The sequence below is a fragment of the Eptesicus fuscus genome, chromosome 9, assembly GCF_027574615.1.
Source record: "Eptesicus fuscus isolate TK198812 chromosome 9, DD_ASM_mEF_20220401, whole genome shotgun sequence".
NCBI classification, from domain to species: domain Eukaryota; kingdom Metazoa; phylum Chordata; class Mammalia; order Chiroptera; family Vespertilionidae; genus Eptesicus; species Eptesicus fuscus.
Genome location: NC_072481.1, coordinates 53,754,743 through 53,826,831, shown reverse-complemented (window position 1 = coordinate 53,826,831; position 72,089 = coordinate 53,754,743). Strand labels below are relative to the sequence as shown.

Below are 72,089 nucleotides of genomic sequence, written 5' to 3'. Positions count from 1 at the left end.
TCATCTATCTATGAAAGGAGTGTGTCTGTCAAAAGCCGAAATAAAAAACATCCGTCATTTTGAAGTGATTAACATTCTCCAGATGTTTAAATCATCAGATTTCAGGAGTTTCTCTTTGTTGTGATAATGATATAGTATCCAGAACAAGAATGTTTACTTTTTTGTATGGGTCAAACGCAGATTTTTCACAATCCTATTAAGGCATGCAGTTCATTGTAATTGTATGTGCAGATGAAAGCATATTCAGTTATTATTATTCCCCTTAATTGTAAACTGCTGCTGGTAATTTTACTGTAAAGCTCAAACAAAAGGAGTGTACTTGAAAGGACCACCACTGCCCACTTATGTAATCAATTTATATATGTCAAGTTTGTACTGGGATGCTTATCCCTTCTGTTACCAGCCATGTGACATGCTACCACCCTGCAGCTCGGGGCCAGCACGCCTGCCGAGGGCTCCCTTTGCAGGCTGCTTGGAAATACAGTACATGTCGGTGATAATGTTAAATGACAGTTCCCTGCTATTTCCCCGAGGCCTGTTTGACCCTTGGATTCAGGGTAAAACAGGAATGGTTCCGCTTACCTTCAAGGCCTGAGCATCCTCGCCACCGGGCAGATTTCACTTGGAGGCTTGGGGAAGCTCCCTGGAGGCCCAATTACCCTTGTTAGGGGACCTATTGAAACATTAATGACATGTAGGCGCTTCATTCATAAAGTCAGGGCTCGGCTCATATCTAGCATTACCCCCCACACACCCTTGCCGGCTTCAGATCTGAAATGCTTGTAGGGGTTTATTAAAACCGCTTGACTAGGGCACAAACCGACTACACGCTTATTATGTGTGCTACCTACATGCAGACAAAGCTGAGAGGGGGGTCTCAAATCCCCACATGCCCAGCTCTGTCCCGTGGAACTGCGTTAATTAAGAAACAAGAGATGCGGAATAATTTCTTAAGAATGGTGCATTAGTGGTTATATCGCTGGCCTTTTTGTTTCTCTGTCTTTATGGAGCCTTTAATACATGTGCTCAGGAATTTAATGCAATATTATCCCATCAGTGGCCACACAATTCTTCTCTCTTGAACATCAGAGAGATCTCTTGGCATCAACAGAGGGAGGAAATGTCTTCCTTTACTGGTCTTACAAGAAATCAAAGCATTACAAGGGTTACATGATAATGAGTCAGACATAGAATACCTTCTTCCTTACTGCACTGAAGCTTTGGTAATAGGCTAATAATTAATAGTTACCATCTGCTATCCCTTGTGCCCAACCTTCAAATCATTCTTCATTTGTATTTGAACACACACATTCCTTTTCATCATCCCATGACCATTTAAGTACTTTGATAAGCCTTGGGTCCCTAAAATGTTTCCAAATCATCCCCATCTGACATAGACCCTTAAATTAAAGAGGAAGTATGTATAATAAGTGAGAAAGGGCTGGAGCATTGGGCTGGGAATCCGGTAATTTCTGATGTCTTCCTCGCTATGTTCAAGCTTCAAAGCAAGCGCCAAGCCAGTCCATTAGCATTCTTGTCCTTGCCCTTTTTTTGAAGAATTTTAATGGCCTCTCTGTCACCTCCAGATGAATGTTTTAACCCTTCTCCCAGTGGACCCCTCATCTTCACTCCATCTAGAATAATGTTGGGTCTGGGATTATCATGGGACCTCCGTATCATTCTTGCTCTGACTTAGAGAAAAATATGTACTTCCAGGTTTTTACACAATGTCTCAATTCTGTTTCCTTTGGGTAGTCAAAGGGTCCAGATTTTCCTGGGCAAAAGAAAAAGTGTGCAGAGAAATCTGAGTGCATCACGATACCATTTCCGGTTCATCATCATCATCACATTGAGTCAACATAAGTCTTACTAGTGATAAAGCACATTTTATTTCTTTGTATCAAATCAAAATGGTAATATTATTTAGAAACTTAAAAATGGATCCAGGTAGGGTAAGTGACTTACCCAAGGTCTTATATTTGTTCATTCATTTACTGGGCAGCAATGATCACTAGGCACTGTGCTTGATGCTTGTAATAGAGCAGGAAGAAGGTAAGATCCCCTGTCCTAAAAAAGGGGATCATACCATATTTAATAGAGCCAATACTAGAAATTTAGGAGCAGAAAAAAAATAACTCTTCTGTTTCTACTTCTGACATTCCCCCCACCCCCCACCACACACACACACACACACACACACACACACACACACACACACACACACCTGAACTCATTGTTTTTAAGCATTAAAGGATTTTCTGTCACGTTATGGTTCTATTTTGACAACCCCATGTGTAGAAGGTAGTCATATTTCTGCAGGCAGGAAGGGGGATAATCATAGAGGAGAAGAAAGAACACAAAATTCCTTTTTCCAAAGCATTATCCCACCGCCTCATGATAATCATACTTGCCTGAGATTCACAACTAATATCTTTGCTGGCACTGAAAAACAAATCCTGTTATTGATAGAACAGATTTCTTTTAATAAGCCAGGAATTTCTAACCCAATCTTAGGCCCAGTGGAAATTTTGTGATACTTTTCAGAGTATTGGAACATAGCTGTGACTGCTTGTTTTTCTTATACAGTGGCAGAGTTAGAAGTTAATGGCAAACTTTTCATCTTCAGTAATTTCTCACTAACAAGCTAGTACTAAAGGCCAGTGATGCTAAAGAGCTTCAAAGTTCATAAAAAGTGGTGAAGCTGGACAATCAATAGGGAAATATCAACAAGATGTTCTCAAGACTGGTCCGTCCTCCTGGATCCTTAGGAAGTCATGTGGCAAGAGACGAAGACAAACTATTAAGCATTTCTTACCAAATCCTGTAGGCAGGCGTTCCCTTCCTTGGTTTTTGAGGCTTTTAAATTAATGTCCTTGAAGTCTTAGGCAAATCTTTCCTGTTTCATATGCTTGATCAAAAAGTGTGATGTTCAGTTTAAGCCTAAAATTTCAGTGTGACTAGCTACAGCCTGTTAATAATTTTTTTGGTAAATGAGTCTAAAATCATTTCTCTTTCTAGCTCTCCTTCTCCCTCTCCTTCTTCTCTCTCTCATCCGCAGTCTCACTCTCTTTACTTTCCTCCTCTCCTTCTTTTCTGCTCCACACCATTTGTTTTCCTTGGTATATTGCTCATAAAAACCCACAGCCTCTTCCTCCTTAGTCTGTGCTGGACCTGTTTCTATGATCATACCCAGGCTCTAGCACACTTCTCAGCTCTTAACTTTCAGTTTACTTTTTCATCTCCTGAATCACTGCCAAATTAATCTTCCTCTTATTCCATTTTCATATTCACTACTATAAAACCCAAACGCTTATAAGGTGTTCCATCACCTCACCCTCTTAGAACTAATTTCTAGGTAAGTATCAGGTAACACTTTACTGTTTACAATGTATTTCACATCTGATAGCCCAGGAGAGTCTCATAAAAACCTTAGCTGAAGCTCAGAGAGGTTAAGTAACTTTCCAAGGTCTCACAGATATTGAAGGAGAGTGCTCAGGCTTGAACCTTGGTTTATTGCCTCCAAACCCTACATACATGTGCAAGGGTTGGCACACTATGGCCCGGGGGCCAAATATAGCAGGCTGCTTTTGTAAATGAAGTCATATTGGAACATAGCCATGGCCATTTGTTTTTCCTCTACAGTGGCAGAGTTGAGTAGTTGCAATAGATACTGTATAGCCCACATAGCCGAAAATGTTTAATATCCGGCCCTTTATGGAAAAAGTTTGCTAACCCTTGTTCTAATGTATAAGACTCTGATCTTTCAAATAAAAAAAATACTCCAAATATCACCCTTTACAATTTATAAAAGTAATACTGGTTTATTACCAGAACTTTGCAAAATATTTAAAAAACTTCAATTCTCATCCTATTCCTCTTTCTTTTCTCCTCCCTAACCGATTGGATTGTAGAGCCAGTTAGTGGCACAGAGCTGGCACCTGTGCCTGGGGGTGGGAGGTTGCAATGGCCCAGAGCAGGATGCCTCCTTACACCATCCTCTTGGAGTCTTAGAGGGAATAGGAGGGCATATTCCTAAGAGGGCTGCCCTGCGTGGGGAGTCAGCCCGAGCAAGATGAGGAGGGAGGGCATTGCTGTGGATGGGCAGCCCAGCACATGCTACAAAGCTCCAGTAGGCTGAGAGGGGCTGGGAGTGGGTGGGCCGTAGTGGGGGGGTTGGAGCCCTTGTGGGACAGAAGATTGGTTATATTAGTCATATAAGTAAAATATAAAGAATAGTGGGAATCTTAAGAGGGAAGGCGGGGGTGGGTGGGAAGAGATCAACCAAAGAACTTATATGCATATATGCATAACCCATGGACACAGATATTAGGGTTGTGAAGGCCTGGGGCAGGGGAGCAGGGGCGGGCTGGAAGGGGTCAATGGGGAAAAGAGTGGACATATGTAATACTTTCAACAATAAAGATGAAAAGAAAAAAGATTAGTGGGAGGCGGGATTCTCAATGTCCGGAAGGGATTTGCAAATATGAAAAGGAAGGAAACTAGAAAGAACCCTGTGATGTGTGGAATGGAGGCTTAGATTATAACTGTAGATATACTGGTAAGTATAAATGGAAGCATTTCTGTAAATACCTATGTTCCCCAGCTCTGCACATTGAAAGGGCCTGAGAACAGTGACACAACAATAGCAATGAGTACATTTAGCTCCAAGATCTTGGCTTTTCAATACCATTCTCCACTGAAAGGACCCAGGGTTTCTTGGAGAAAGTACTGATTCTAGGACTGGGGCAAAGAAAGTAAAAGATGAGCCCCGAACATCTTGTGACAGAAAGCAAAGAAGTACTCCGTGAGTGATGGAGGAATGCCAAAAACACACACAGAACCAGCTTGAGTAAGCTCTCACTGCTCAAAAGATGAACTGTGCATCAAAATAAAAATATTAATGAATTATAATAAATAGGAACAATGAGTCCTTAGTGATATAAATTCAAAAATTGTAGTTTGATGAAGAACAGGATATTTACATAGTCCCAAAATATCTCCCTGCAAAAATACTGTTGAATTATCAATGAGAACAGAGTAACTTTACAGTGAAGAAATGAGGAGACACAACCTTCATAAAGTGATCAAAGGGAACTTCATTGTAATGCTGAGAAATGTAAGTCATGAGCTTCCTGATAGTGTGCAAAGAGAAAAACACATCGTCATGCTTCAAAATTGCTTCCGTCGGTGCTTAACCAAAATCTAATCACAAAGGAATATCAGGCAAACACCAGTTGAAAAGTACTCCACAAAAGACATCAGAAGGGTCAATGTCATGAAAGTCAAGGAAAGATGAAGGAATTATTCCAGACCAAAAGAGACTTAAAGGGACATGAGGACTGAAAGCCACATGTGCTTCTGAACTAGATTTATTTTGCTATCGTATGCATTTGGGGGACATTTAGTAGAACATGAGAGTGGTATTGAGGATTAGATGGTAGTAATGTGTCAATGTTATTTTTATGATTTTGATAGCTTTATTGTGGCTATGCATAAGAATGTTCTCATTTGTAGGAAATACACCCTAAAGTATTCAGGGGTGTCAGGGCACATTTTAGCAAGTGATGCTTAAATGGTTCAAGAAATAAAAATTCTCTGTGTACATTTGAGTCTGTCTCAAAATTAATACAATTTTTTAGGTTGGAAAAAAAGAACAAAAAATGTCACCTGTGAATATCTTATCTGGAGATATATAACCATTGATAAGCTTGGTTTATAGCTTTCCAGATTTTGTTTTCTGTATATACATTTTAAAATATTATTTTATTATTTATTATTTTAGTGAATCTAGTCATACCATTCTTAATTTTTTATAGTTTTCTTTCTTCACTCAACAATAGGATGATCATTTTCTCATTTCATTTAATGTTATTATCACTAAATAATGTAAAATGCCTGCTAGTATCTGATCACTTATATTATCAAAATTTATTTATTCAGTCTTTTATTATAGAATGTAAGAGTTGTTTTCAATTCACGTCTCATTATTTCCTTATGGAAGTTTTAGAAATAAAATTGCCAAGTTAAAGAATATGGATAATTTTAGTTTTTTACATACATATTGAAAATTATCTTCCAGAAAAGTTCAACCAAGTTACATTATTAAATAGTAGTGTACATTTTTCACAAGCTCACCAGTGGTGGTTATTATAGATTATTTTATCTATAGCAGAATCAAACAAAATATCATTTTCATTTTAAATACATTATACATCATATCTATATTATTAGCCATTTGTATTTTTTCTTTTGGAAATTTTCCTTTTCTTTGCTTATTTTCTGTGACTGTAACCTTTTCTATTAAATATATTTATAAATTTTCTGTATATAAAATAATGTTCACCTTTTATCTCTCATTTATATTGTAGGAATCTTCCATTTATATTGGCATTATTTCTGTTTTCATTATTCTTAGGGAAAAAACACCTTCTCAGTTGTGATTTGGCTTTTTTCTTATGTCATCAAATGTGTTTATTTCATGTAGAGTCAAGTTTAGAAAAGCATTTATCATTTAAAGCTCATATGAATATATACAATACATATATAAATATACGTAAGGACTATGGGGATCTCTACCTGTACAGCAGGTATCATATTACATTTTTGACAGCTGACCTTTTAAAGGATGGTTTAGACATGTATGCAGTAGGGAGGAATGGCAAAAGCAAAAACTCCTCTTGTTTAGGATCTGAAGAACTAATTTTGAGTCTTGGATATTCTCCAAGACTAGTTTTCTTAAAAGAAAACAATGCTACTTATTTCACAAAGTTGTTGTGAAATTACAAATGATAACACATGCTAAATGTATAGTACAGGTAGATTATTACTTTAAGATGGCAGATAGAAATTGTATTAGATAAATGTGTCCCTTAAGAAAAAAAACAAAACACAAAACACCACCACAACCACCAAATAAGAAAATGGTCAACAAACTTCAAAATCTACAAACCACAAAAAAGAACTGCATAGTCTACTAGTATAAGCCTGGATTCCCAAACAACCACCCTCTACCTCTTACCCTGCTTGAAGACCAGTCTGGTAAGTGAATCGATATGAGCCAAAGCCTGAGTGTGTTTTCCACACAGGATGCCATGATCTCCTCTTCACAAACCAGTTTTATAAACCCCATAGAAGGCACTTCACAAGATTTCAGAAAGGAACTAATGTCCAAATATAACAAGAGAGCGGGAGAGATGATAGAAAGATAGGTAGATAGATGATAGATAGATAGATAGATAGATAGATAGATAGATAGATAGATTAGGACATTATTATAAAAAAATCCATACAAGAAATTATGATGGCTTGGAGCAGGATGGTGGATGGAAGCTTTGGTAGACAGAAAGATTATTAAATTCTGGGTATAATTTGAAGGTGGAGCCTACAAGATTAGATGTGGGTATGAGAAAAACAATGGAGTCAAGTATAATCCCAAATTCTTTTGGTATGAAGAACTAAAAATATGGAATTGTCATTAATTGAGTTAGGGTAAATTGTAGGAGAGTAGGTTTAAGTACGTGGGGAGAGATTAGGAGCCTAGTTTTGGACAAGTTATGTTTAAGATATCTATTAGACATTTAGGTAGAGATGTCAAGTAGCAGTTGGCTATATAAGTGTAGAGTTTGAGAAATCTGGGCTAGAGACATAAATTTGAGAAGTATCAGAATATACATGTGTGTGTATATATACTTGAATATAATTTAATGTGTGTATCATGAGACTGAATTTCTTATGAATTCAAAGAAAATGGGAAAAGAGAGGCACTGAATACTGGAGAAAACAAATTGATAATTAAAACATTATTATAAAACTAGGGGCCTGGTGCATGAAATTTGTGCACTGGGGGGGGCGGTGGGGGGACTCAGCCCAGCCTGCCCCCTCTCACAGTCCAGGACCCCTCAGGGGATGTCCTACTGACAGCTTATGGAGCGGGCCTAAGCCGAAGTCTGGCCTCCCTCTGCAGAAGGCGACTGGGCTGATCAGGGGAAGGCACCAGCCCCATCACCCTGCTGCTGCTGCCACAACCACCAAGGTGTTTTCATCAACACGGACTCTAGTTCCTTCATCACAAAAAAATGACAACTTTCTTTAGGCATTTTCAAGATGTGTCTTTCATAGGCTATGACATTACTTTTTTTTTTTATCCTCACCTGAGGATATATTTCCATTGATTTTTAGAGAGTGTGGGAGAGAGAGGGAAAGACAGAGAGTAACATCAATGTGAGAGGTACACTTCAATTGATTGCCTCCTGCATGAGCCCTGACCTGGGCCCCGGCAAGGGAGGAGCCTGCAACCTAGGTACATGCCCTTTATCAGAATCGAACCCGGACCCTGTGGTCTGCAGGCCAAGGCTCTATCCACTGAGCCAAACTGGCTAGGGCAGGATATGACATTTCTTAGCCCTCCAGCAGCAGACCTTCATTTTTTCCTCCAGGAATGAGGTGGAAAAACCCTAGATCACCTTCTTGGATTCTTATTACCCAAGTTACCAAGAACACTGCCAGTGGTGTACGGGGAGCTTAGCCAATGAGCAGTCAGAAAAGGTGTTTCCTCTGCAGCTCACACACAGAGGTGGGACTGCTGGCAAGCTATGGCTGGCACCCCCCCCCCATCTCCGGGCCTGCTCAAGCCTCTGTTGTGGCTTGAGCAGGGCCCCCCCCCAGCTCTGCTCAAACCTCCACTGTGGCTTGGGCAGGTCCCCCCAGCTCCGCTCAAGCCTCCGCCGTGGCTTGGGCTGGGCCTCCAAGCAAGCATTCCACCTGACCACTCATGCTGCCCACTCTCAGCGGCTGCCCCCAGCCCTCCTCCCGGGACTGGGGGACTCCAGCAGGGCTGAGAGGACTGGGCGCCGCCATCTTGTGGCTATGGGCACCGCCATCTTTGTGACGGAGTGACAGTTAATTTGCATATTACTCTTTTATTAGATAGGATTAGGGGATAAATTATCAACAACAGTGAACAGAATAGTCATTGCTGAAAAATAATTGATAAAGTAATAGAACTGTTTAATATTTTTAAAAAGATTAAAGCAGTTAGCAGGTGCTAGTTAACAGGTACGCAAGACGGAGAAAGATATTCCAATGTATAGCTAATCAATGTCCTTACAGTAGAGAGTCTGATTAGAATGAGTTAGCAATACAGAAAGCATAAAATGTTCGCTGAATAAACTGACATTTGAGTTCCATGAGCCAAGTGTTTATACCTGTTTGTTAGTTTGAGTTGTATACATAATTAGCACTCCTAATGGAGAGTTTTCATTTATTTAAAGTGCTACTTTTATGTCCATGTTATACAGGATCAAATTTGTTACAGGGAACACAGAATATGTTGGGCTTTGTTTTTTGTGTTTTTTTTTCATTGTTTGAGAGGCTCCATAACCCAAAACATATTTACTGGCCCCCATGCCATAAATACTTGGGGTTAATAGTGCCCTGGCATTTCTTTTTCTATCAGTTAAGTACCGTGTTTACCCAAACTCAGCTTTGTTTGTCCCCAGGCTGATCATGACAGCTATACAGTTGAGCAATCACCTAACTTAATGGAATATTATATAAGCCTGTAAAATATGAAAGTGAAAAAAACATCCTTTTAAAATCTGCTAGCCAATTTGGGGAGGTTTCTGGTTGGGATGTAAAAAGTTGTAAGAAACCATTGCTCTCTACCTAATTACCAAAACAAACTGGATGAGTCCTTTGCAGGGCTCTGAGGTCTTACAGAATATGTGTGAGCAGAAAACAATGAAGCCTGGGTGGATACTGTTAACATTCCAGCTATAAAATAGGCTGATGAGGCCTGCTTACCCTCAGGTTTTGATAAATTATAACAAATCTATTTTCATTTCATGATAGGCAAAAGTGGCTTAATTCCTTCCTATGTAAAGTTGCTTCGTTGACATAACACAGTCTCTTAAGAGATCAAAGAATATTCACCTTGTTTTACAATAAATCTTATTGATCTAAACCATAGGTGTGATTCTACTAAGGTTCCATTTGTTTCTAGGAGAAATCAACAGTACTTCTCTCCTTCTATTTGGTATTCTTTTCTCTCCAGAGCACAGCTTATTGTGTGAGGTTATGCCTTTTCTATTTTCATTTTATGAATGCTACTGGAAACTGCTTTAGTGACCTGACATTTATCTAGACAATCTCTTGTTCTCAACTCACCTTTTTCATTCCTGGTGGAACTTGACTATACTTAATAGGCCTTTCTATTTTTTCTAATTAATTAATTATTAGCACTGCATTTCAACTTCACTAGGTTGATTGCAATCAATAGCCTTAATTTCACCATCCTTCAGTTCAGTTTTCAGTGTTAATTTGAACAAATAGGCAACTCTGTCAAAAATAGATTAACTGTTCTTAGGACTCAAGTTATATTCGTAGAGGAGTTTCAACTAAAGTCCCTTTTTAAACGAGAATTCCAGGTGACACATAGTGCTAAATTAAGTGTAAAAATAATCCAGGTAATGACTTCTTACTTATGTGCAAGAGAATTTGATGGAAACGTTTAGGCCGTACAACACTTACCGTTTTTAACACTATATTTGTAACAACATTTGCATCTGTAAGACAAAATGTAACAAGGATTGTTACTGAATTCTTAATTATATCCAGAGTTTTTGTTTAAAAAACAAAAACAAACATCTGAAGTTTAATATAGAGTCAAATGGGAATACGCCTCAATATTTTTGCAATTAGATGTGCTTTTTGGATATTGATGGTTAAGTTCATAGTGGTACAAAGGTGGGAAAGAAGCAAGATGTGACCAAACAGCATTATGGGCATATCTTGTTTATGATGCTCAACAAATGCCAGATGAAAATCTGGACTTGCAGTGTAAACTTAACAGTTAATTATTTAATTTTCTGAAGATTCCATTGCTGGGTGCTTTGAAACTATAGACTCTGAAAAGCATCAAAATGCTTGCCATTTTATTGCTAAAAGCATTACCTCGGCTGCACTAGAGCTGAGCCATGGGCATTTCGAACAAGTTCTAGGTCTGCCTCAAAATAGGTTTCTTTTTTCTTCCTCTTTTCCCCTAGCAGTGGTTCTCAACCTTTCTAATGCCACGACCCTTTAATACAGTTCCTCATGTTGTGGTGACCCCCAACCATAAAATTATTTTCGTTGCTACTTCATAACTGTAATTTTGCTACTGTTAATAAATCGTAATGTAAATATCTGTGTTTTCCGATGGTCTTAGGCTCTACAGCAGTGGTTCTAAACCTGTGGGTCGCGACCCACAGGTTTAGAACCGCTAGCAGGGTCACCTAAGACCATCGGAAAACACAGATATTTACATTATGATTCATAACAGTAGCAAAATTACAGTTATGAAGTAGCAACGAAAATAATTTTATGGTTGGGGGTCACCACAACAAGAGGAACTGTATTAAAGGGTCGCGGCATTAGGAAGGTTGAGAACCACTGCCCTAGAGGAACTTCTAAACAGATGCATTTATTGCTAGTAGTTTATCTACATCTTTACCAAATTTGTCCGGAAAACTTGGCATTCAGCAATGGTTGTAAAGTTGCTGCTGTTACTAATCATTTATGTGGGTGGACCTAAGAAGAAGGCATTTCACAAATAAGGTAAAGCTGTGGTCCTGGGAGGGCAAAGTTCAGGGTCTGCTGTCTGAGAATAAGCCTCTTTGCATCCTGATTTTTTTCTTCAGCCATTTACCGTCACTCAGAGGTGGGTGCACAAGGAGTATTGTTTGTGGCTTTGGGTTCATTTAGATATGTCCAATCTTCAAAACCATTTGTCACCTGGGCAAGGCTGAATTTTTAATTCCTCAATACCTAGTTAGGATAAGATTCAAACAACCCACATAAAGTTAGCAATGAAGAGTTGAAAAACCATACAAAACTTCTCTTGGTGAAAGCTTTCAGATTATTTTAAAGGCAATGGACTAGCAAGACAATTTATTCCTTTTCTCACACTGACCCAAATATAATTATTGATTTTGTTTTTAAGCTTTTATTTCTCTTTTTCTCTGACTCTTTAAGGAATTACACTCAGAATTAATGCAATGTTGTGCTCTATTAGGAGTTCAAAATTGGATTGCTTAAAATTAAAAAATTTTGTGGTTCAAATACATTAGCAAGAAAGTGAAAACTTAACCCACAGACTTGAAGGAAAATATTTGCAAATCATAAATCCAGTAAAGCACTTGTATCCAGAATATACAAAGAGTTTCTTACAGGTCAATAATAAGAAAACAACCTGTTTGAAAATGGACAAAAGATTTGAATAGACATTTCTCAAAAGAAATATATAAATAGCAAATAAGCCCATGAAAAGATTGTCATCATCATTAGTCATTAGGGAAATACAAATCAAAATCACAATGAGGTAAATTTTTCACCCACTAGAATGGTTATAATAAAAACGATGGACAGTAACAAGTGTTGGCAAGAACATCGTGAAATTGGAACTCTCATACCTGGCTGGTAGGAATAGAAAATGATGCAGCCATTTTGCAAAAACAGTTTGGCAGTTCCTAAGCTAAACATAACTTTACCGTATGACTCAGCAATTCTATTCCTAGGTATCTTAAGACTCATTTATATCTTAGTAGAGCCTAGAGACCTTAAATTTTATGTGAAACTTATGGAATGCCCTCCAAAACAGAAGCAAAGAAAAAAGCCCTAGTTTCTGTATCATTTCCCAGAGAACAAAGACTATGCTAGTGTAAAGCTAATGCACTGGTGTCAGCTTTGTCTCCCATACCTGTTTTGTTTGTTTGTTTTTGGTGGGATAAATAAGGAAATGGAAAATAAACTCTAACAAGCTTCAAGTCTCCATCCAAACTTATTTATTGAGTGTAGAAGTCCAAGTTCCAACATGATTGTTCTTGAGTGAAAAAGTTCTCCCTGAAAATATAAAATAGGTACATCAAGAAGCCAAATGTACATTAGTTACCTGCTCCCATCCCCCATCCTTTTTAAAGAATATATTCTGCATGATGGAGGCTAAAAGGTGGCAGCTGTGCCAAAGTAGTGGACCCTAAATCGCTAAGCAAAAAATGAGAGGAGGGAGGCTCTGATTGCTCACAGTACAGGAGTGAATGTTCGCTCTCAACCACAAATCAAGCAAGCTGAAAAAAAAAAAAAAAAAAAGGCCCAATCAAGGCAGTAATGGCCTCCACTTCACAATCAGACAAGTGCTTCTTACTTGAAAAATCCTACCATTTATAGCTGATTGCTAACCCTGGCCTCATTTCTAATCTAAAGGGCGAGTAATAATTTGGAAAAGGAATTATAACAACTTCCCAACAATTTAGCAAATTGTTATTATTTCGGGGGAGGGAGGAGGGTGGAAAGGAGTTGCTCTTGTAATGTGTTTCTCTTGGGGGCTACCATTTTTATGACACCAAATCTTGTTGCTGCCATTCAAGAATAGCAACTAATAGATATTGGAAATATGTTTTTTTTTAATGGTGATATTTTATGCCATGTCACCTGTTCCAATAAGGTCAGAGTTACCAGTCTCCAAAGAAAAAGGGAAAAAGAGGAGTTGTCATTTTTTTAAATACACATTTACAAATAAGTTTGCGTGAATATCCATGAGTATTACTGTTTTGGAAAGGACTTTGACCTTTTAGAGAATTTGACTTCATAAAAAATAATACTGTTAACGGCTCCATTGGGTTTTTCTTGCAGTGTTGCAGTGTTGATGGATTTGGCTCCAGTAAGGCTTCTGTTACTAGAAACGTAGTAATATACAGTTCTCTTTTACACTCTTATTTCAGAACTTCTACATTAGAAGACTATATATGTGCTAATCCCTTCATTAACATGTTATGTCCATAAAAGTGAGGTACCTTTTACATAGGTACTCTTTGGAAGGTTAATGTAATTAAGACACACATCGTGTGTACACAACATTCTCGTTACAAAGCAGCTGAGCATGTTTATCTAATAGTGTACAAAAGAGGGTAGGGCCATGCTGCCTTCTGAGAAAGAAAATTCGTTGTTAAGAGTCTAGGCCAGAAATATATATTGCATCACCAACACAGGAAAGATAGTGGAGGCCACAATTTCAGCCTCCTCATTATTATGTAAGTGAGGGGACAAACGCTGGGAAAGGGTAGTATCTTCCTAAAGGTCATACAGCTGGTAAAAGACAGAGATTGGCTAAGTTAAAACTCCCAGCACCATACCTTTTGCATTACATCCTATTCTTTCAACATCCTTCTTCCAAATGACTTTAAATTATGGACTTTTTAGGAATGTGGCACGTTAGCCTCATTTGGTACAGACATCCGTGATTTTTGCAATAGGATATGCTAACCATCAACAGGCCTCGAGTGTGAGCACTAATATTGTTTCTGCATGTTCTGCCATTTTCCACGAAGCTTGTAATAAAACTTCCCTGCAGTTTAGAACCCTTTAGTCCTTAGGTATGAGAACATTAAAACTTTATCTACTAAAAATATACTTCAGTCTCTTTTATTTTCCCCAGGGAGACCAGTTACTTGAAACAGAATGGACAATTAGGAGCAGAACCAAAACACAGTGTTGTTCTTTCCTTTTCCTTTTCAGGTGGGCAAGTCTGTGAGCAGAACACAGGCCCGTGCAGCCGTAGCTCTGAACAGTATCATTGACATGTCTGGAAATTCAGGCCATAATTCTGAGAAAAAGTGGAACTCCCTACCATATCAATGTAAGCTAATGGACATTTTTATTATATACTCATTTTTAGTAGAAAACACAACTTTGTCTTGGTATATTCCACAGGTCTAAAAACACTAGAAATATAAAATATATCTAGTTTTGAATTAAAGGAAATACTTTGATTTTCAATTGAAAATGTTAAACAGAATACACTAATGCTTTCTGAAGTACAACAGATTTTAAGCAGATTTTTAAAACTGGATTTAGAAAAACAAATACAACTATCTTTATTTATGTGTGTAACTGGAGTAGGAAGGCTAAATTTTTCAGATACCCAGAAATGATTTATAGCTTGCAATTACACACTCCATTCAATATAAACAAAATCATAATTCATATTACATAATCTATAGTGCGTTCTAAAATACATAACGCTACTCTGAAAAAGAACACGGCATTTCCTTATATCATCTTTCATGTCCAGCACCATGGCCTTAAAGTGAATTTTCACACAAAAAAATAAGGAATTGATATATTATTAAGTGCCAAAGAGAGAACACAAAGTACTTTCAGGAAGGAGCTTGAAACTTTAAAAACTTTTCAGAGTAGGGAAATCTGAGATATAGTAATGGGAAGTATTCATTTTGTTATGTGGGAAAAAACCCTCCATTCTAATGGATGCTATTTGCTATCCTTCACAGCATTTTGAAATGATGTGAACAATACGGAAGACTTTCACTGAGGCTCAGGAGGATGGGAACGTGGCCCTGAAAAAAAGGACCAGGCAAACCCAAAAGCTGACAAAATATTAAATAGCAAACAAAACCAGGATCTGAACCTCAAAAGCAGCCTGAACATTTTAGTAGAAGTAACAAAAATGAACTTTAGATTAAAAACTCAAAGCACACTTTGTTTGACATTTTAAAAATTAGACCAAGTAACGGAATCTATTCATAGTCCAACTAGGGGAAAATTTAGGGATCTGAGCCCAGGAAAATGTTTTTCCAGGATAGCACTTTTCTAGGAAATATCATATTCCTGACCTTCTCTTTCATTAAAACTAAATATCTTACAATATTACCACAAGCTAAAATGACCCCTAGTGTTAGGAAATAGATTTCTTAAAGTAAATCATAAGCTCCAAATATTGTTTATAAATATAGTAACATTAGTACACACATTTTGTCACTGCTTGTAATACAATTAACTGCTTTATTCAACACAAAAAGACACAAAGTGAATGATAAAAGCAATCTCTTTTATTTTTCCCATTCAATAAAATATCTAATCCTCACATCCACTCAAGCAATATTAGATTTTTGTCATTCAGAAAGGAATTTTCTCTCATTACAAAATACATATATTTATAGCTATGAGTTACAACAGATATACCTACAAGGGGAAAAAGGCAAGATTTTTTTAATAAAAATTCTGGTAGCATCGTCAAGGGCAATGTGTGTAGAACAATTTCAAGGCAGACTTCTTGAGTAGTAAAGTTATCTGTATATAGGAAATCCTAGCTTTTATGGACTAAATGGAAAAGTACTCAAGTTGTTTTAACTGTGTAATTCATTAGACACGTTATAAGGAGACTTTAAAATTCATAAGTATTCAAAAGCATTTGCATCATTAAATCTGCACAAATGAATTTGGTAGCTATTTAACAGTTACCTTTTGTATCTTAAAGAGCAAATTTTGGGGAGGAATATAATATTAAGGAATACAGTTCCCACAGGTATCAAAGAAGTGCAACATATACTTTGTAAAGGGATTTCTTTATTAAGAAAAAATGCTCCTGAAAGAGGGCTGCATAGAGATTCAAAAGTGAATACCTAAACTCTATTATATCTTTCTTGTGTTTGTGCCAAATAAATGAAACGAGTAAACACCAGTTGGTGTGGTTTATAGAAGCAAGGAGGGATTAGAACAAAAAGCAAGTAAAAAACCGAACTCATTGTAATAAGTGCAAGATCAAACATTAAAATACGAAATCTTGGTATATGTTTAAGCTTTTTAGATTGATTGCAAATGATAGATAATTATATTAAAAATAAGAGATTCAATTTGCACTGCATTATTTATTAGTGAAAATTAGAAAAAAGTGAAAGTAAAAGTTAATAAAATACAGATTTCTGATAGAAGTTAAAAAATAAAAATTACTTATCTAATATCCAATCACAATGTAATTTCAGAAAAAAATTACCACTATGTATTATATATATATATATATATATATATATATATATATATAAATGTGTGTGTGATAAAAATACACAACACCACTTTCAGATATGTATTCTGAATTCTACTCTGTGCTTAATTTGAAAGCTTTCCTGGGAGAAAAAAAACAAAACAGCATGCTTATTCCTATGTGCTTATTGCCACCAGAGTAATTATCTAAGAACATGCCATGATAATAAACTGCACTACTCAATAAAATTAGTAAACATTAAAATAGTTAAAGAATACTGTACTGCATTATGGTTTATTCTATTTAAGTATCACAATTATAACAGCCTTTTCTTCTTGCATTTCTCTAAGGAGGCATTGCTAGGATTTGATAATCTGCTGCTAACGCAAGCTGATATTACAGTCATATGACCTAATTAAACATCAGGATTCATATTTAAAATATATAATTACCAGAGTGTCATTTAAAAAATGTAATTACTAGTTTCTACTTTAATAGGAAAAAATAATGTTCATGTCAACAGATGATGGAAAGTTTTCTGAAAAACGTTTTTCTTCTCTGATTGTAAGAAAACAACGAAAAATCTCTCAAAACCTGCTATTAATATTATTTTCATGGAATAAATTCCCTTGTCTGTCACCATGTGGAAATTTCTCCTTCTAGAGGTATGTTATGTGTCATTTCTTATTGTCACTTGTAATCTATTCATCTTTCTTTACAGGAGCATATTTTCATTTTTGGATTTGAGATATCCATGCACAACACTAGTGTGAAAGGGAAGTAAAGCAACAAACTTCCATTATTTTAAAACAAAATAGACTCAACGAGTTGGGGCTTTGGGGAGGAATTTTTCACTTTTGAATTGCACAAAATCATTCATAATTACCTCTTAGTGATTTCAATATCACAAACCCCTCCTGATTAGCCCTCTTAAAAAAAAAAAGACAAAGACAAACCTGCTTCAGAATTGTTTGGCCCTGTTGGAAGCCCTGTCTAAGAGAACAGCAGATTATGTAATTAAATCAAATCATGCATTTTCCATAGAAACAAGGCATGATACTGGAACTGATGCAAGCTATATGCTCATTTCTGTATTTAGATTGCTCAACATCAACAGGGCAGCAGCCCGCTGACCGACCAGCCAAGGGTTAAGGCATCAGATGGAGCTTTCCAGCTTTAAAAATATGGAAAGAGAGAAAAGAAGGGACTATCAATATGGCTTGTGAAATGCAACCCTTTTAAAGAACCATCCTTCATTCCTTCAGGAGAAGAATGTCCCCACAAATAGTATTTTCTCATTTAGAGGACTGATTTGCTTAGTGTGCATTATAGAGAAGTCTGGGGAAACAGTTAAGTTTAGGATCCAAAAAGGAGATCCAAGCAAGAAAGAAAAATGTAAGTTCACGGAGGAACACATGCCAAGTACCTCCAGAAGTTTGTAAGTGAAAACACAAATGGAATATTTAAGAAAAAAATGCCCCTTTGTTTTTCAAGTGCAAAGTGTAAACTAGAGATTGCAGGGATAAACCGGAAGTTACTGCCACTGCATCTAACACACACTAGCAGTAGCAGGAAAACAAATGGTTAAAATTTCTCAGCATTTGATTATCTTTATCTTTGTATTAAGGGACACTGTTTCCTACCAGCCTTCACTTCCAGATTCTCTTAATTCACCTCTACTTTTTTACCACCAAACCACAATTGCTGTATTAAGTACACAGCTGTGCTGTATTTTGAAATCCTCAGCATGGCCCTTTAAATTGAAAGTGTACTATTTACATTTTACATACATGATCCTAAAGAAAATTCACTGTCATAAAAGTCCCTCAAAATCAAGGGATTCAAAATAATCTGTCAACAGTTGCATAAAATGAAGAATACGTTGTCATCTGAATCAGTGAACATCAATGTTAGAATGATTGTTTTAAAGCAACAGCAGTGAATTATATATTACAGACTTGGTGATTGAATGTAGATATTTAAATTTTATAATGACTTGTCTAAGTATTGAACATTATATTTAACATAAAGAACAAACATAACAGCATGAGGAATAGCAACATTCAAAATTCTAAAGAAAAAATTTTACATGGAACTCTATAATCCTGATAAATTTAACTACAATTACTCACTCTTTTTCTAGGACACCTGTAGCTTTCATACACATGTACAGAGGGAGGTAGCAATTTCCTTAGAGGCCTGTACACAATCAATGTATAGATTCATCTTTTGAATTTATAAAAAAATGATGTTTGTTATGAGTTCTGTATATATAAATTTTATTTATGTTTGAAATACTTAAAGATATGACAATTCTAACTACATATAGATTTTAAACTCAAACTTACTAAAATTTGAAGTAAAGCTTGTTCCAGATATTTCTTTTATTTTATACTCTAATTAGATAGACTATAATTTTTCTGGCATACTAGAACAACAAAGGTGAAAACTTCCGGATATGTGGGTTTTATTAAAATGCGAAGTGATGAAAATATAATTTGACATAACATGACTTCATTTTTTAGAAGAATAAGTGGAAGAAACCTTTTTTTTTTCTAAATAGCAGTTAAAATTGAAATATTAAGGTATTCTGGAATTGGTTTTATAAAGAAAATAAATCACACCAAAGCCCACACTGACCACCGCAGTCTTAAATGAGGCTCTGCTGCCCTGCCGGGTCCACTGTGTGTAGTGCTCTGCCACCTGGTGGGTGTTCGGGGGAAAGCTAGACCGTGTGTTTGGGAATCCTCTCCTTTACCCTTTATAGAACTAGTAACTTCATCTTCCATTTGACTACATGCCTGTGGCTGTGGGAAACATTGGCTAGTTCACGTGACTTACTCATTTGCCTTTGCCTCATTTTAAACTATTAGCACAAATTAGCTGCAACGTTAACAGGAAGTTTGAATAAGTTATTGGCAATTGTTAAGTAAAATGAAATGAGCCAGAATTTCTTGATCTCTACACAGTGCTTTTCTCCAAGGGTTTAAGAACAGTTTATTTAAGTCTCACCATATCCTGGAAAATAGGTAGTACTGAGTCCTGAAAAGCTGAGGAACAAAGGAATTCATTAAATTAATTGTAATGTGACAGCATTTCTGTGGAATTATATGAACATTCCTGCTGATACATCACAGAGAAATGAACTTAGTAGACAATCTTAGGTGTCATTTATGTCAACGTATCTTATGGGTCATGTAAACTGCAAGATCCAACTTTTGAATAATTATCACGTACAGACTATTATACACTGATGAATCATTTCATAATTATTTAAAAAAGAAACTTTCTTGTCATAAACACACCTAGGGTTCAGAACATAGTTTCTCAATACAAGGAACGAAAGCTCTTCCACTTTCTCTATGGCTGGGCCGAACCTGGAACATTTTGTATGAAATAATAAGGAAATGCTCAAAGCCTGAAGGGGGCATGAAAAGAGCACAGGAGCCAATTAGAAGTGACTCCCACTGTCCCCATCTGGGACAGTAGAAGCATTCACATAAAGAATGAGAGCATGAATTAGAGCCCAATGAATAAAATAGGAGTCCATACTGATCACACACATACACGGGGAAGGGGAAGCTTTCTCTATGAATATAGGGTGTCCCCAAAAATGTGTACACACACTTTGAATAATTTTAAAAGCAGTGTTTATTAAAATACATTTCATTTTCAAAATGGAGCTATCCGCTGTTAAGGTGTGTATACATTTTTGGGACACCCTTATAGACCTTGGAGAATGTCAATTAGTAAATGTAGAAGGAATAATGAAAATAGCAACTTCTATTTTGCCAGCAAAGTCATCACAGTAACAGCTGATTCAGACAAAAATTGTGGCTAGATGGCAAAGCTGGTAGATAAAAGTTTGATGGGAAACATGGCTGGCTTCATGGGTGCATAACCTGTGCAGTTGCCCAGGGCTCCATGCTTAGACGTGCCCCCCATTTGACTTAATGCTGCATTGTCATTTTGTAATTCTTAAAACAATTTTTTAACAAGGGGTCCCACATTTTCACTTTGAAGTGGCCTTTGCAAAGTATGTAGCCAGTCCTTCTCAAACATTTATTGTATAATGTACCAAAGTCATGATATAGTTTTATTCTCCCCAAAGTTCTAACCAGGAGTTGCTAACATTGGTGCCCACAAGACGAGGCTTTGAAGGTGGCATGACTGCAGCAGGTAAGTCGGGGAGCCAGTGGGGGGTGCTGTGACTGTCCTGAGCAGGAAAACAAGCCTTGTCCAAAGGGACAGCCAGTACTTGGCTCTGCTCAGTGTTGTCATGTGGGTCTAGTGTAGCCAGATCTTCCAATTTTTAAAGAAAAGCTAGAGATGTACTTAAAAACATGAAATCATCATATTTTAAAATAATTGGCTCAATTAGGAAAAATACCCTCTGTGTGGGCCAAACAAAACACATCTGCGTGGCCATCCCTTGGCCACTAGTTTATGACCTTGGCTCAGAATTTCAAAAACAAAAGCATGTTTCTTAGTTTCCATCACCATTTCTCAACAAATTTGACAACTTTTTTTGTTCTCTTCTAGAACACAAAACTACAAGTGACCCTTTGAAAAACATGGTTCCACTTATGTGTGGATTTTTTTTTCAATAGTGTAAATGTATTTCCTCTTATCATTTTCTTAATAACATTTTCTTTTCTCTAGTATACTTTATTATCTATAATAATAAAAGCATAATATGCTAATTAGACCAGACAGCCGAACTACCTTCCGGACGTCATTCTGGACGATGCCGTGGCAGCAGGAGCTGAGGCAGAGGCAGTTAGGGGCGATCAGGCAGGCAGGCAGGCAGAGGCAGTTAGGGGCAATCAGGCAGGCAGGCAGAGTAGATGGGGCAATCAGGCAGGCAGGTGAGTGGTTAGGGGCAATCAGGCAGGCTGGCGAGTGGTTAGGGGGTGATCAGGCTGGCAGGCAGAGGCAGTTAGGGGTGATCAAGCAGGCAGGCAGGCAAGCGGTTAGGAGCCAGTGGTCCTGAATTGCAAGAGGGATGTCCGACTGCCGGTTTAGGCCTGATGCGGGATCAGGCCTAAACCGGCAGTCGGACATCCCCCAAGGGGTCCCAGATTGTGAGAGGGTGCAAGCCAGGCTGATTTCATGCACAAATTTCATGCACCAGGCCTCTAGTCCTGTATAGTAAAAGCCTAATATGCTAAGTGTCTGGTCACCCAGTTGGCTGTTCAACCAATCAAAGCATAATATGCTGATGCTATGCTAAGGTTGCTCAAACGCTCACTATGATGTGCACTGACCACCAGGGGGCAGACAGTCTACCAGTTGACCAGTTGTTATGATGTGCACTTACCACCAGGGGGAAGACACAGTAGGTTAGCTTGCTGCTGGGGTCCAGCCGATCAGGACTGAGCGAGATGGGCTGGACATGCCCTGGAGCCCTCCTGCGGTCCCTCCCCAACTGGCCAACCTCCCACGTCCCTCCCCAGCCCTGATCGTGCACCAGTGGGTTCTTTGGCCTGGCCTGTGCCCTCTCGCAATCTAGGACCCCTTGTGGGATGTTGGAGATCAGGATTTGGCCTGGTGGCAGAACAACCGGTCGCTATGATGCACACTGACCACCAGGGTCAGATGCTAAATGCAGGAGCTGTCCCCTGGTGGTCAGTGTGCTCCCACAGGGGTAGCGCCACTCAGCCAGAAGCGGGCTCACAGCTGGCAAGCGCAGTGGTGGTGGCAGGAGCCTCTCCCACCTCCACAGCAGTGCTAAGGATGTCCGACCGACGGGAGCAGGCCTAAGCCGTCAGTCAGACATCCTCTGAGGGCTCCCCGACTGCAAGAGGGTGCAGGCCTGGCTGAGGGACCCCCCACCCCTGAGTGCATGAATTTCGTGCACTGGGCCTCTAGTAAGTTATAATATATAATACATATAACATACAAAATATGTGTTCATCTACTATTTATGTTGTTGGTAAGTTTCCAGTCAACTGTAGGCTATTAGTATTTAAGTTTTTCCAGTCAACTGTAGGCTATTAGTATTTAAGTCAGTAATTATATTCAAATTTTGACTGTGCAAGGGGTTGGTGCCCCTAAGTCCTGCATTGTTCAAGATTTAACTGTAGTTAATTCATAGATGATATAGAGAAATGGAGAAACAAGACCTTAGGAATAAAAATGCTTGCCTCCATCCTAGGGGAAGAAAAAAAATTATTTTAGTTTGGAGTAGATCAACAATGAAAATAAGCCAGAAAGTATTTCTTAATAAGATTTTATATAGTAAATTTTTACTAAATTTCCCACTTGCAATTATTATTTTTGACTAGAAGCCCGTTGCACGAAGTTTCATGCAATAGACTTTCCTTCACCTGGCTGCCAGCACCAGTTTTCCGCCAGCACCAGTTTTTCTCTGGCCACCCGTGGATCAGAGCGCCTCCCGCCAGCGCAATCTCTGGCCACCCGCCAATCGGAGCACCTCCCGAAGGCTGGGGACGGGACTCAGGGTGGCCGATCGCGCTGGTGGGAGGCGCTCCGATCCGCGGGTGGCCAGAGAAAAACTGGTGCTGGCGGAAAACTGGTGCCAGCAGCCACGCAATCGGCCACCCCGAGTTCCACCACCGGCACCTTCCGCCTGCTCCATGGGTCTTCACGAGTCCCTGCCCCCCGCTCCTCTTGCCAGCCCAATTGGCCACCCCAAGTCCCGCCCCCAGCCTTCCACCAGCCCAATCGTGGACGTAGCGGAGTGATGGTTTTTTGCATACTTCCCTTTTATTAGGTAGGATAAGACATGTGGATTGAACATATAAATAAACTATATTTAGGGATGCTAAGGAATGAATGGGATTCAATATCTCCTTTGTTTGATGACCAGCACGTAGTCTCCCTTCGCTACTAACCTAAGAGGCTACCCTAGGTAAAGGGATTAGGAGGCAGCTCCTCTCTTCCAGATTCTCAGGCATATACTCAGGTTATAGAACTTTGGGATACATGGGTAACTCGGGGATCAGTTTAAATGAGTGAAGGAAAGTCACTGAATTATGAGCCCTTTAGATATATTTCTAAACAGCTGAATGCATAGTCATTCTACCACAGAACGCCCTTCCCCAACTCCACCTCAACACTTTTCCTATAGTCCCTATGTAGGTAGGACTTATTTTTAAATTCTCTTCTTTTTCCATCTACCTGCACTGCAGGTTTTTCCATATTCTATTCATGAAATTAGAAGAAATGTTCCAGACATTCTAAGAATATAAAGACTATAGGATTTCTTTCCTGGCCCAATTCCCTTCTGGCAGGACCGCTGTATATGTTAGTATATAGGAATGTGCACTGCACAAGTTCATGGGGTGTCATTCATATTGTCATCAATGGGGAATGTCCCCTCCTGGAGTTGTGCAGAGTTCAACTTACACAGCTGTACAGGCTGCCATTCCTCCTGGCAGCTGCCTTAGACCTAAGAATAAGGACAGCCACTTAACTAATTAATATTTTGGAAGCTCCTGCTTACCCTTCATAGATACATTGCAACTTCTAATCATGTTACCTTTTTTGTAATTAAAAAATCTTGAAAGATTTTTTTCAGTATTTTCAGGATTAAGTCTGTTACCAGTGGATTCTAAGAGTGCTGGTCTAATTTTATCAAAATCACTTAGATTAGTTTTTAAAAAAATAAAGATTTCTCACCCGGCTGGCATGGCTCAGTGGTTGAGCATTGACCTATGAACCAGGCAGTCATGGTTTGATTCCTGCTCAGGGCATATGCCTGGGTTGTGGGCTTGATCTCCAATAGGGGGTGTGCAGGAGGCAGCTGATCAAAGACTCTCTCTCATCATTGATGTTTCTAACTCTCTCTCCTTCTCCTTTCCTCTCTGAAATCAATAAAAATATTAAATAAATAAATAAATATTTCTGGACTCTGGACTGAAGATTCTGGCTTGAGAGATACAGGGTAGGACCTGGAAGTCAGTGGTTTAGATTAGAACACAACCCCCCATGCTCCATCTTACCCTGGGTAATTCTGATGCACAGCCCTGTTTAGGAAACACCAGTCTACCTCCTCCCTAGATCCCAAGGCTTCACCATTGGGCTTCAAGCAGCTTCACTGATTTCACACCACATGCTGTATTCCAGTTTTCCTGGAATCTTTACGTCACTGAATATACATCATGCTGTTAGGTGCATCGATTATGTTACTCATTCCTCTGTCTGCAAGAGGTTTTTTAAATTTTATTTATTTATTTGTTTATTTATTTATTTATTTATTTATTATTTCTCTGTCAAGTGAACCTGTTTCTTGTTCTTTACAAGCTAAATGATATTTATGGAACCTAGAATCCATTATTCCCACCTCTAGGTTCTTATGAGTACTAGCGGCCTGGTGCAGGAATTCATGCACCATTGGGGTCCCTCCGCCTGGCCTGTGGGACAGGCTGAAACTGGCTTTCTGACATCCCCTGAGGGGTCCTGGATTGCGAGAGGGCACAGGCCAGGTTGAGGGACCCCAGTGGTGCATGATCAGGGCTGGGGAGGGACATGAGAGGTTGGCCAGCCGGGAAGAGACTGCGGGAGGGCTCCAGGGTATGTCTGGCCCATCTTGCTCAGTCCTGATTGGCTGGACCCCAGAAGCAAGCTAACTTGGTGGTCAGTGCATGTCATAGCAAGCAGTTGAGTGGTCTTAGCATATCATTAGCATATTACACTTTGATTAGTTGAACAGCCAACTGGACAACCAGACACTTAGCATATTAGGCTTTTATTATATAGGATGAATTATAAAGTTGATCCTCAATAGATACTGCCCAAAAAGAATTTTTAAAATCATGTGCTTAACATTATAAATTTGCATCATGTTTACAGCGTTAAGTCTAAATACCAAAAATGTAATTTCTAGCATATTAAAACAGCAACTTTTTCAAATAAGTGTATGCCATCATTTTTTAAAATATATCCAACATAATCTCAACACCTGTCCTAGGTCATGTTCTTCCAGAAGACACCATTGAAAGTGATGGATTAATCAGGAGCTCCCAGGAAAAATGGATCAGCGAGTAGAAATGTAATAGGATTTGGGTGAAGTCCCAGCCTCAGCCTGATGCTGCTCTGAGCTCAGATGCCAAGTGCACGTCCAGGGTCATCCCCTATTTAGTCAATGAAATCGTCATGTGCAGCTCTGTGTTTGTCCTTCTTGGCTGTGAGGTGGTGGGTGTCAGGGCAGGGGGATAGCAAACAGACTTCTAGGCACTTCCGTTTTAGGGTGGAGGCTCCAGAAGCCTAAAGCCAGAGCAGCCAAGCATGCCAGCTGGGAGATGGGAGCAGCACTGAATAAAGGAATCCGTGCCTATGTGGCTGGGTTTGTGTCCTCAACCATAACCTGACATGATATTAGCGGTAATTTAAAAATACATAGACTTCTGATTCTGGGAAGATGGCGTATGCATACTTTTTCCTGTTCCTTCCACTAAGTGGCACTAAAAACTCAACATTTTATAAAGAAGATGACTCTAAAAGCTGGAGAGGAAGGAAGTCCAGCTAGAGATCACAGGACCCAAAAAGCAACAGAGTTCACTGGGTTTTCCTTTTGCCAACACTGGAAAAGCCGGCAACCAGAAATGCCAATGGGCTCAGAAAAAAGAAGGAAAAGTCAATAAAAGCCTACTCTCTCTAGCCAAAGAACCGGGAAAGGAACAAAAACTTCGATCAAGTAACAGCTCTACTGAAGAGGCTCAGCAGTTACCTGGACATGAGTCCAGACAGGGCAGGAGAGCTGGGAGTGTTTCAGAAGTGAAGGCTGTTGGAATGGGTGAGATGGCTTGAACAGAAAGCTGGGAATGCTCACAGCACAGGGTTATTTGCCTGTAGTTGACAATTAAAGCACTTGAGAGCTATAAAAAAAAATACATGTGCTAACTGTCCCTGGAGATTCTCAGGCCCTTTCTGTATATTTTCATAATCTACAGATGATTCTGAGGTGCAATAAATGTTAAAAATAAGTTAAATTTTGTTATAATTTTTATTCAAATATTCCTAATGTTCAGGTTCTCTTGAAAGGATATGATAGTTGTTTTGCAGAAGTAGAAATTAAAACTTAAAAGAATAGATTTATTGATAATCATAATTTTATTTTTGTAATGAATTTCTGTAATTTAAAAGAGTACTTAATGAGCAAATATTATACACAGCTATTTTAAAAAGGCATCTATGTTTATAAGATGGGTGTCTCTAAAATATAGAGAAAAATTAAATCTTGCTTTTCTGAATGTCTGATACACTCAATAAACTAAAATACTCTTATAAAGAGCAGCTTTGTAATAATTATTAGAAAACATTATTCTACCAAAGACACTGTAGAACCAAATCTCAGTAACCTTCAGGGAAGATAGTAACACTGACTCCAGGATCATCGTCATTTTCAAGTTCTTTATCATTGTCTTCAGTAACACATTTGCCACATGCTTTTTCTCGGTTTCTTTTTTTCTTACGAGAATATGAATTATTTTTCTTGATGATTTTCTCTTTGGGATTTAAGTCAGTAATGCTTTCTCTTTCCAAAGCATGTTGTAAGCAGTTGTAAAACCTATAAAGACATAAGTACTACTGTTACATCAGTGTTTTAAAACTGGACAACTGAAATACATCTAGAACTTAAATTATACAAATTTGATCTCATATTAACCTTAATATAAAACAAATAAAAAATAACATAATTTTTGCTTTTATTATTGTTTAATTAGGGAACGGCATGTGTTTTCTACTAAGAACAGTCATGAAAATTGAGTTGGAATCACTTCTTTTTAAAAAAAAATATATATTTTTATTGATTTCGGAGAGGAAGGGAGAGGGAGAGAGGTGAAACATCATGATGAAAGAGAAACATTGATCGGTTGCCTCCTGCATGCCCCCTACTGGGGATTGATCCTGCAACCTGGTCAGGTGCCCTTGACAGGAATTGAACCTGGGACCCTTAAGTCCGCAGGCCAATGCTCTATCCACTGAGCTAAATGAGATAGGGCTGGAATCACTTCTTGACAATTTCTATTCTACCTCAAGTTCTATTCCACAGATACATGTCAAACAAAAAAGGTAAAAAAAATATTTTTCTTTATAAAAAAATCATAAATGTAATAGAAGCTCATTTTAGAGAATTTGGAAATAATGTGCAGTTACAAATACAGATAGCCATTCTTAATATTTTTATTCTTTTTAGTTTATGAATGTACACATATACCTATTGTCTTTTACACAATTGTGGTATTACATATAGTTTTACACTGTTTTTTTAAAATTTAATGTTTCTTGAAAACATTTTCTATATCAATTAAATGAGCTACAAAAAAATGCTTTTTAATGATAGTATAACATTATGTCAACAACCTTGGTTGTATAATTTATTTTCAAATTTTCCCTAATGTAAACAACAATGTGACAAACATGTTTGAAAATAATGTGCTCTGAATTTCTAGCTCTTTCTTGAAGACAGACACCTAGAAATGTAACTACATAGTTAAAGGTATAAACATTTTAAGATTCTTGAAAAATACTGTTTTCTAGAATGGATATTTAGTATGCTTCTAATATCAATACCTGAGAGACCACGTCACTCATATACAGAGTATTACCATAAAAATACATGCTTTACTTGAATACGTGATAACAGTATCTCATTATTTATTTTTTTAATATATTTTTATTGATTTCAGAGAGGAAGAGAGAGGGAGAGAGATAGAAACATCAATGATGAGAGAGAATCATTGATCAGCTGCCTCCTGCACACCCTACATTGGGGATCGAGCCCACAATCCGGGTATGTGCTCTTGACTGGAATTGAACCCAGGACCCGTCAGTCTGCAGGCTGACACTGAGCCAAACTGGCTAGGGCTCATTATTTCAATTCTCATTTATTTGTTGGCAACTGAAATTGAATGTTTTGCATTAGCTATTTGAATTATTTTTTTTAATGTGAATTGTTCTTTTCCTTTACTCATTTTTCTACTGGCGTTTTAGTGTTAACTTTGTGATCCGATGTACTGTTTTCTCCCTGAAAATTGGGCTCCGTTTTTTTTCTGCTCCCACATTAACACCTGACAAGACGCAGGCAATGGCCTTCAGCATATGTGGGAGGCATTGAGGTGGCAGGTGTGTTGCATGTGCTTCACACCAGCTTGTCCTGGGAATGCTGAGGCTGGCTAATTCCAACCTCCCTGGTCCTGATTTCTTCATTTATAAAATTGGACGTTATCCTGTATCTAGAAGCGTTGTCAGAAGTTATAGAGGATACACGTAAGTGCCTGGCACAGAATAAGTTCTCTATAATGACTATAAACTCCATGAGACCAAGGACCCTCCCCCAAAATCTATCTTGTTTCCTGTTATATTCTTAGCATACAATACAATGCTGACAGACTTGGCAAAAATATGCCAAATAAGTGAATAACTAACTACTGAGCAAAAAAGGTCACTATTAAAAAATTATTAGTCCAGGTCCCAAATTAGAATGCCTGGGAGGTTGAGAACTCCCTTGTTCTCTCATCGCAAATGAGAAATCCACTGTAGGGATCTTGTCATGCTTATGTGTCCTATTATAATGGGAGACTATGACAGGAAGTTTTTGACATCTACAGAATAGATTGCTATTTGGACCAATTTTCTTCTTTCTTTAATTCAAAGAACAGGCTTAGTTCTACTTGCAAAGGCTCTAAAACTTCCCTAAAAAAACTAAGATATTCATCTATTCCCAAATACTCCACACTATTCTAATTCATACCTAACATGATTGCTGCACATCCTGTCCATATTTCAAGAACTTAACATACTCACCGCTTTACACTTTAATATCTAGCACTAAGCCTGGCATAATAGGTGTTAATAGATATTACTTCAATGAGTAAATCAATCTCAATGGTGATGGTATAATAAAAGGAAAAACTGTACAGTAAGAGGTACAAGCAAAAGGCTTTGAAAAATATTAACTGACGTACAATTCTGTAGACTCTGTTCCATGGTAACCTCTTCATTAAATGCATCCTGTACATCCTTACTGAACTGAAATTTGGCTCTCCCACAAAAACACCATTTGCCCTGCATTCCTCTCAAGTGGAGACTGCTGATTCTTTCATATCCCACCTACCACAGAGTTGAGACAAGGTCAGAATTCAAATGGCTCACCAAAACTTTGCCTGACTAACCTCCTGCATCTGTCCCTTATGTCATCTACCAAAATTCTGTCCAGTCCCTTATGTTCATGAAAATTTCTACACTTGGTTTGATCTCTCTCTAGGTCTGACCATCATCCTGGGTGACTTCAATGACTGGTTTTCGTCTCATCTTCCAAACTGCCTATTTAGAATGGCTTAATATAATGACCCAACATAATGACTCATTTAATCTAAAACATCAATCCAAGCATGCCACAAAATGGTGAGAATCATTCTTGCTGATCATAAGAGGCTATCCATGATATGCACCTTCATCTTCTATCATTCTCCACCCAACCATGTACGTTACTCAGGTAACCACATCTTTTGTTGTTTTTTATTGATTATATTCTATTCCTAGAAAATTACAGATAAGATTAAATTGCTCTTTTATGAGTACAGAGAATTAACGGCTTGTGTAAAATATCTTGTCTATCACACATAAAAAAAAGGAATTAAAGAGGAACAAGTGCCTTACTTTAATCTTCCACTAAAGAACCTAAGAATTCAAAGCTACATCCTTGAGGTACCACAAAACAACTGGTATATGGAACAAAGACACTTTTGTGCTAAAAGCCAAGAATAAAAACTTCAAATACTTTCTCCTTTTCCTTTTTTAAGGGAACTTTCAAAAAGTCTTTTGGGAAACTATCTTACACATTAAGTCAGAAATTTGTTTTTCAATTGCATGTTCTCCACTCATTCTATGACCCTCTACACAGCATTCTAAAGTTCAATTCTCAAAGTGTAATTTCCTCAGCTCTCACAGGCAACCAAAAGAGCTTGGAGTATAAAAAGAAATGTATACTCAGGCAACTGTTTCTTTTCTCCCCTCAAAAGAAAATCAAATTGTCCTGTTTTTCTACCTCTGCAGTCAAGATTATCATGCCGCAGGGCAACTTGTACTCAGTTCTCTTCATTAGAGAACTTTTCAGGCCAACGTTGTGAAAATGAATCCTTGTCTTTCAGATCAATTACAGGACCACTTGCAATAAAAAGCTGATATTTCTTTGACTTCTGAAGTAGGAAGGAAAAAATAATAAAATCTAGGCACAATTTCATAACCTTTTAGGCTTCCATACCCTTTTAGGCTTCCATTATTCATAAATAACAAAGAAGGCTATTTTCACATATTATGCATTTAGATTTTAACTAAGCTCTAGCATTTTTATTTAAAAACATGTATGCAAAGCCCTGTCTCAGGTACTGGAAACAGAGGTAAGGAGCTCAGGGTCTAACGGGAGCTGCAGAGCTGTAAGGACACATTCAACACCCCATGAGAAAGATAAATCAAAGTGGGAGCACACTGGGGGCACTTTGCTCCAAGTGAGATCATGAAAAGCTCTTTGGGAAAAACCCAATGCCTGGTCCGAATTGCAAGGGCGAATGCAAAGCTGGCTAGGTGACAGGAGTGGAATTATGGGAGGAAAATAGGAGGGGAGGGGATATTGAGGGAAAAATTATCAGAATAGAAAATATAAATTTTTTCACTTTACATTATTTACCTTTTTGATCTTAAGTATACAGGGAAATGTACAAGTTGTTTATTTACCTGCTTTAGTTCCACTTTTAAAAATAAGACTAGTGCCCTAGCCGGTTTGGCTAAGTGGACAGAGCGTTGGCCTGCAGACTGAAGAGTACCAGGTTCGATTCCGGTCAAGGGCACATGCCTGGGTTGCGGGCTCGATCTCCAGTGTGGGGTGTGCAGGAGGCAGCCGATCAATGATTCTGTCTCATCATTGATGTTTTTCTCTCTCTCTCCCTTTCCATTCCTCTCTGAAATAAAATTTTTTTAAAAATTAAAAAAAAAAAAAAAAAAGACTAGCAACTCTGAGGAGTCTAAGACATCTGCTATCCTGACTCCTCTTCTGCCATTTCTAATCTGTTTTGGTTGATATTCTGCAGTATCATGCCCATTCAGTCCTGTTCCTTTTACCTGGACCATGTAGCCAGAGCCTGCTCACCCCATGTCCCAGCCACTTTTCATGTGTTCCAGAATGATCATCCTAAGGCTTTGAAGCCTTAAAAGTAGAACACGGATGGAAAAAGTCACTTAACTAAATTGAGCAAACATTTATTAACCCTTATTCTTATGAATCTGTCCTTGCTTTTGGGGAACTCTATATGTGTTAACTTTTAAATTCCTTTATTGATTATAATTAATTCTATAAATACTTATTGAGTTTCTACCATGAGCCAGGCACTATGTAAGGTTTTAGGATAAGATAGAGAGAGATATTTTGTGCGTGTGCATGTGTGTGCATGCGTGTGCAGTTGGTTGTGGGAGAGAAGTCAGTCCTATCTAATGTATTGGAAAAAGAAGACATACATGTAATTAAATAATTGCAAGTCAATATGATTCATATTTCTGTTTTCCACTGAGGCATAAACTGTAATGATACTGGTAAATGAAAATATTAATCTGAACCAAAGAAATCGCTTTGGGGTTGAGACTAGGCTAAGAAAGGTATTAAGGAAAGACTGATAGGATATTTTAGTTACATATCTTCAAAAGATTATTGGGCATATGGGCCTATGACTTGGGGAAGATTTGGAAGACCCATCAGTATACGGGGAAGTAGCTGAAGCTATGGGCCAAGGGAGAGAAGCCTAGAGTACAACAATATTTTACCAATAGGTAGAATAGTAAGAAAAATCCAGAAGGAAGCAAAGAAGGAAGGGACTCAGAAAAGAAAGAATATAACAGAAATTCTTATCAACTGGTATATGAAAAAAAGCTCAATATCACTAGTCACCAGAAAAATACAAATCAAAATCAAAATGAGATATCAACTCACTCGTCAGAATGGTCATTATTAAACACAAACACACACACACAAAACAACACACACATAAAAAAGACAACTTTGTTGGTAAGGATGTTGAGAAAAGGGAAACCTTGCTCATTGCTGGTGGGAATATAAAACAGTATAGTTCCTGTGGGAAACAGTATGGTGGTTCTTAAAAAAAAATTAAATGTAAAATTACCATTTGATCCAGAATTCCACTTCTGGGTATATACCAAAAGATTCAAGAACAGGGACTCAAACAGATATTTATACACCCATGTTCATAGCAGTATTATTCACAATAGTGAATAGGAAAAAGAAAAATCTAAATGTCCATAGACAGATGAATCAATAAACAAAATATGGTATGTAAATACAATGGAGTATTATTCAGCCTTAAAAAGAAACGCAATTCTGACATATGCTACAACATGGATGAAACTTGAAGACATTTTGCTAAGTGAAATAAGTCAGACACAAAAGGAAAAAAATGTTTAATTCCACCTATATGAAGTATTTAAAAATCAGAGAGAGTAAAAATAGAATAGTGATTAATAGGGGCTGGAGGCTTGGAGAATGGGGAATTATTGTTTAACTAGAGGCCTGGTGCATGGATTGGTGCACCGGTGGGGGTCCCCCGGCCTGGCCTACGGGGATTGGGTCAGCCGACACTGGCTCTCTGACATCCCCAGAGGGGTCCCGGATTGTGAGAGGGTGCAGGCCAGGCCGAGGGACCCCAGCGGTGCACAATTGGAGCCGGGGAGGGACCGCGGGAGGGCTCCAGGGCGTGTCTGGCCCATCTCGCCCAGGCCCTATCCACCGGACCCCAGCAGCAAGCTAACCTACTGGTCAGAGCATCTTCCCCCTGGTGGTCAGTGCGCATCATAGTGACTGGTCGAACGAACGGTTGGACCCTTAGCATATTAGGCTTTTATTATATAGGATAGGTACAGAGTTTCAATTTGGGATGATGTAAAGGTTTTGGAGATAGATAGTGGTGATAGGTGGTTACATAACAATGGCACTGAACTATATACTTAAAATGGTTAATATGGTAAATTTTGTTATGTATATTTAACCACAAAACGTTAAAAATAATAAACAACACCCAACCACTGAAATAGACTCATTTACTTTTCTCTCCAATTTACTTCATTTTTATCAACCACATTATATGCTAATATATTCAGCCTTTTTATTCTATACTTTATTTAACATTTATTTTTCTTATTACATAGCTGGTAAAAAGAACATGGCTATTTTCACTATACTTATAGCCAAATGGTGGTTTCATCTGACTCACGTCAGTCCTATCTCTTATAAACTGAATCAAAGACAGTCTTCCTCTGGTAATTGGTAAGTAGATCTTCAAACTTTACATTTTTCACCTAGAAGTCATCTTACTTTTCCCAATAAAAGGGGCTTGGAAATTAGTCGTCACAAACAAGACCTTTTATCTACTAAAAATATTTTAGCCTTTGGCTTTGATTTTTCACATTGGCAGAAAATTTCTTATTGATGAAATATTACTTGTTTGGATCTTGACTTTTAAAAATTCTCTTATTATAGCTATTTTAATTGTGAAACTTTAGTCCTATGACAAACCAATTTTAGAACTCGATGTCTGATTGCAGAACTCATCACCTAAAGTATTTATTTTTTTCTCTTTTCAACATCAGAAGAGTAACTTTTTCTCTGCATTTGGTTGAAAGTACAGCTGTTCCCAAAGGAGCTTCCTAATTTGTACAGCCTTTCTGAATTCACATGTAATCTTCTAATCAGTGTCTTAAGACACTTTTTACCCTTCTTTAATTTTTCACTGATTTTACGTGATGAGCATGGCTCTCTTGATAGCAGCATGCACACTATAATCTCAAAACATATCTTTGAGTCAATGGATTTAAAGCATAATTTGATTTTATAGCTGGTGAACATGGCTCAATTAACTTCACCAGGTGTATAGTTACTTGATCTTGGGTTATATTTATAATCTTGTTGAAATTCAAGTAAGGAAACAGAAAAACTGATTTTCTACTTCCTATGCTTTAGCAACAACTTCACCAGAATGGATAGAATGGATGTGGTAAGTTTTTGGAATGGTGCCAGTAAGTACCTACATAGAGTTCAAACACTACAGTCTGGTGGGATGACTGGGTGATCTTCAGTTGCTTACTTGAAATTATTACTTTATTTAGAATGTTTGTTCAAAGCATTTTGTGGCCAGGTAACCTCTAGCCTTTTTTTAGCCACAGTTCTTCTAGAAAATTAAGATTAATGCTTTAAGACATCCACTGTATATAATAATTAATCTCTCTCCAATGTATCAAGAATGGGACAAGTACCGTTATTGGGAGAACTGAGAAATAGTCCCTTGAATAATTTTGTGAATCCTGTTGTTCAAATAAGGAACCCTGGTTGAGAAAGCCTGGATGGTGATACTGATGTGATTATTGGTTTACTCTCTTTATGTGTCACTGAATAAAAAGGGCTATTGGATCCTGAGAATCCATGACACGACAGAGCCAGGACTAATCATTACTGTATATGATTCAATAGTATATTGAATATAAACTAAAATTGTTCTTTAAGGTATTTCCCCCTAGTTAGATATAAGAAAAACAAAGCCAAGGGAGTTGAGTAAGCTGTGGTAGAATCTGGATCTGAACACAGTTCTAGCTCCAGAGAAAAGATCTACCGCTTTCCACCATGAGACTGCTGCCATCAGCACTTGCGGCCTTAGCTGCTTCAAAAAAAAAATTCTAGGTATTAAAAAAAAATTTTAAGCAGGCAAATTAAGCAATAGGATTGCTTTGTATTTTATAGACAGGATTCTGACAGTGATACAGAGAATCACTTAGCAGAGAGACACACTAGAAGCATTCTACAATGAGACAAGCAAATATTGCAATGGTCTTGAATGAAGGAAGTGGCAGATGGGGAGAGATAATGATTCAAGGGTTACTTGGGTAGAGATTGACTGATTAAGAGGTAGCCACGGGGGTGGAGAGAAGGAAAAAAGGAAATTATAAATGGTATCAAATCGGCCAACACCACTTGAGTAACTCAGAGATGCACATCTTGTTGATGGTAGGTCAGTAGCATTATCCTATACTAGGGGCCCAGTGCACGAATTCGTGCACCCTGTGGGCCGCGAGGCTGAGGTGGGCACAGGGGCGGGTCTGGGCCCATCCTCTGTGCCCCCGTCTGGCCCCTCCTGCCGTGGCCCCCAGTCCCGTCTGCTGGCAGCCCCACTCCCACTCGCTGATGGCGTTGGCACCAGCAGCGGGTGCGAGTGGCGGATGCCGGCTCCGATCGCCCCTCAGTAGCAGGGGGAGGTGGAGAATCCCTTAGGAGTGATCAGGGCTGGCAGCCATCACTTGCAACCACTGACGGTGCTGAGGCAGCTGTCACTCACACCCACTGACAGCGCCGAGTGATCGGGACCAGTGCCAGGCGCCAGCTGTTGGTGAGAGCGGGGCTGGTGCCGGCAGTGGGTGCGAGTGGTGCTGTCATTGGCAGCAGGTGTGAGAGGTGGTTGCTGGCTCTGATCGCCCCTCAGGAGCAGGGGGAGGTAGAGAAGCCCTGAGGGGTAATGGGGGCAGGCAGCCACCCACTGATGGTGCCAAGTGATTAGGGCCGGCATTGGGCGCTAGCAGCGGGTGCGAGCGGCGGCTCTGGTGCTGGCAATGGGCATAAGTGGGGCCGGCGCAGGCAGCAAGTGCAAACGCCAGGTGGGACTGCAGTGCGCGGGAGCAAAGAATTTTCAGTAACCACCAAAGGCTCGCCCAGATGACAGCGACCGGCACCCCACCTTGGTCTGGCGCCCCCACTCACCTGCTCTACCATCACGCCGTGGCTGACACCTGCCATGTTCCACGCTCTGCTGCTTGCTGCCAATGCCCGCCATGGTCCACGTGCTCCCTGGTGGTCAGCACGTCATAGCGACTGGTTGTTCGGTTGTTCTGCCATTCAGTCTATTTGCATAGTCGGGTTTTGTATATATAGATAGTAAAAGGCTAATTTGCAAATTGATTGACCTGCGGAACAACCAGTCGCTATGACGCCCACTGACCACCAAGGGGCAGACACTCAATGCCAGAGCTGCCCCCTGGTGGTCAGTGTGCTCCCACAGGGGGAGAGTTGCCCAGCCAGAAGCGGGCCTAAGCCATCAGTCAGACATTCCCTGAGGGCTCCCGGACTGTGAGAGGGCGCAGGCTGGGATGAGGGACCACCACTCCCAGTACATGAATTTCATGTACCAGGCCTCTAGTCCTTATATAAGAAAGGCAACATAATAGTCACTTCTGTATATAAAAAACTATCTATTCTTAGAAAAAAGTTGAAAAAAGAAAGCACTGTAAAAATTTTATTCATCCTGAGTGAAATTTAAGAACAGGGTAAGTATAAAGATGTGTGAACTAATAGGCATAATCCTTACTACTAGGACAATTATAGCAAAGCTAGATCTAATCCATGATAAAAGATGGGTAGTAAACTCACCAGAGTTGTAAAATATTTATCAGGCTAAAAATTAACCAGTCTATAGTCTCCCAAAAAGGAGATTTTGGGTTAGGTCATCTTCAGGGGATCCCACCAAGGGGTAGGGTGCACCTCTTTTGTGGTTGCCTTTAACTTGATCAGTTATGGTCCCCATGGCTACTGGGCTTTCCTACCTGAGTGATTATGTTTCGCTCCTTTATGCCCTTTGTTGGCAGTCAGTCGTTCCATTCTCCTCCATGTAGCTTATGCTTCCGTTTAGTACCCATTACAGTCTGGCCTACTTTCATCTATTACTTTAATAATCTTTTTATTATTCATGATAAGGCTATAAATAGAAAAGCAGTTGGGAGTCTAAACTGAAGACAGTGTATATTAATATTTTCAAAGATGATCTAGGCATAGAAAAATAACATGAAAATATCTAATTAATGTACCTTTCAATTCTCTTCTTGTTTTCCTCCATTTTTTGATTTGCTGTCTCTAATAGGAAGTCGATGTATTCCTCTGTCACCATCAGTTTTCCCTTATGGCTTAATGGAACTTCTAAGCCATGTGTGCTCCGGACAGCCTACAAGGAACAAGCAATTCAGACATGATGACTCATGTGCTAGAGATACTGAAGATAACTAAAGAAAATTCCAAGTTAGGGTTGTGTTTAAACATAGTTTAGCTCCATTACAGCATTTAGGTTTGTGCTTTGATATAAGTTAGCTAATCACAGTTGGATCACAGGAGATTAAATAGATTTTCCCTTCATGTAAAGTCATTTCTAAAGAAAGTCATTCTATACATTGTTTTTCAGAGAAGCAGATACTATCAAAGAATCCAATAACTTTAACAGTTTCAATTTCACTAAAGCTTAGAAAGCTTTAATAGACTATTTAAAGAAAAGAAATAAATGAAATCTCAACAGAAGCTTCAAGGGAAAATCAAAATGGACTGGATTTGAAAGAGCCTCTTAGGGCTGCCTGAGCAGAGTGTGGTTATAAGAATAAGCCATGCCCGTTCTATCTCACAAAGTGGCTGCTTTCTCGATGCTTTAGGGCCAACCTTAGTAATCCTGTTGATGAAATAGTTAGCATGGTACAGGCAAATCCAAACACTGGATATAGATTAAGAACAACAACCAAAACTATCATGAGGAATAAAAATTAATTCAATAAAACTTTACTGAGCATTTGCAATGTAGGCCCTATGTAAGATGTGCAGATACAGGATGAATATAACATGGTTCTTTTAAGAGCTTACACTTTAGAATAGGACATAAACAAGTGAACAAAAAATTGTAACACGATATAGGTGCTATGACAGGAGAAACACAAACATGTCCGCCCACATGCACTTGAGCACACACACGAACAAACCATTAAAGAAATGTGGAAGAGATACAACTAAATGAGACAGGCCTCAGTTTCATGGGAAGGTGGCATTTGAGTTGGGATTTTAAAGGTAAGTTCAATTTTACCACATGTAAAATGGGGGAGGAACAACTTATCTGCAGTTATGGAGACTTGACAGAGCATGATACATTTTTTATTTGGAGGGAATGTAAGTATGCTAGCAGAAGAGCAAAAACAAGGCAGATGGAAAGTAGTTTGGGTAAGGCCTTGAATATCAGGGAAAATATTTGGAGACCCTCATTTTTTCAAAAGGGAGGATTCTGAAATTACTGGTTGGAAAGACTAAAGAAGATGGACAGCAGGAAGACCAGTCAGGAGCCTACTGTAAAGACAGGTGAGGAACACTGAGGGCTTAAGTAGGGGCAATGACAGAGGGCTTGGAGAGGTGGACTCAGGTGTGAGAAATAAGAGGCAGATGTGACAAGACTTGTAACTAATTGAATATGAAAGACAAAGGAGAGGAAGGTAGAAGAATGGCTGTTCTTGCTAGGTCACCAGATGAAGCAGGGAATGAGATGGGGTCACAAACCAGTACTATGGGCTTTGCTTTTCTAGTTAGTCATGCTATAGAGGGGTCTTCTTTTTTCCCTAAATTTAAAAAATATATAGATAGATAGATAGATAGATATAGATATATAGACATAGATATAGATAGATAGATAGATATATAGATAGATAGATAGATAGATAGATAGATATTGATATTTAGAAAGAGAGGAAGAGAAAGGGAGAAAGAAATATTGATGTGAGCATGCACATGGATTGCCTGCTCCCCTCTCCCCCGCCACCGGGGACCAAACTCACAACATGATAGAAAATAGGAAAGTCTAGGGAGCTAGAATGGAGGACAATCTGAAACCAGTTCAACAGCAAATAATACATGTCCTGCCAAACAATAAATACAATCAGTAAATACTACAGCAGATCAGAATAAGGCAAAATCACCAGGGGCTAGCTTGGCCAGGAAAAGATTAAGAGAAGATGTGGAGCTTAGAAGGTGCCTTAAAGATTATCCAGTCCATGGATCAGCAAACTTTTTCTGAGAAAGGACAGATAGTAAACATTTTCAACTTTGTGGACCATATAGTATCTGGCATAACTACTCAATTTTACCACTGTAACACAAAAGCAATCTTAGACAGTAATTAATCAAATTGGTGTAGTGGGATCTGACACCCCTATGGGCTGGACTTGGCCCTAAGGCAGTAGTTTGCTGGACCCCTGGTATGGCTGAGAAAATTCAGGCCCCAAGGGAGCTTACCCAAGTTCATATAGCACAGCCAGGGGCCAGCCAGTATTAGTGCAGAGGACTTTAGATCCCCTGTCTGTGATTCTTTCCATGATATCATGGTGCTTATTAAACTGGGGCTATTTAAGATGAGGAGGGCAAGAGAATCAGGTTAAAAGTGGAGGAGTATACAGTACTATGAAATAAGACCGCAAATGTACATCTAATATCGACTTTGCCCTGTAGGAATAATTAAGTCACTGAAGGTTTCTGACCAAGGGAATGGCAAGAAGATCTGAGTCAGGAGATACTAAAGGCAGGCATCTAAGTAGAAGTCTAAGTTATTTCAATAACCTGGATCACTTCATGCTCAAAGAATTGCTTTTTGCCAAAAGGTATCTTACCAACATAGTCTTTCCTCTCTTTCCCACTGTTATGCCAGAGTTCCTGAAACCAGAATCTATCGCCACTGAATGCTGTAAGACAATAAATTTATTAGATTATGATAACCTGACTAATCAGACAAACTGTTAAACTCTACAAACTGCAGAAACATATATAACCCAAAATGTATAATTAAAAACTTGATTAAACTACTGCATTAAATTTTGGTAGGAGTTGCAAGGCTTAAGATTAAATCTACCCACATACCAATAAATTCAAGTATAATTACAAAGTTTTACCAGAATCTGTGCATCCTGCAACTCTCGACACTGCACATGAAGAATAAGAGGTTCAAATTTCAAAATGGCATCACCATTCGCTTTTTTCAGAGCTACAATCTAAATAAATAAAAAAATGTTAGTACCAGACACAAATATATGATCCTCTTCTTTTGAACCCGGGGACTTTTAGATTCCTTCAGCATCCTGTTCCCGAAATAACTTTTCACTCTGCTTTTCTGGTCCTTTCTCCAAAAACTTATTAATCTGCTTATTCTTTTAAAAGACTTGATTTCTAATTCTCCCATATACTTCCTGTGTCATTCTTTCCAACCATGTTTTACAAAAGTAAACTATTACTGTATTTAATCCATAACAGATTTTTTCATTAAGGAACATGGTATGTAAAGACTGTAGTAGAAGGTCTGTTTAAATACTTGTTAGACAGAAGTTGGACTGTTATGTCTGAGCTAGAATTTATATAAGGCAATTGTTATTTCTGTTTGCCTAATATTCCTGGGCACCATCCTCCCTCTTTCACACGGGACTGTTAATAATGGCCCTGTCACTCATCACTCCCACTATCATAATATCAGAGATACCAAGTGCCTAGGTCTGATCAAGAATAGCATTCCATTCTATTGGCAAAAATAACTGATCTCGGGGATGGCTCGGAGTCCTTTGGGAATGGTACGTGAATCTTCTTAAATTTCTCTGCTGGGGTTGCTAGTAGCTAACTTTCCTGACACAAAGATAATGTGTAGCAGAAGAGAATAAGGACAAATATGCACAAAGAATTAGTACCCAAGGAAGGAGATGGAGGTTGAATGAGTACCCATAAGACAACATTTGAGCACCTGAACCAGTAATGTACGTGCTTGATTAATACAAACTTATATGAACTCATCTAAACATTTCAATTTAGGCAACTAAATAATCCAGCATGATACAAAGATTTTCAAGAAGCAATTCAGGTAACGTATAATTTATTTATATCAGTATAATGGTAATTTATATATATAAAAGCCTAAGCGACTGAATGACGGGTCGCTATAACGCATACTGACCACCAGGGGACAGATGCTCAACGCACAGGATCGGGCTCCCTCCTGTCTGGATCGGGCCTGCGGGGACTGGGTGGAAACTGGCTATCCGACATCCCCCGAGGGGTCCTGGATTGCGAGAGGGCACAGGCCGGGCCAAGGGACCCCACCGGTGCACAAATCCATGCACCGGGCCTCTAATACATACATAATGCTAATGACTTATTCTTGGCACCCTTCCTCCCTTTTCGTTCCATGATTTGTACCAATTTACTGAGTCATAAAATAGCTGAAATGAAATTCAACCTTTGGATCCAATATTTGTCAGATGTCCATGAACTCTCTGCTATCTCCAAGAGGATTTGTTGTGTTGAGCGGCCGTAGTAATGCTTGGATACATATTTTTACTTTTATCTCCCACAACTCAGAAAAGCCATCATAATGAATTCTCTTTAGGCTTTATGAATAATATTCAGTCATTATAATTATGCACAAAAATCACCTTGAATTTTCTATTTTTCATCTGTATTTAAAGTGACTGCGAACTAAAAAGTGTGATTTCTTTAAATTTACATCTAAACACTTACCACATCATCTTTTACACAAGGCTTGTGTGTAACTAGGAGCCAGCAACAGTTTTGTTTCTGAACCTCAAAGCCATTTATATTCTAAAATGAAAAATAACATAATTTAATGTGATCACACATTTACAAAAATAGTAAGTACAGTGAATACATAACATATTGTAGGCTTTCTTAAATTAATAATCCCAAGCGGTGATTTTTAAATTAATTATCCCATTTTCTCTACACCAGCGATTTTCAACCTTTTTCATCTAATGGCACACATAAACTACTAAAATCTGCAGCACACACACACAAAAATTGTATTTTTTGCCAATCTGAAAGAACAACCAGGTGTAATTTTGATTCATTCACACCGATGGCTATTGTTGTGTTGGCTGTTGTCACTTTTGTATTTAACAACCTAAGGCCGTGGTCGGCAAACTGTGGCTTGCGAGCCACATGTGGCTCTTTGGCCCCTTGACTGTGGCTCTTCCACAAAATACCATGGCCTGGGCGCGTCTATTTTGAAGAAGTGGCGTTAGAAGAAGTTTAAGTTTAAAAAATTTGGCTCTCAAAAGAAATTTTCAATCGTTGTACTGTGGATATTTGGCTCTGCTGACTAATGAGTTTGCCGGCCACTGACCTAAGGGAAAAGAGGTCAGTACCCCTGAAACCGGTTTGGCTCAGTGGATAGAGTGTCGGCATGCGGACTCAAGGGTCCCAGACTCAAGGGTCCCGGGTTCGATTCTGGTCAAGGCAGGTACCTTGGTTGTGGGCACATAGGGGGTGTGCAAGAGGCAGCTGATCGATGTTTCTCTCTCATCGATGTTTCTGGCTCTCTATCCCTCTCTCTTCCTCTCTGTAAAAAAATCAATAAAATATATTAAAAAAAAAAAAAAAAAAAGAGGTCAGTACCCCTGACTAGTCAGGTCTTGCATGTTTTAAAAATTATTGCAGCACACCGGTGTGCCTGTGGCTGAAAATCGCTGCTCTGCACAAAATCCCTACGGAGCCTGATGCTCTTTATTATCCTCCCTTCATGACACAGGGAAGGGTGAGTTTAGATAACTGTCCTAAAATCACACAGCCAGTAATCCCCATAACCGGGTTAGAAGCTAACCGGTATCAAGGCCAAGCATGAGGGCTTCACCACCACCTCACACTACACATCCTGCTTCCTCGGAGCTGTGATGACGGAGCGGCCGCTAGGAGGCAGTGAACACCTGAAGCCTGGCCACCTCCCTCAGGTCCGTAGGCCTCCGTGGAGCCGCCAGCGGGGCCCGGCTGGAGTCAAGTTCCCTTAGATTTCAGCAAGCCACATTTTTCAGCCATGCACCTCCAGCTCACTACCGGGCCAGCAGCTTCGGCGTCATTTTAGGGTTTGTTAGAATGGCAGACTGTCAGGCCCCGCGCTACACCTACACAATCAGACTGTGGACTTTTAAAAGATCTCCAGGTGACTCACAGGCACATCCACGTCCTAAAAGCCCTGGTCTAATTCAGCCTCTACATTTCATCGATAAAGAAACCGAGAACACCCACTAGGACACACACAAACAGGCTGCACTGGGGTGTCGCGCGGGGCGGGCACAGGGCTCCTGGCGTTCCCACTGCCACCGGGAGGGCACCCAGCAGGCTCACCCCATCGAGGAGGAGGATGCGCCCCGCGCAGGAGCTGGTGGTAAAAAACTGTTCTCGCCCATTCAGGAGCTGCACAAGCTCGGCCACATCCTCGTCCACACTGCCCTTCCGGCTGAGGTCCGCTTTGCTCAGACACTGCGCCTTCCATCTCCTGAACTCCGCGCCGCGATCCATGCGGGGAGGGATTTGGGGTGTGCACTTCCCCGGCGGCCCCCGCTTTCCCTGGGGGCAGCCATATTGAAGCGAGGGGTGCCGGGAAGGGCCAAACTTCCTCGGCGTCGCGCAGTGGGGAGGCCGTCTCCTGGGGGCGGGGCGAGGCGGTCGCGCGGGGCGGAGCCAGGGGAGGCGGGGGGAGGGGGTGGATCGCAGAGGACGGCCAGGCCCGCCCCCTCTTCTGTGGAGTCGGGGAGCCCTGGCAGGATTCGGTTCCCCACTCTAGAGCCGGTAAGTGGTTCCAAACAGCGCCCAGGAGGTTCAGGCTGTGCGCCTCCCGGGCGCTCGTTGGGAGCTGGCTTGTCTCCGGTTCCTGCAACTGCAGGGGGTCCCGGGCTCTGTCTGCCGGGCCTTCCTCCTGCTTGCCCATCAGGTTTGCCATCTGACGTTTGGAGAGGAATGTGTGGTTTGTTGTTTGTTCGTTCGTTTGTTTTTACCTTTTTCCTCCGATCGCCCCCACCAAGAATAACCTTCAAAGGAAAAAAAAGTACAAAACACCCCGTTAACACAAGGTTGGATGTTTACCGGGGGCCCCCAGGAGCCTGCCGCCATGACCAGGGAGGGGTGTTAATGATTGAACCATTGAAAGGCTGAAGTTTGGAATGTCTGTCCGCAGCTAGTGTGGCGGTGGGGAGGCCTGGTCAGCAGCAGCCAACCCCACCGAGCTCAGCTCCCTGAGGCTGCAGGGCAGGTCATCCGCCTTCCCACCGGAGAGCCTGGGGGGTGGGGGTGGGGGGGAATGGTGGAGGGGGTTTAGAATTGTCGGTCAGTAATTCCTCCTCCCCCCTCTCCTGTCCTAGGTGAGCTCCGAGGTCCTGGCCAGCGCCCACCAGCCCAGGTCACAGCCAGGGAGAGACCTATCCTTGACCACTTCTGACTTTTTAAAATTTCTTCTGGGTTAGGAATAATAAGTAATATGCTTACATGAGTCATTCTTTTTTAACTTTTATTTGTATGTGTTTATATTGATTTTAGAGAGGAAAGGAGGGAGAGATAGAAACATCAACGATGAGAGAAAATAATTGATTGGCTCCCTCCTGTATGCTCCTCAATGGGGATGAAGCAGTAAACTGGGCATGTACCCTGACACCCTGTCCTATATCCTATATAATAAAAGCCTAATATGCAAATTGATCTAACGGCCAAATGACTGGTCGCTATGACGCACACTGACCACCAGGGGGCAGACACTCAACACAGGAGCTGCCCTCTGGTGGTCAGTGGGCTCTGGGGAGCGCCACTCAGCCAGCAGTAAGGAGCGAGAGGGTAAGGAGGCAGGCGGTAAGGAGCGAGGGGGGTCCCGGGCTGCAAGAGGGATATCTGACTGCTGGCTTAGGCCCATCCCCCTGTTGACACTCAACCCAGGGGGATCAGGTCTAAGCCGGCAGGCGGACATAACCTGAGGGGTCCCGGACTGTGAGAGGGTGCAGACTGGCCCACCTCCCCAACTCCCCCCCCAACTTCCTCCCTCCCCTCCCCCCCCCAGTTCACAAATCTCATACACTGGGCCTCTAGTTATATAATGATGGATTATCTTCCCAAGATTTTGTTTTGTTTTTTATTTCTTGCCTAAAATTTTTATTTAATGTTACTTCTGCTTTTCTCTCATAATGTGCCTTTGGTCTGGCTTTGTAAATTGACCATGTTAAAATAGATTTCTTACATTTTCTCTACCCCTTTACTTTTCATTTAAACCTAATGGATTATTAAGTGTTGCATGGAGAAGATCACTGTTTGAGGAAGAATTTTAAATTCTGAATTTCCTAGATTTGCAAAGTATGGTTAGCAACCTTTCATAGATTAAACAATAAAATAAAAATGAAAACCAAGTTACTCTTGGTGAAAATTTTAAAAGTTTATATTTGATAAATAGAAAAAGCCATTTGAAATACACTTTAATTTAAAAAAAAAACATAATGTGACAGATCTGCTGACTGAAAATGACTTACTCTGAATGCCATAGCTTACTGCATGCTAGGCGGGCTGCAGCTCTTACTCCTCACAAGGATTCTATGCTAGGGAGTATTGGCCCCATTTTATAGAATTTCATATTTCTTTTTAAAATATATATATTTTTAATTTTTTAAAATATATTTTTATTAATTTCAGAGAGGTAGGGCGCAGGAGAGAGAGATAGAAACATCAATGATGAGAGAGAATCATTGATTGGCTGCCTCCTGCACACTCACAATCAAGATCAAGCCTGCAAACTGGGCATGTGTCCTGACTGGGCATCAAACCATGACCTCCTGGTTCAAAGGTTGACATTCAACCACTAAACCATGTCGGCTGGGCCAAATTTCATATTTCTAACAGTCTATCTCACTATTATCATAATAAAGTACATTCCTAAGAAATTAAGGGTCCTCTCTGCAAACATTTCAAAGAGTGAGAGGAAAAGGATTGTATAGTAAGAGAATAAAAGCATCCAACAAAGTTTAGGACATAGGACTTGGGTTCTAGCTTTGTCTCTGTGTGACCTTGGTGAATCTCTTAACCTCTTGGAATATTTTCTCATCCATAAAATGGATGGTGATTTTATTTCCACCTTTTCATACAATTAAGTGGTGGTTTTAGTAACCATTGCTTCTCTTCCTATTGTGAAAATAATTACATCAATGGACGTGAAAGATGTGCTTTTGAGAAGAAATCAGGTATTGCGGGGGCTTAAGAATTATAACCATTTCTATTTGTGCGTTGTGTTATTTCATTCTTTTTATTATACCTTCTGACACAGCACTTGTATTATGAAGTAGGTCATCATCCTGTGGGTAGCTGAGGGTGTTCAAAGGCAAGGAGTACAGACTGGAGCCTGATCAATCATAGTGGCAAAAGCTCAGTGGGAAATAAGATGGCCAGAAGCAAAGTGGAAGACAGAGCTGTCAAGGTCATGCCTGTCTCCTTACCGGCACCACAGGATAATGTGATGGTTTTGGACAAAGCAGGGTATCTTCTAAATCCAGTATTAAGGATGAGTCTCCTCCTTACTTTGTTCTTTCCTCCCAATTTAGAAAATGTCAAAATGTAGAGGGGAAAAATGTACGTGCTAGATATTTTTGACAGATTCTATTTCAGGGTAATTTTGCTTTTATTATTGCTACAGTTTTTTGAGGATAATAGTGATGTCTGTTGGTGAAAAGATAAATGCGAGTGCATGAAAGAAATGAATAGGTAGAAGTGAGTAGATACTGAAAGTGGAAAAAGAGCTACAAATCTTACTCAGTGTGTGTGTACATGTGAGGGAGTGGGAGTGAGCAGGAGCTGGGGAGGGGCCCAGGCATTTTCTCTTTGCCCTTTGTGTTCTCTGAGTTTAGTACAGTGCCTCCCTAACGATTGATGCTAAAAACAAACAAACAAACAAACAAACAAAAAAACATGTTGAATGAATAATGACCAATATTTGGTATTAATGTTTAGCTTCAATCATTCTCTAGACTCTGCACTCTGGGGCTAATGACTTGGTTTTACAACCAGAATCCATGTAAATATTGTTATAGTAAATCAACGGTGATTGTAGAATTAATAGAATCAAGAATGTTTTCATTAATAAGAAATTAGAAAGAAGAAAATAGATGGGAAAGGAATAATGGTGTCTTCTACACATAGGAGTAAACCTCGGCCAGGTTCTGTACTTGGTGCTTGCCATGTCTCTAGCTCAGTAAAAGTTTTCAGATTAAGAGGCTCAAAAAACTTGACTGCCTTGCCCAAGACTACATGGCTAGTGAATGATAGAGCTGGGGTTCATACTAGAAGCTGTCAGATTTCAAAGCCCACACTTTCCCTAACACCATGCTGAAGGCAGAAAGGAAAAAAGAAAGTGGTGTTCTTATTTTCAGAATGGTAAACTCTGATCTAGGCAATCTTTTTTTTTTTTTTTTTCCTGTTTTATTTTTTTATAATTATTTTTGTCTAAGAAATACTCAGCTTAAGTGAGGATGGAAATACAGTAGTGAGGCCGTGGAGTAAGTAGTCTGTGCACAGGTCTTCTCACCTTCAGGGACTGCTTAGCTGCCCCACCGGGCTCTTAGATTTGTGCCTTTTGCCTGCTTCTGCCCCCTTTTATTCGAGGGTTGTCTTTCGGGATATATCATTGCTAAACAACCTTTCAGCAATGGAAGTGTTCCTTTCTTCTCTGTGCTGGGTACTATGTTAAACCATCATTTTAAATCAAGGTTTTTTAATGATGCAACTTTTGACTAATTATACTTAGAGCTTTCCATTAAGAACACCATCAGAATGTGTGTGTTTTTTTTAATTTAAATTCTTTACTGTTTAATGTATTACATAAGTCTCCTCTTTTTCCCATTGACCGCTCCATTCCTGCCCTCCCTCCATACATGGAATGACATTTTGTAGTCAGCATGGACTCTGTTCTGAGTAGCCCTGTGTTGAACTTCCATTCAAGAAAAGTCTGAATTCTTTCATCTCAAGTTCTAGTTTCTGCAACTCTATTTTAAAACTTTAAGTTTTCTTCTCATCTTAATGTTAACAGGGGTAGGCCAGAAAGGTTAACTGTAAATTACCCTTATAATTTATAAAAGATGGCAGTGTTTTTAGTTTTTAATGTGTTTCCTCCTTTGTTAAACTGACTGAACTTCATAAAGCAAAGTGTTTTAGCATTGATAAATACCAAAAACATAATGCTAAGAGCAGAAAGCAAGTTGCAGAATTAAGTACAGTACAATCTAACCTAAACAAAGTTTGAAAACATGCAAAAACAATCTATATAATAAAAGCCTAAGCGACCAATATGGCGGAACGATCGGTTGCTATGATGCGCACTGACCACCAGGGGGCAGATGCTGTGCATTGACCACCAGGGGGCAGACACTCAATGCAGGAGCTGCCCCCTGGTGGTCAGTGCACTCCCACAGGAGGAGCGCTGCTCCGCCAGAAGCCGGCCTCATGGCTGGCGAGCACAGCAGTGGTGGCGGGAGCCTCTCCTGGCTCTGCGGCAGCACTAAGGAAGGAGCAGCGAATGGTAAGGAGTGAGGGGTCCCAGACTGCGAGAGGGATGTCTGACTGCCAGTATAGGCCCGATCCCTGTGGAGAGTGGGCCTAAGCCAGCAGGTCAACATCCCCTGAGGGGTCCCGGACTGCAAGAGGGATGTCTGACTGCTGGCGTAGGCCTGATCCCCGCAGGGAGCGGGCCTAAGCTGGCAGTCGGACATCCCTCAAGGGGTCCTGGACTGCGAGAGGACGCAGGCCGGGCTAAAGGACCCACCCCCCAGTGCACGAAATTCGTGCACTGGGCCTCTAGTAGCATATATTGCTTGGTAATGCATCCGCAAGTAGTAGTGAGATAACATCATGCCTGGGGAAGATGAGCGCTGAGTTTGTGGTAATAGTTACCTCGTGGAAGGGTGGGACAGAAGTGGGTTTGGGGATGGGTACCGGAGGCTTCAGTGATATCTATAATGTTTTAGGTTTTTAAAATGTTAAGATTTGTTAAAGGTGGGTGGCAGGTGAATGTGTTTATTGTATCTTTTGTATTTCTTTATGTGTTTGAAATAATAATCTAACAAGAGAAGATCTATCTAATGTTAATAAAACTTGCATGAACTTCTAAAATGTCCAAGATGTTGCAGCCCAAGCTTACACACAAGGACGCTTATGATATTCATTATGCTATACCTATCCAGATTTTTTTGTGTGCATGTTGATTCCCTTGTTGAAGGCATTTGAATCTCTACAGGAAGTAACATTTTGCTTTGTAGCTGAAGGATTTGTAAGATGAAAGGTGTTTAAACATGAAATGAGATCAGTAGTAATCTTGTGATTTAAATTGTTATATGAAAAATTGTTTGATCTAACCCTCTGGGGGGCTGGGAGAAAACATAGTGATAGCTTAGATACAATAGGACAATACATTAATATTTTTTCTTAGTCTCTAGATCACCATGGCAACTGGACAGAAGTTGATGAGAGCTATTAGAGTTTTTGAATTTGGTGGACCAGAAGTGCTGAAATTCCAGTCGGATATTGCAGTACCAATTCCAAAAGACCACCAGGTGGAAATAATTACTTTAAAAAAGTCAAAAATTACAGAGTATGAGTCTCTAGAACATCAAGTTAATATTCAAAAAAAGCAGACTCACAATGATTATAAAGACATTGAATTAGGACAAAGTTTACATTGTTTACATCTGTGAGCTCTGACAAAGATAACGTAATTCTAATAATTAATGGAGCAGATATGTGAAAAGGAATAACATCTTGTTATAAGTGTTTTTAGATGTTCACAATTATCTATGCAGTGCAATAGTTGGATTTTTCTGAATGGAGTCATAAGTAGTTTTGAATAGTTATTCTTTTACAAACTTCCCCAATTTTTATTTTGTGTACAATAGGAAACCCATTTTCTTCTGCATGTTTGCTTTTCACATATGCTTTAAGAGAAATTAAATGTAGAGCTTAATCATTTCCAATAACCTTAACAATATACCTTTTTGATAAAGATTATGTATTTTTATTACTGTACCTTCTATGGCTCCTGAGTCTAATTTCCTTAGCAAGCCTTCTGAGAGTTTTTACAATTTGGCCAAAACCCATTTTTATAGATTTATCTCTTATCGCTCCTTCTCAGTAGATTGTGCTGTAACAACATCAAGCTTTATCCGGTTTCTCCATAAGGCCTTTTCGTTCCTTCTGTCTTTGCACACAATAGTCCTTTAACTTGAAATAACAGTTTTCTCCAAATCCCAGAGAATTTCTAGTCATTCTTTAAGGCCTAGTGCAAGGAACACATCTTTTCAAATGCCTTCCCTTACTCTGACAGCAGAAGTAATTTTGTATTAATTAAGGTAAAGTAAGCTTCTATAATAGCAGTAAACTCAAAATCTCAATGAGTCAACAATATAGAATTATTTATTTACTAAATTCCAAAATTCTAAAATATTGGTGAGTCGCTCTCCTCCAACAGAGATTTGGGGACCCAGGCTTCCTCCATCATGTTCCTCTGCCACTTTCAACACCTGTCTTCTGAGTCACGTGAAAGGGCAGAAGCACATGGATTGTCTAGGAAGGTCTTTATGGGTCAGGCCTGGATGTGGCTCTCATCACTTTGGTTCACATTCCCTTGGCTAGAACTCAATCATGTGGCCACTCATCACTGTAAATGAGCCAGGAAACAATATTCTTCCTGTGAACCCAGGAGGAGGAAATAGACTTGATGAGCACATAGACGTCTTTGCCACACACACCCTCAAATATTTCCATCACTATTTTCTCAAAATGTTTTTAATATGTCTTATAATTTTATTTATACATGGGTTATCAAAACTGGAATGTGAGCTCATGGAAGGCAAGGTTTTCCCCTCCAGTGTTATAGCTCCCATAATCACGACAGCCCTAGCATAATGCCTGAACAGTCTGTGTAAACTAGTACATTGTCTTTTCAGGTTCTAATCAAAGTCCATGCATGCGGTGTAAACCCAGTGGACACATACATTCGCTCTGGTTCTTATAGTAGGAAACCACTCTTACCTTATACTCCTGGTTCAGATGTGGCTGGGGTAATAGAAGCTGTTGGAGAAAATGTATCTGCTTTCAAGGTATTACACTTTTTATTATTTCTATTTTACTTAATATTTTTCCTTAAAAGATTTTAACATACTTTTTAAATGTGTCTGTATTTAAGTCTTTAAAATGCCCCATTACACCATTTTTGCCACTTGGGGGACTCCTCTAGTAACAAAAGAAATTATCTTTTAGCCAGCGGCCCTGTTTATTTGTATTGTTGGGAATAAGTGCAAGGTCATTTCTATATCTTCACATCCCCACAGAAATAAATGGTGAACCTTTTAATTTAACAGGAATATGTAAGGGGAAAAAATTATACTATTTCCTAACTCTTGATAATACACAAACCAACATATTTTAAATACTTTCTCTAAATTTAGCTTAACAAAGTAAAGAGAATGCTAATAATAAGTAAAAATGAAAAACTGCAGGGTTACTATACATTTTCTGAGCTCTGACTCAGAACAAGGTGATGGAGTCAATGAAAATGTTATGATCAGGGCTTTGTTATTTATTTTCTAAAAGACTTTTAAAGCAGAGCGCGCATATTCATGTTCTAGCATCTTTCCTCATAATTCCTTGACCTATCCGAAATTGGACTGAGACAGAGAAGATTAACGTGGCCCCTGAACGGAAGACAGGCAGATTCCTACAGCTTTCCACTCCTCAGCCCTGGCAATCTGGCTTCTGCCCCCATCGCTCCACTAAAATGATTCTTGCTAATGTCACTAATAGCATCTATACTGCTGGAGTTAATGGGCCCTTTTATGTCATTATCTCTCTTGACTTTTCTGTGACATTTGACACTCTCAGTCACTTACTGTTTCTTAAAAAAACTTTTTCTACAGCTTCTATGACATCATTGCTCCTGTTCTTCCCCCGCCCTTCCTTTCAGAGCATCCTTTTTTAAGCCTCATTTTCTCCTCAAATCTTGGTTTGCCCAGTGCTCCCTGTCCATACTTAAACCTCTGCTGTTTGTATTGTATACCTTCTTCAAGATGATCTCATGTACACCCACATTTTCCATATCACATGGGTATCTCTTGCTTAGAATTTTCTTTTTTAATATAAAAATTTTCTAAATTTTTTATTGAGGCAGTCTTTTAAGCTCAATCAAATATTAATCACATAAAAGAACTATTTCCTATCTATAATAATAAAAGTGTAATATGCTAATTAGACCAGACGGCTGAACAGCTGAACAAACATCTGGACAACCTTCCAGATGACCTTCTGACGAAGCCAGGGTTGTGAGGGCCGAGCCCCTTGCACGAATTTCTTGCAACGGGCCTCTAGGTCTTACAAAAAGGGGCATGTCAAATCTCTTAGGTAATGAACATTTTCCTAATATTTAGGCTCCTTTTAAAAAAATATTATTATTTTGCCAAAACCGGTTTGGCTCAGTGGATAGAGCGTCGGCCAGCGGACTGAAAGGTCCCAGGTTCGGTTCTGGTCAAGGGCATGAACCTTGGTTGTGGGCACATCTTCAGTGGGGGGTGTGCAGGAGGCAGCTGATTGATGTTTCTAAATCTCTATCTCTCTCCCTTCCTCTCTGTAAAAAATCAATAAAATATATTTAAAAAAAATATATATATATATTATTTTGTATTAGACAAACGTTTTTTTATTTTTCAGTTACAGTTGACATTCAATATTTTATATTAGGTTCAGCTTTATAGCATAGTGGTTAGACATTTATATAATTTTAAAAATGATCCCCCCCATAAATCTAGCTACTAAGCTCTGGACCTGTGGTGTCCAATGGGGTAGCCACATTTAAATGGCTAATGGCTACTGAAAATTCAAATTTAACTTAAAATAAAATAATCAGTTCCTCAGTTACACTAGCAACCTGTTCAGTGTGCACTGGTCCCATGTGTCTGGCTTTCCTGTTGGACGTGTAGGAGAGCGCAGGGCACCCACTTGGTCCATGTCCAGAACTGCGTACTCAGTGTGTCTGAAACTGAGCTTGTCTTCTCTCACTTCATCTCTGCTCCTCTCTCTCGGATGACTGTCTTGGTGACTTCCCAGGTTTTAGGCTTATCTCTTCCTCTCCCTCACTCAGTTCTCCCTTCTTAGAACTGTTTTCTCTCTATTTCCGTTCCTCCTCTCTGTAGTTTAGTTTAGGTTGTCTTATGTAGGCCCTTACCTGGATTTCTATAATAGACACATACCTTACCACCCTCACTCCTTCCTCTTTGAAATGTAATTCTGATTGTTTCACAATTAATTATTGTATTCTAAAATGTAATTCTGATTGTTTCACAATTAACTATTGTATTCATTTAGTGTAGATTTTAGGGTATTGTTGAAACAGCTTATGTTATTTTATGCTCCCTCTCCCACCTATCTTTTCATTCATATTATCTCCCATTCCTTCTCTCCCTGAGTTTTTGTTCTCCCCTACACAGCCCATGATCTTTCATCTCTGTGTCTTTATTCATATTGATTCTTCTGTTTGGCAGAATTAAACTGAAACTTATAAACATGGGTTCAAGGGATTTCACACTCGAGCTTTTATTTATTTTTATCTAACTATTGCAGTCCATACATTAGACTACTTATTTATTAAGAATGAATACTGGCTTTATTTTTTCTGCCACTATTCCTTTACTTACTTTGTTTCCTTCACCCATAATGACTCTTCCCAATTCTAGTTTCAATTATTTTCCTATCCTTCAAGAATTACCTCAAATATTAACTTCTCAATAAAGGTACTCTTGATTCTCTCATCTTAGAAATAATTCCTTTCTTTTTCTTGTATCTGTCTTTGATGGCTCAGCATGTTTACCTTACTTTGTAATTATTTCAATGCTATTTATTTTTCTCTCTTCCTAGCGTGTAAGATTTTGAGATTAAAGAGAGTGTCTTGCTGCTAAGATCTTTTGCAGAAATCAAAGTACTGCTTTCTATATAGTGGATTCTTAGTAAATATTTGAATTATGTTCAAATTAATGCAACATGTTTTTAAGCTGTAAAAATGAGATTAATACTAACCTAGTCATACTTGACCATTTACAGGCAACACTACTAAGCAGCAATGCTTATCTTTGACTCCTAGGTGCCTTTTGAATCTTGCTTGTTTACACCCCACTGCATATTGCTGTTACCTTTTCAGACCTCTTAATTAAAGGGCAAATTTAAGTATATTGAGAGTTACTGCTTTAATGTTTTGCTTATTTTGTTTTTCAAGAAAGAGAAGTTAGGGCAGGTGTTTGCAGTGGCAGTCTCATTACCTAGTGTGCAGGTCATACTGGGCAGGCCTATGATGTTTATCTAGTGCCTTATCTCACCCGCCGTGGTGCATCTGCTCTTCAATAGTAAGGGCCACACGGACATTTATTGAGAATTTGTTGCTCCTGGGGCTGTGGCAAGTGAAGAAGCCTGTCCTGGCTCATCCTCTGTCAGGATCCAGGCATAGTGGCCTGCTTTTGGTTGTAAACATGAAAAGTGGAGGAAATGCAGGGGTGAAGAAATCTATGGAAAGGATTTAGCACAGGTAGTTGGCATGTGGAAGAAACCTTACTTTTTATTTGTTTCTTCTCCATAGTATTTTGGGCAAAAATTGTTTTATTAACTGCCATTTACTAACTGTTTAGTCTGTGCAAATTACTGAACTATTTTTCTCAATTTTCTTATCTACATAGTAGGATTAATCTAAAGTGGAAATAATAAAAATAACCCTTAAGCTATTGTGAAGATCAAATTTGATAATATTCATAAGACAATACAGTACCTAGCACAGTACACTCTCAATAAAGGTTAATTGTCATTATCATCATTATGCCATTCTAGAGGTTCTCTTTCCTCTTATTTTTTTTTCTCTTTCTCATAATTTTTTCTTTTCACTGATTCCCATTAATAAAATATTTTTAAATATTCAGTATTTTAAAATGATTTTTATGAGACCCTAAGATGTAGAAAACAATATATAGATACTTATTTATTGTTATAAAGTTGCATTAAAAAGGGTTGTAGCTCGGGATATTCACTTCATAAGTTACATAAATGTTTAATCCCTATGTTGTACACTAATATTATATTTTATTACACTGTAATTGAAAAAAAAAGTTCGAAGAAATCATTAAAAAAGAGATTGTACCCATTTTGATATCATTTTTAATCCCTGATGCATGTATTAATTTATTGCTTCTCCAGAAAGGTGACAGAGTTTTCACTACCGGCACGATCTCGGGGGGCTATGCAGAGTTTGCTGTTGCAGCTGATGACACTGTTTACACACTGCCAGAAAAACTGGACTTTAAACAAGGAGCTGCCCTCGGTGTCCCATACTTTACTGCGTACCGAGCTCTGCTTCACAGGTACTAACACTGTCACCTATACAACCAACCACAATACAGCAACGACAAAGGAGGGCAGTATTAATTGCTTTTCTTCTTACCATCTGTGTACCATTTAGTTACCATTAAGCTTTTATGAAGTGGAAACTGCTAATTCAGGAGATTGTTCTAATTACTGGGGATAAGAAGAGCAAACACTGTATTTGTGTTCAAGATGCTCACAGTCTAGTAAGGGAGGTAGACATAAGAGGAATAACAGTTATATGCAATGTCAAAAGTACATGATGAAGATGTGCATAGGAATTTATGGGATCGCAAGGGATGTGCCTATGGTGATGACATAGGTCTTCCTGGCAAGGTATAAGGCTTGGATTATTTTAAAGCCATGGTTCAAAAATCTGGTTATCCAACCATGAAAACTAATTGCTGCAGCTTAAAAGTACAGTATAGGGCTGTACCCCAGACACACTGGTCAATTTCCATAGCTGAGACCTGAGAATCTATATTTTAATCAAATGCCCTGGGTATTTGAAAAAGATCAGAGGGACTTAGCCTGGTGAAGGAGCTGGGAAGGGAGAGGGCATTCTAGACAATGGGATAGTTGGTGTGTGAGAAAACATGGTATTTGGGGAGAGCTATAGCAGTGTGGTTTTGTTGGCTAGAAGATTTTAAGGCAAAGACTGGGAAAGAATAAGTAATCTCTCAATAAATGTTAGCTGTCATCACCACATCTGTAGGTTTCAGATTGTAAAAGCTAGATTATAAAGCTCACACATTGTTTTGTAAGGGATTGAAGGTTCATGAAATATTTTATTCAGGAGACTGATATTGTCATCTTTTTGTATTATTGGTATCACTTATCAGCTGTATGGAGGATGGATTTGACCATAGGAAAGGAGAAGGAGATAGGAGGGTCTTATAGAAGTATCTTCTAGGCCAGAGCAAGGGTCATGGAAGAAGAGATGAAGAGAAAAGGATAACTATTTAGAGGTAAAATTGGGAATATTTTGTTGACTACATTTGGAGAATGAGACAAAGGAAGAGCTTAAAAATACTTCTAGCTTGAGTAATGTTTAACTGTGACCAAAAAAAAAAGAGGAAAAAGTTTCAAAGGGAAGCTGAGTTCAGTTTTGGACCTGAAACTAAGACAGACATCCTAATGGAGAAGTTCAGCAGGCTGTTGGATGAAAGAGTCAGAAGCTTGAAGGCTGGAGGTGTACATTTGGGGATATCAGCATGTGGGTGATAGCTAACAAGATGAAAGTGATTGAAATCCCTCAGGGAGTAAGAAGAACAGTGGAGTTAGAATGGAGCCTTAGTGAACATTAACATTTAAGGGTATAGTCGGAGGTAGGAGACAGAGTCCTAAGAGAACCAAAAGGAGTTATTCTTAGACAAAGCAAGTCCAGAAGCCATGGTGTCCGTTAAACATTTGTTAAGCTCATGGGCTTTGAAAAAAAGGAAGACCTGGGTTGGAGTCCTATCTTTACTCACTACTAGGCTATATGACCTTGGTCAAGTTACTTTCCTGTTCAGCTTCAGTTTACTGATTTAAAAAACTAATAGCACCTTCCTCATAGGCATGTGGCAAGAATTAGATGAAGTAATGCATACTTCTTAGTATAGAGCCTGGCACAGAGTAAGTACTAATTCAGTGTTGACACATATACACACTAGAGTCCTGGTGCACGAAATTCTTGCACATGGCGGGGGGGGGGGTGGGTTCTCTCAGCCTGGCCTGCGCCCTCTCACAGTCCGGGAGCCCTCGGGGGATGTCCGACTGAAGGACATCCTTAGCTCCCGCAGAGGCAGGAGAGACTGCCCCCAGTGCCACTGCACTCACCAGCCGTGAGCCCGGCTTCTGGCTGAGCGGTGCTCCTGCTGTGGGAGCCCACTGACCATTAGGGGGCAGCTCCTGCATTGAGCGTCTGATCCCTAGCGGTCAGTGCACATCATAGCAACAGGTCGTTCCACCGTTTGGTCAATTTGCATATTAGACTTTTATTATATAGGATGAGAGAGAGAGAGAGAGAGAGAGAGAGAGAGAGAGAGAAAGGAAGAGAAAGAGAGAGAGAGAGATTTTAAGGAATTGGCTCACATGATTGTGGAGACTTGATAAGTCTAAAAAGAAAAAATCTGATAGGGTAGACCAGCAGGCTGGAGACTCAGGGAAGAGTTCAGTTACTAAGTCCAAAAGCAATCTGCTGGCAGAGTTCTTTCTTGCTTTGGGAGAAGTCAGTCTTTTGCTCTATTAATGCCTTCAACTGATTAGATGAGGCCCATCAATTTTATGGAAGGCAATCTACTTTACTCAAAGCCTACTGATTTAAATGTTACTCTTATCCAAAAAACACCATGAAAGAAACATTCAGAACCATGTTTGACCTAAAGCTGGCACGTTGGCCCAGCCAAGCTGACACATAAACAGCCCTCACAAGGACTCCACACCAGGGGAGAAGGATCATGGCAGTGGGGATCTGGGAGAGGGGTAGTCTGCTCTTTCTCCACCCACTACAGGTCCAGGGATTTAGGAAAATGTGCTCATTGTGTTTGCAGGGTTGTTTAAGATTTTTTTAAAATTCATTGGGAAGTATTTCATATCCCATAGTATAACATTAGTAATCCTATTCCCTTACATTTGAATTTTAACTTTTAAAATGTCAAAGTGTTTTAGTAATAGTTATTGTAGTTTATCATGTGAACCCCTCCATTTAATTCACTACCCTCAATCCCCTCATCTCCAAGCAAGAGGGTTGGAGAAAACTTCATTTACTGCTCATAACTGCCATTTGTCAGCTGTGGGCACACAGCCTGGAGCAGGACTCCACGTTACCGTGTCTCACTCCCAGACTGAACATGACGACTGTGTGGCCACGCCCTGTTGTTCTAGGAAGCAAGAGATCCTCACAGAGCCAGATCTGGACTAACCACAGCTGTGATATTAGCACTTGTCCATCTGGAATAATAAAGATCCCCTCTTGTCTTGCTGCGCATTCCTTGTTTTCAGTATATTAGAAAAGTAGTGGTATGAACCAGAAGTAAAACACAGCGAGTTCAGAGGATCTGGACATTTTAGGGGTGTCATGGGAACCTTTGTGACAGGATTTATTGAACTTATTATGGTCTTATCATTGCTGACTCAACATTGCTTCCTGAAATGAGGGCTTAAAGGCTGGTGCAGCCTGATGTTTGAAGGCATGGAAAAGTAAACGTGTTTTCTTAAATAGTCTAGCCACTGTGTTTACTTGGGCAGTGCTCTGTGCCACGGAATAAAGACTGGCTATAATGGACCTGTTTTGGGATGCTTCCTGTGGGAATCAAGGAGAAACTCCAGTTTCAGCTTCAGCAGTTTCACTAGCATGCCTCCAAGGACTGCAGCCTCTCAGAACAGGACCACAAGGCGATCCCGCATCCAGCACGGGGCCTGGCGCACAATAGACTCCCATAAACGGGTGTTGAATGAATAAATGAACTAAGGTTTTCTCTTATCTGTGGCTCTGAAGAGTCATTGTTTGATCCTCTGGAGTGTGGAGAATATCTCACAGTGAGTTTCTTCTTTGGGTAAATGGTAGCTGGTCTGAGGGTAGGAGTTCCTTGAGAATAATGAAAAGTACCTGAGCTTAGTTAGCTTTAAGGTGAGGTGATGAACCTGTGCTTTCTTTTGTAGCGCCCGTGTGAAAGCTGGAGAGAGTGTCCTGGTTCATGGGGCTAGTGGAGGAGTAAGTATTTTTTTTTTAAGTTTATTTTTAAATGAGCTTTTGTTTGTGGGTTGCACATTTATGTCCACTTTAAAAGCCAAATTTATAAAGATAGTCAGGGGTGCTTTTTTCCTTTATGTGGTAAAGCTTCTATAAGTTTTGTCTTCTGAAGGTGATTCCTTGTCATTAGTTTAGCATTTCTTGGTTAATAAATTCACCAGATTACCTCATCGAAAATATATCTATTAGGTTTTTCACCTGTGTTGAGTGTGGACCAAGATAAACTGGCTTTGTTTTTGCCTTCAAGGGGCATATGTTATAAGAATGCTTACGCAGAATTTTAAACAGTTCTTTAAGATGAATATTAATTCCGTATTCCCTTAGATAAGGACCTAAGGTTCATTAAAGTTTTACGTATGCTGCCCCAGACAGCACTGCAAAGCCACACTGAATTCTTTGTCCTTTCTGTCTCCCTTCAGCTGCCTGCCCGCTGCGCTTTGATGACATTCACTACGCAAAGTATACAGCTGTGTCCTTAACACCACAACCCGTGGCTTAAAATGCTAGTGGCGGGTGGGGGAAGTGGGGACTCAGAATGTATGAAATAAGCCCTTTAGTGAAGTCACTGAACGCAGGGCTGTCAGAAGCCTCTTCAAGAAACCTGCTGTCAATCTATCTTTGAGGAGCTTAGAGGAAAAGTTAGAGCTCTGAGGTCGGAACTGAACAAGAAATCCATACGACCTCTACCTTGCAAGTAGAGGTTTAGAAATTTTGGAGACAGGATTTTGCAGTTTTAACAGAAAGGGGCTAGGGCTAGAAGGCTCACCTTGGGAAGCTGGTTAACCCTTTCAGAGCACTAGGTATTCTGGACAGGAGATTAAAAGAAGTAACCTATTAAACAGTACATTGTTCCAGAATAATGAGTGGCATCCTGAAAATGTGAATTTATCTTTGAAGGGGCCAGGTAATGCAGCTAATTCAGCCCATTGTGTCTCTGATACTTTAGATAGATGAATTGCAAGGTTTCACACCCAGCATCCTGTGTACCTCAAATAGATCAATTCTTAAGGATTTCACAGATCAGACTGTTTGCTAAAAAACACCAAGATTCTCCTTATGGTGCTTGAGAAAACATGACAAATATATCTTGTCAAGAACTCTCATTGTTTAGTTTCACCGAAGAGGCTATTTTTGGGTTAAATTAAATTTAACCCTAGATAATGAAAGGCTCTGTCAAACATACATTTATTTAAATCGCTTTGGCTTTCAGAGAGCGCACCTTGTACTCTTTAGAGAAGGGAGAAATTTTAATAGGGGAGAGAAAATCTCTTTTATTCCCTTTACCCTCTTGTAAAAAGCCCAGTCGCTTCACCATGACTTATTTTTTTTTTTTAAGGCAAAATCCACGCTATTTTCTGTGCTGGCTGAGTTTGTTCATCCTTCGCTGGCAGGGATAGGCCAGCGACCTGGTGCGTGAAGCGCTTTTGATCCCCCTGCCCCATTAGAGGGAAACAGCACAGGGCTTTTCTTGCTTCTGTTTGTACGTTCTGTCCTCGTTTAATTCAAATTCCTTTGGGATTATGTTGTGTATTTAAACTGATGTGGAGCTTATAAGCATAGCTATTATCCAGATATTTTGGTGGGGAGTGCCCTATTATAATGTCAGCAAAGTAAATAGAAGAAAAGTGTAGGTACATAATGCTATATAATCTACTGGGGGAGTATGGCTAGTATAATTGTTGACAAGAATAGAATAAACAGTGCCTTTAAGATAGCAATTGAGTGCCCCTTTAAAGTAGTTAGAGGCTAAGGAGAAACAGTTACATTAGCTCCTAGGTTAAAATGTGTTTTATTAAAGGCTGTTTTTAATTTTCAATTAAAAACTTAAATAGTAAAAATTGATCATGCTAATAAACCCATAGTTTACTTCATGGAATTGAATGTCTGTCTCAGTCAGGCAGTGAGTTCCATATGTTTGTTTTGGTTAAATCAAATTCCTGTTGTAACCCAACAGAGTTCAGGCTTATCATGCATGTATGCCTTACAGGTCTACCTCAGACCTGCAAGCTTGTGATGCTGTGACAAATTTTATTAAGTTCCATCATCATTTCACTTGTTTTCTATCATGCCCAATCCATAATGATTTTGCCTTCCTCTAAGCCAGTTGTTATCAATAAAGGGTGATGTTGCATCATCTCGCCCCTCCTTCAGGGACATTTGGCAGTGTCTGAGGACATTTTTGGTTGTTGTATCTGGGTAGAGGTTCTGGCATCTGGTTGGTAGCAGACAGACATTATGCTAAACATCCTTCAATGCACAGGATAGCCCCACCGGGAAGAATTTTCTGGCCCAAAATGTCAATAATGCCAAGTTTGAGAAATGCTGCTGTAAATGTTTGTGACACTTATCTGTACCATTCATTAAGCATGTAACCCAACATATATGGCCTAGTATTATAATTTGAATAATTGCTTATGTCTATACTAGAGGCCCAGTGCACAAAATTCGTGCATGGGAAGGGGGTCCCCTCAGCTCGGCCTGCACTCTCTCCAATCTGGGACCCCTCAGGACCTCTGGCTCCTAACCGCTCACCTGCCTGCCAGCCTGATCCCCCTAACTGCTCTCCCCTGACAGTCTGTTTGCCCTAATAGCTCTCCCCTGCTGGCCTGGTCCCCCTAACTGCTCTCCCCTGCCTGCCTGATCGCTTCTAACCTCCTCTGCCTTGGCCCCGCCAACATGGCTTTGTCGGGAAGGATGTACGGAAGGACATCCGGAAGGTTGCCTGGAAGATGTTCAGTCTAATTAGCATATTACCCTTTTATTAGTATAGATGCCACCTTCTCCTAAAAATGCAGGTTGTTCCCAGGTTTTCCTATCGTGGAAGGGGAGCCCGCAGTAGCATCCTGGGTTCTGACCAGGGCTTATGCGCTTGTGCTTTGTCTCAGCAGATGTGATTCCTAGAAGAAGACTCTTGGATGTACCTTGAACATTTCTATTGAATTTGTCAAATCGTCCTCCAAAAATGTTGAACTACTTTAAACTCCCACCAGCAACCATGCGTGTGCCCTCCGTCCACCTTGATACTAGTATCATTGATTTCTCCCTAGAAGCTTCCCTCCCATCAGCCAAAACTGCTTGGTACTTGAGCCAACCTCATTGTTCAGCTGGGGACTTGATTTCCCGAGATAGAATTATGGAGGAAGAAAAATAGTTTTCCTCTACCTTTCTGAGTTCTTAGTGGAGGCCCTTGTAATGAAAGACAGATCACCAAGAGAAAAGCAAAAGTCCACTAACATGTGTACCTTGTGTACATGTGGGAGATCCCAGGGAAAAATGAGTTAACTCCTCAAGGTGGCTTAGAATGCAGATTTAAATACCTTCTTCCTAGGAAAAGGGGACGGGAGATGTAGGCCTCTTAGTGGAGAGTAAATGATTTTTAGGAAAGAAGAATGGGAGTGGGGGGAAATAGTTTGTAACAAAGTTTGGGTGTGATGTCAACTTCTACTCTCCTGTCCTGTGACAGGAGTCAGTCTTCTCTGCCTGATGACATTCTCCTGTCAAGGGGATCTATGATATTTAAGCTCCTTTTGGGGGGTCCGATTTTAGGCAGAGCAGGAGACTTCAGTGAAAGCCTCTGCATGCATTTGCTGTTTTTCAAGCATCCGCAGCTCAAGATCATCAATATAACAACACAGTATATGTTGGGGTGGCATGTTCTCTGACCTTCAGAATAAACCCAACAAAAGCTTGTTTCCTCTTTTAGATGATTTGCCACAGTAGCGTTATTCCCTGGAGACAGTATTCTGACCAGACCTTCCTGGGAGTGGTCATAACATACCCTGTGCTTGTAGAAAGGTGTGGGCCATATCACTAAATAAACCCGGGACAGTGTTCTCCTCTTGTGGAAGGGAGATAAAGTTATGATAGTTTATCTCCCTTTCCACAAGTTTCTTGCAGGTTTGTGTCTTCGCTGCCCGCCCCTCCCCCAAGTGCCTCCGCCTCGGGCCTTGGGGCCCCTGGGTGCCAGGCCTGCGGGTTTGTGTCTATAATCAACTCCTCCCCCCTGACACTCCAGCCCCAGGTCCAAGGTGGCAGGGCTTGGGGCTGCAGGGTGCTGGCCTCCCTGTGGGTTTGTGTCTCCTATCTGGCCCCCTGCAGCCCCAGCATAGCCATGGCAGGGCTTGGAGCTGCTGGGTCCCGCCCCCTGCGAGTTTGTGTCTCTGATTAGGGGGCTCCTGGGTGCCGGCCCCCTGCGGGATTGTGTGTCTGATCCGGAGATGCTGGGTGCCGGCGGCCCCTGCGAGTTTGTGTCTATGATCAGGGGCCTGCTGGGTGCCCGCCCCCTGTGGGTTTGTGTGTTGGATAGGGGGCTGTTGGGTTCCGGCCTCCCGGGGGTTTGTGTCTCCGATCAGGGGGCTGCTGGGTGCCCACCCCCTGCGAGTTGTGTCTCCGATCAGGGGCTGCTGGGTTCCCGCCTCCCGGGGGTTTGTGTCTCGGATTAGGGGGCTACTGTGTGCCGGTCCCCTGCAGGTTTGTGTCTCCGATCTGGGGATCTGGGGGGTCCCCTGCGGGTTTGTGTCTCAGATCTGGCCCCCTGCAGCCCAGCGCAGCCATGGCGGGGCTTAAGGGTGCCGGCCTCCCAAGGGTTTGTGTCTCCCAACCGCCTGGCCCCTAAGGGCCTGGCCATCTTGGTTGGGGTTAATTTGCATACTCACCCTGATTGGCTGATGGGCATGGTTGGTGGGTGTGGCTTGTGTAGCGAAGGTAAGGTCAATTTGCATATTACTGTTTTATTAGAGAGGATATGTTTATTTCTTCTTTATCTTAAGCACATTTTTTTTGTGGAGATCTAATGATTTCATCTAATCCTATGGCTTTAAATACCATTTGTAAACTGATAAATCTCAGGTTCATTATTTCCAGCTCGAAACTCTTTCAAGTCCATACCCATATTGAGCTGATTACTGAATGTCACCAGTTAGGTGAGCAATATACAACTCAGCATGTTCAAAGTGAATTATTGACTCTTTCACAAACTTGATCCTCTCTAATCTTCCTTGTCCCATTAATCTACCCAGTTAATCTGGCCAAAGACCTAGGAGACATCCTTGATTTTTCTCCTTCCTCCCATCTCACAATCTATGAGGAAGGCCCTTCAGTTTACCTCTAAATTATATCTGAACTTGTTATTCTTTCCAGTGTGGCCACTTTAGTCCAAGCCAGCTTCACCTCTTATCTTGACCACTATATCAGCTGCTAACTGGTCTTCCTACTCTTGTTTCCGGAAACCTCCTTTTTTCCTCTTACATAATCTGAGTGTTCTTTTTAAGGCCTAAATCAGATCACACCCTATTTAAGCTCTGGTAGTTCTGCGTGGTTCTTTAATATAATCCCAACCTTTATCCCCAAGGCCGTGTGTTCCTCGGCCTCTCCGTGCCCCTCTGGCCTCTTCCACTCTCTCCCATTTGCCCCTAAGGCCACGTTGTCCCTCTTTCTTTTGAGCACCCCACACTCATCCCCACTTCACCGAGTTAGCCGTGACCATTCTGCCTGCAGCATTCTCTGCATGGCTTCCCTGATCTTCATGCGTGGCTTGTCCCTCACTTCATTCAGGCCTCATCTCTTCACAGCAGCTTTTCCTAATGACTGAACTGCCTCCCCTTCCTATCTCTTTCTAACCCAGTAGGCTATTTTATTTTTTTCATACTTTTTATTTTCTGAATTTATGTTGTTCATGTATTTGTTTATGTGTTTATCATCTTCCCCCTTGTTTAGAATGTAAGTTTCTTGGGTCAAGTACCATGCCAATCACATAGTAGACATTCAATAAGCGTTTATCATATAGATGAATAAATTAATTTGCCCATGTATCTGTCTCTTCCACTTAAATGGTAGAGCCCTTACATTTATTATAGAGTATTTTTATATGTGTAATTAAAGTATGAAGTCTGTGAACATATTTTGATTATCTCTAAACTCTGTACCTTTACACAAAACGAAACATTTTGATGCATTGGTTGAAAACTCAAGCTTTGCAGTCTGATTTGGTTCAGCTCTTGTTTCCATCTCTGTGACCTGGGCAAGTTACTTACATTTTATAATTTCAGTTTTCTTATCTGTAGACTAGGGATAATAATCTGTATCATGGGCTTCTTGTGAGGATGAAGCAAAGTGATACATATATATTATTTAGTGTGGAACCTGGCATATTATAAATGCTCAATAAAAGTTACCTATTGTTCTTATTTCTTCATTTATATTTGAACTTCCTTAATAATAGAATAGGACTTAGAAGAACCTTACGTTCATAATCTATACTTAACAAATGTTTTCAAGGATGCAAAGAATCTAAAAATACTGGGTTAAGAGTACAAACTGATGGTAGCCAGATGGGAGGGGTTTGGGAGGCTGTATGAAAAAGCTAAAGGGATTAAGAAGTACAAATTGGTATTTACAAAATAGTCTTGTGGATGAAAAGTACAGTATAGGGAATACAGTCAATAATACAGTATATTGTAATAACTATGTATGGTACCACGTACTGGACTTATTGGGGGATCACTTCATAAATTGTCATATATCTCACCACTAGGCTACACACCTGAAACCAATATAAAATAATATTGAATATCAGCTGTAATTGACAAATAAAAAATGTGCACCCCCAAAAAATAAATAAATAAAACCATTGTGTTGTATTTCGTTTTTCAGGTAGGACTAGCAGCATGCCAAATTGCTCGAGCTTATGGCTTAAAGGTTTTGGGCACAGCTGGTACTGAGGAAGGAAAAAACATCGTTTTGCGAAATGGAGCCCATGAAGTGTTTAATCACAGAGAGGTTAATTATATTGATAAAATTAAGGTAAAATTGTTCTACAGTTTTATAAAAGTAAAATTTTGTTTCTTGGGAGACTTACACATTTTTTATGAGTTCTTTTTAACCACTCTTAAAGTTGTTTACCTCTTTTTTTAAATGCCTGAATGTGTTGTTGTTTTTTTTTGCCTATGTGTGTTTTAATGTTTTAATTTAAAAAGCAGATATGTCCAATTTTTAAACTTTCTTATTTCTGTCTTGTTTATGCTTACCAAATAAAATTTAGCCTCTCAAGTCTTCCAGCTATCAGAATTTAATGCCAGTCACAGTTTAAGTAAGTTCACAGTTCTATATTTGCACCTGTGAGGTGTTATTAATATAATTTCTATTGGTATAAATATTTAATTGAAGGTGAAGTATCCTAAAATTACAAAGTTGATCTGTCTGGCCTAGGAAAGAACATTTATTTGTTAACAGGATGCTTTGGACTCCAAAATTTGGAGGACTAATCACTACTTCCTCCAAAGCAGTGAGGTAGCATTTAATGAGTTGTTGCATATGTTCCATTGCTACAATAGAATTCAAGCAGATTCTAAAGTTCTCCATTTGTGCTCTATTAGCAATTTACTAAACACTGATTACTTTGCTAACCCTCAAACTACTTGCTCATGATGAGAAAAAATTAGTTTTCTAGGTACTGATTACTATGTAAACTAGGCCATTACAAACTAAGGAAATGATGAGTGAGAGTTTATTACCACTAAATCAACTTGCCACAAAGCTGAGTAAAGGCACTCCTTTGTTATATGTCTAGGAAACCTACAATTAATGGAGTATTCACTCTTGGTATTAATTTCCAAGAGTATTTACAAAGTTGAAAAACAGCCAGTTATTTTAAGAAGGTATTTTTGTTTTTCAGTAATCTAATTTTAGGACCATGAGGTCTTGTAGCTTGTATCATTCAAAACACATTTCTGTAATGCATGGGACAATTATAACTTTTATAGATTTTTTTTACTTGCTTATTTTTTACTTGCTTATTTCTTAACTTATTTTGCATTCTTTTATGTTATATAGAAATCTGTTGGCGAAAAAGGAATTGATATTATTATTGAAATGTTAGCTAACGTAAATCTCAGTAATGATTTGAATCTTCTATCATATGGAGGACGAGTAATAGTAAGTATTTCTCTTTTTTTAACCACTTTGAAGTTTTATCATAATTTAACACTATCCTATATAATAAAAGGTTAATATGCAAATTGTCCCCTTGACCGGGAATTCGAAGGGGAGTTCGACCAAGGGTCGGGGCTGGCTGGCCAACTGCCCGTGGCCCCTCCCCCCGCTGGCTGGACCCCACCTGTGCACAAATTTGTGCACTGGGCCTCTAGTTTTGCAATAATCTTTAACTGTAGGCATTTTGTTCTTCATAATAGATTGTTGGCAGCAGAGGTCCTATTGAAATAAACCCCCGGGACACCATGGCAAAGGAATCTAGTATAATTGGAGTTGCTCTGTATTCATCAACCAAGGTAGGAAAAGAAGTCATTGTGATTTTGGTAACTTAAACACTGGTCAATTTGCCTAGTCAGGCAGGCTGAAAGTTTAAGTAGATATTAAACTTAGTTATTTGACTATATGTGTGCATTAAGACTTAGTCACCAGAAGATAACTAGGGTGGCAATATCATTTATTTTCCAAGTCAGGACACTTTTGAGGAGAAAGAAGATACTATTCGTAATCACTTCAGAACAGTAAGTATTTTGTAATCTGATATTGTCTCAAACAAATTAGACTTATGGTTACCCTATAGAGGGCTCTTTTTCTGTAATTCTGGATAAGTTAACAAAAGCCACACATTTGTAAGAAACTGTTTATGCTTTTTTAGATTCTGAAAATATTTAATGCTTCTGAAAAATCAATTCATATGTTCTTCTACCAAGAAAGAAACAACAACAAAAAACCTTTTTCTTTCACTTTAGGAAGAATTTCGGCAATTTGCAGCAGCTCTTCAAGCTGGAATGGAAGTTGGTTGGTTGAAACCTGTAATAGGTTCTCAGTATCGATTGGAGAATGCAGTCCAGGCTCATGAAAACATCATCCATAGCAGTGGAGCTACTGGAAAAATGATTCTTCTCATTTCATAATGAATTCCTTCATGTATTTCCTATGTAATTAGAGATCTCTTATCCCCGTTTTACTTACACTATCACTTAATTGGCATTCATTTAATTCAGTGAGTTTCTTATGTTAAAAGTTTTGTCCTTAGAGATCCTGGGCATTGGAGCACCATGTATGTTGTAGCTGACAATATTATTTATGCTGTAATCAAGCAGTCATAGTAGGAAGTAGAATGTTGTGGTCATTGACATTGGGGTGCGTTATAGATATTCCTGTTACCTGATCATTAATTTCATACCTTTGATTAAAACATGCTAATTGGAAATAAGACTGCTTGATTTCCAAGCCTACTTCTCCTTAGGAAGTTTCTTTCATCTCTGATTAGCCCAGAACTGTATTGGACGCTGCAGATTTTTGGGACTAAACAAGACTCCTTGTCCAAGCTAATTTTATCTGGATCTACAAGTTGCTTGGAAGGGACAGATAAACAATATTTGTTAATTTTCCAATATTTATCAAAATACTAGAACATTCACTATGTTCATGGTTGATTACCAGTGGTCTGTACATTCTGGGACAGCAGCCTTTTTTTTGGTGTAATATGATCCTAGGTGCTTAGTCTCCAGATAGATACTTCTTGACTGACTTGCTTTCAAATTAGATTTAGAATTATCTGTTTGTGTGTTGGGGGTCATATATTTTTTTAAATAAATAAACAAATTTGACACATTAAGAATGATCTGCTTTTGTTTTCATAACATGGTAACCTGCAATGATTCTGTGGGAAATTAAAAACTGTTTATTTAGTTTGTCTGTGTATTTTATTTGCCTTACTTCACTTTTACATAGCTCCTAATGGTCCCGCTCTAACAGAGTTCTGTGCTGGAAGTCTTTATCTAAACTAAAGAAGTGATTGCTTAGAAATTTTGCCATCAACATTATGTCCAAGGAAATGAGGTTTGATTGTTAATTCTGTCTTGTTTTTTTTTCCTGTGTACACAGCCTCTTATCTGTTGTAGCATTATGTGGTTGGTCCTCTTGACCTGATTTGTTCTGTTGAATGACAGTCATGTTTCTAGTCTGAACATGGAATTCTGCTTTAATAGTGAACAGAAAGCCCTGCTAACTTCTATAATTGAGGGCTGTCATTGGCTTCTGGCTGTATGTGCCATGGCTGAAGTGTTTTGCTATTAGCATTTTTCAAGTTTATTCACTATTTCTTTTATAAATTAGTGCCCTATGAAATAATATGTTTGAAAAAGTGTTAAAAAACCAATGTTGCCCTAGCAGGGTGGCTCAGTTGATTGGAGCATTGTCCCATACACCAAAATGTTTCAGGTTTGATTCCTAGTCAGGGCACATACCTAGATTGCAAGTTCAATTCACAGACAGGGTGTGTATGGAAGATAATCTACTAATATCTCTCTCTCTCTCTCTCTCTCTCTCTCTCTCTCTCTCTCTCTCTCTCTCTCCCCTCCTCCCCCCTCCTTCTCTTCCTCTCTCTCCAAAATCAATTAAAACAAAAACATATCCTTAGGTGAGGAGTAAAAACAAAACAATACCATGATTCTAGAAATAGTATGTTATATACATCCTAAAATGAAAGATTCCTTCCCATACAAAAAGATAAAGGAGTCATTATTCTGTAAAAGTGAGAATTGTTTTGGTGCCCCAGTTGGAGGGCCTGGCTCTCAGCTCCATTAGGCCCTTCTTTGGGGCCCTCCCTGGCCCAGTCTCCCCCTTCCCTGTCAGGCCAAAGCTATGCTGGCTACAGCCTTGTGGGCAGCTTAGAATGCAAAGACCCACAGGCACCTGGAAACTCGCCTACAACCCCATGGATCCTCTGGACTGCAAGCATCAGAGTGCCCAGCAGTTTCAGATCTTGAAGTGACTCTTCTCCATATTCCTCTTGTCTCTTTTCTAAACCTGCCTTTTACAGAATAATTACCCCTCATCTATAGAATGAGCTGAAGCATACTGCTCACTTCACAATCCCTTGATACACTTCAGTTACTAGCCAAACTCTCTGTATTAACTACCACATTCATGATTTTATAGCATTGGACATGTTCCCTGTACGAATCTCCTTATAGTTCTAGTTCTATTCTAGTCTCAGTTTTCAGCCAGCAGATTTACTGCACTGTTGGTGCCTGCAGCCTCAGGGACTAGTGCTGTCCCTGATGCAAAGTGGAGAATAACCTCTGGAATCTATAAGGATTATGTCATGTCTCAACCATCTGAATTTCTGTTCCTTTTTGCTTTGACCTTAGAATCATATAATGTGTTAGAGATGAATATATCAGTCACCCTGAGCATAAGAAGGTGAAAGGACATGCTAAAGGTCACATGACTAGTAAATAAAAACTCAGCCAACATTGTTTAGTAGGCTTTTGATATAAAATCCTGAATTTAAATTTCCAGGCTTGCTGTAACTCAGGAGACTGCCTGCTTTTGAGCCTCATTTTGCCTGAGATTCCTATTTTCTGATCATATTATAGTCATGTTTGCCTCGATTGTCACTTATCTCTTGATTTGACTTCTAAGGAGGGATTATTCTGTTAATCCATTAGTTCAAAATATTTATTGAGTTTATAAGAGTGAGAAGGCACAGTGCTAGAATTTGCAGATACAAAGATGTATAAAACTTAGTCTACATCCTTGAGCTTACAGTTGTGTAGGGGTAAGAGCCAAGCAAAACAGTTTTTGGAGTATTGCATACACACATTACACATATATGCAATTTTTTAAAGAGATTTTTTTTTATTTTTCTTATGCAGTTATGGGTGCTGACAAGTCTAAATCTGTAGGACAGGACAGCATGGTTTCTATGTTTCAATATTAAGGCAGAATTCTTTCTCTGGGAAAACTCATTTTTTGTTCTTATGACTATTGACTGATTGAATGAGACCCACCTGCATTGTTGAGGGTTATCTACTTAAAAGCAACTGGTGACTTTCTAAACATAAAACTAACCATCAGGGAGTGACCTGGGGACACAGACATGGGACACTTAGTGTAGCTTGGGATTTCCAATTACACATTTAGTATCTTTGAATGCATTAGTTAGCTTCCTCTATCCATAGTAGCTTTGGCCTTAGAACTACAAAACAACTTGGATGCTTCTGAAAAATAAAAACCCAATCAGGTAGCATTTTATAAAATCCTCTGGTCAGCTTTATCGAGGCAAGACATTCTATGTGTGCCAAGGGGTTTCCACAATCTACAGTGTAAAGAGCTTTTTTCCATTCAAGACAATTCTCAAGAATAGCAAAACCTATCAGGTCACTTTGGCCTGGCTCTCTGTGTCCTCAACCACATCTTACAGAAAACACCCTGCTCCGTCTTTAATTCTCTCTCCAATAGTGCTGTTTTATAGCACAGTGATTTTCTAAAATGTCATTTGAAAATTGTCAGGAGACAATTTTACTAATCCATAGCACTTTAGGAATAGCTCATATTGTGGTAACTTACTACATTTAAGGAAAGAGTATAGGAAATTTGATATCATCGAAAGAAATCTAGAGTCACTTTGGTCTATATCAATGACCACTGACACAGGTATCGGTGGGGACACTCCATGTACTTTAAAAGTGGTTCTAAGCCAATTACGTGATACAGATGCTCATCACAGT

General features: G+C 39.6%; 2 protein-coding genes across 3 annotated transcripts; one reads left to right on the top strand and one right to left on the bottom strand.

Annotated features, from left to right (window-relative positions):
• Positions 1 to 26,874: 26,874 nt before the first annotated feature.
• Positions 26,875 to 44,032, bottom strand: TYW3 (tRNA-yW synthesizing protein 3 homolog). 2 transcript variants are annotated; one of them, XM_008139539.3, is made up of 6 exons: positions 43,791 to 44,032; positions 42,171 to 42,251; positions 40,562 to 40,660; positions 40,283 to 40,354; positions 37,685 to 37,818; positions 26,875 to 27,344 (listed from the first exon to the last, which is right to left on the bottom strand). In XM_008139539.3, exons 1-6 carry the CDS (start codon positions 43,962 to 43,964, stop codon positions 27,128 to 27,130), a joined length of 777 nt encoding a protein of 258 aa, XP_008137761.1. In that variant the 5' UTR covers positions 43,965 to 44,032; the 3' UTR covers positions 26,875 to 27,127. The 2 variants fall into 2 exon arrangements, with proteins under 2 accessions (XP_008137761.1, XP_054576860.1); XM_054720885.1 differs by lacking the exon at positions 40,283 to 40,354.
• A 145-nt stretch (positions 44,033 to 44,177) lies between these two features.
• Positions 44,178 to 69,187, top strand: CRYZ (crystallin zeta). The gene is made up of 9 exons (XM_008139437.3): positions 44,178 to 44,234; positions 49,891 to 50,014; positions 51,404 to 51,556; positions 55,683 to 55,846; positions 59,493 to 59,544; positions 66,235 to 66,384; positions 67,414 to 67,515; positions 67,773 to 67,868; positions 68,319 to 69,187. Exons 2-9 carry the CDS (start codon positions 49,904 to 49,906, stop codon positions 68,481 to 68,483), a joined length of 993 nt encoding a protein of 330 aa, XP_008137659.2. The 5' UTR covers positions 44,178 to 44,234; positions 49,891 to 49,903; the 3' UTR covers positions 68,484 to 69,187.
• Positions 69,188 to 72,089: the final 2,902 nt, after the last annotated feature.

Excerpts from the sequence above, each read along its gene's own strand:
- TYW3 (XM_008139539.3), bottom strand. The coding sequence starts at position 43,964 with ATGGATCGCGGCGCGGAGTTCAGGAGATGGAAGGCGCAGTGTCTGAGC. Across the intron at positions 42,252-43,790 it reads GCATCCTCCTCCTCGATGGG|AATATAAATGGCTTTGAGGT; the intron begins GTGAGCCTGCTG and ends TTTTCATTTTAG. Across the intron at positions 37,819-40,282 it reads AGAGAGGAAAGACTATGTTG|GCTGTCCGGAGCACACATGG; the intron begins GTAAGATACCTT and ends TGTTCCTTGTAG.
- CRYZ (XM_008139437.3), top strand. The coding sequence starts at position 49,904 with ATGGCAACTGGACAGAAGTTGATGAGAGCTATTAGAGTTTTTGAATTT. Across the intron at positions 51,557-55,682 it reads AAAATGTATCTGCTTTCAAG|AAAGGTGACAGAGTTTTCAC; the intron begins GTATTACACTTT and ends TTGCTTCTCCAG. Across the intron at positions 66,385-67,413 it reads ATTATATTGATAAAATTAAG|AAATCTGTTGGCGAAAAAGG; the intron begins GTAAAATTGTTC and ends TATGTTATATAG.